Raw genomic sequence first — 64,023 nt, forward strand, 5'->3', positions numbered from 1 at the left:
TGATGTTTCAATTAATTTTTATTTTGGTCCTTAGAAATGTGGTATCATAATGGAGCGAAGAAACGACAACTCTCATATGTAAAAGAAAAAAAACTTGATGCTTGAGCAAACCTTACCGAAAATTGGAAGTCAATTGATGACAAGGGAACTAACTAAAGCATGATTCTAAGTATTTAAAGAGAAATGATATTTGGACAACCATTTTAGAATAACTTTTAAACAATTTTGTCTCTTTTATTTTCTTTGTGTTCTTACTCTCTTTTAATTGTTTTTGACCAATAAAAAAAGAAAGGAATGAAGTTGTTCCAAAAGTTGTCGTAAAATAATTTTACAAATATCATTACTCAACTTTTAAATATGTTGAGAAATGTTTTGAACATTTTTTTCTAACAATTTCTCTAACGGTCACTCTTTTATCAAATAAATTTGTGTAAATCTTATCACTTTGTGTGAAACTCATTTACAATCCATAAAAGAGAGGGACATTAATAGAGTATCCATATTCCTAAAAGTGAATGTTTACTCAATATTTTCTAAATAAAATCTTCCTTTAATAAGATTTTGATAAGTACATCCCACACTTATCTTCTCCATTTTTTTTTTAATTCTAAGTCTGGTCGTAAACAAAAATATTTGGGTCGTAAACAATTTACGAGTATGAGCAATGTCATTGCGAATAAGAATCAACCAATCATAATCTACTATTTGGTAATCCTGGAGGTGTGACAGAAAATAAGGGGGTCAATAAATAATGTCAATTCTATCGGAAAATGTTAGTGTGCCTATCATTCACGAGAAATAACGTTTTTGATTATGTTAGTGTGCCTATCATTCACGAGAAATAACGTTTTTGATTATTTCCTTAAAAAAAAAAAAATTGATGAAACCAAAAGTTTATAATAAACTACAGTTCTCATTTTATTTTATTTTTTGAAAGATACCGTTCTCATTTTATAAACTTGTATATCGTAGATAGTCATTTATGCTAGGTGATTTGTATTTCTTCAGTCTTCACTACTTATAAATGGACTTTTTTTTAGGTGATAGTCTATATGTTAGAATTCATCTTTAAGGGGAATAAGTGAGATGTTTGAAATTTAAATCTTGGTCCTACGTTTTACAATTTATTGTTTATATCAACTGAATTATGCTTATGGTAATAATAATAATAATAATAATAATAATAATAATAATAATAATAATAATAATAATAATAATAATAATAATAATACGACAAATTTAATTGATGTTGCAATATATCATTGAATGTATGTGTAAAATAATTTTACACCGACGAATTAAACGCTTAACCATATGAGAAAAGTTGCTCTAAGTAATATACAATAAATATTTCATATATTCTGAGTAGAATTGTTTTTGACTCCAAAATATGTTCAAACTTTAAGGTGTTATTTGAAGATTTTTCCTCCAATATATATTAATTATCGTATTTCTTCAAACAACATTTTTTTTGTAAAATGTAATCATCTTTCTTCAATTTACCTACAACTAAAATTAATTATAAAAAATTCATTCAAAACAATTGTTATTAATTAAGAAATGCACCAACTAAATAAAACAGCTTTAATTCATCAAAATTGGATTAAAAACACAAGTTATACATGCTACAGTGCTGAATATCCTCCCATTAACCCAGTTGCTTGGTTGGTGTCTTTCTCTTGCAAAGGCTTTTTAACCACTTTACACAGTTTGAGGCAGTTGCTTTGGCTTTGCATAAAGCACCTGGATTCTTGCTCTTCTTGCTTGTATCATTTTGTGATCTAGTATTCTCATCTTCCATTGCACCAAAACCACCAGCACCCCATTGATCTGCCCAACTTGGTGCCTCCGTTGCCATGTTTCCTAGGGCCTAGACCATAATAAAAAAACTATTAAATCAAGCTTTTTTTCAGATAATATACCATCTTAATCTTATCAGATCTAGGAAGGCGATACCAAAATACTCTAATATTGAACCATTAATTCTTTGATAAATATACTATCTTAAAAATATATTACAACATGTAATAAAAAAGAAAATATTACAACATATCAATTGGTCATGTGCCAATGAAACATCGTATAAGTTGCAAGATGCATCTCATTAAATCTATATAGATTGAAATGCTTAGATGGATGAATATATAGTACCTTCAACGATTGAATTGGAGTTGAATGAAGAAGAATTGAGAAGCTTGATGGAGGAGTTAAAATGGACAGAAAGAGTACTGAACCAAATTATAACTATATAGGGAGATATATATCTAACCATGTTAGATAGCCTCTCAATGTTACATTGCTTTTTCTTTTTCTATCTAATTTATCTTTTTCCTTTTTCATTATAGGACTTGACAACTCACCTTATGCTTTGAGTATTTCCATCCTGCTAAGCAAACTATATGCGGCATCTTTCATGCTTATTTAAATTTAAATAATCAACCTTATCATATAATAGTGGATTTGATGCTTTAGTTAACAATGTGAGTTAGATGCCACCACTAAGATATCTTAGGTTGGTTATAGTTTAGCCAATTGGTATGGTTGTGTGACACTTTCATAGAAGGCCAAAGGTATTTGTCATCCAATTAACATTGTTGGCATCAGTTTATCAACTTTAATCAGTGCATGGATTTGCATTTACGCTCCTTTTCATACTTTAATACTTTAATTGTGTTATATAGTATATTCTAATACGCAATTGGAATTACTGTTTTATCAATTATCACCCATACTTTGTGAGCAAAAAATAAAGACATGTGCTTATCAAATTCTGATTAAACATTACATTGATATGAGTGGAAGTTGACTCAAATCCTTTAAGTTATGTCTCATATTTGAGTTTTGCGGATGACAAAAATGTAATTGAGAGGGGAGGTTTCATTAAAGATAGTTAGTTAGATTCTCTCATAAATATTAATCATTGACAAAATCGATGGATATTTCATATCAATAAGGTTTCATTTTTTATAATCAAATATCACGTTTAAATGTTATTAGTACTTTATAGATCATTATTGTCAACTTATTTAATGGATTGTCATTGCTATTAAGTTTTGAACCTACTTTTAACATTAACTAGAAGACTTCTTTGCATGTGGAGGAAAAGACAAAACATTGAGTAGTAGTTATTGGACAAAATTCAAGCCTCGCCTTAGAAATATATAAGGTCTACATAGAGCTTATAAGTACGACAAAATTATCTTTTAAAAGTTGATTTTGTAAGAATGAGTTTGGTCTAATATAAAAAACTAACACAATTGATAGGGTTTGCACCTTATTGTTGTATCTTAATATATAATACGAAGGTTCACAATGCATGTCTAATATGAAAACCCTACACCTAATTCAAATCTCACAATTACCTTTGTGTCCCCCACTTTAATTAACCCTAATCCTACCTTTTTTGAGAGGTTTAAAAAATCTTCAAAAATGTCTCTATAGGGAGTTGAACTCGCAACCCATTGCCTCCATCCAAGCATTTTGACCAAAAATCTTCAAAAATGTCTCTGCAGGGAGTTGAACTCACAACCCATTGCCTCCATCCAAGCATTTTGACCACTTGACCAGTAGCTGTTTTAGTATTATAATATGTTATAATATCGCTTCCACTAATGCATATCCTATACCAAACAGACATTTTAAAAGGCAATTAATCTCTTTTCCTCTCCTTCCCGACTTTAACGTTATACGGTTCTGAAGTCATGTTCTCCTCTTATTCATGCGATCTCAACCCAGAAATCAGCCATTTCCATCCCTTTCTTCCCCCTTTTCCTTCGATTTCTCCGCAAAAATATGATTCTGATGCATATTTCGTCCATGATAACTTATTAATAGTATGATCACTAAACTAATTTTGATATCAATGCTATTTTATTATTTTATTCATTTTGATTTTCTGGATAGTGATTAGGGTTTCAAAATTTGGGGATTTTATGATTTTTCAATTCAATTAAGATTGTTTCTCAATCCTTGAATTTTCAAATATACAGTCTTCACATTTTCTGATATAGGTTAGGATTGGCAATGGTTATAATTTCTAATAGTGATTTTGCCACCTCTACGTATTTTTGTTATTGTATCCTTAAACACTGCTTAGGTAGTTTTTTTCAGCCTGAACACACGTGCAAATGTTGTTCCTAGAAAATAGCCACGCCAAGCATGACTGATGTGTAGTGGCCTTTCATAAATCCTTGAAAATATAGTCTTGACCCTGAACACGTACAATGTTGTTGCTTGAAAACCCTTGAAAATAGCCACTCCAACGATGACTGATGTGTAGTGGGTTTAGATAAATCCTTGAAAATAGCCACGACTCCAAGCATCGTGGGTGGTTTTTCATGATAACGTTCAAATTCTCACTCTCTTCTTATAAATAGGTATCTTTGTTGTTGCCCTTCATGTTCTGTTTTCCATAATCTCATAAATCATTGAAAATAGGTAACGCTCCAAGCATAACTAATGTGTAGTGGGTGGTTTTACATAACTGACTCCCCCTTTATAATTCACTCATCTGATGAATCCTTGAAAATTGTCACCACTCCAAGCATAATAACTGATATGTAGTGAATCACAATTTATTTATTTGTACTCACTAATATGAAAACCCTAAACCTAATTCAAATCTCACAATTACCTTTGTGTCCCCCACTTTAATTTCTTTTTCATTTTCCAAAAACGTTACTTTATCTATGTCATCTCTTTTTTTTCAACTTCAATACACCATTTTTTTTCATTGTTCCATCTCCCTCTCTCTCACTTCTCCGTTCACTATCATCATTCATTATCCACACCATCAGTGCAGTAACCAAACAATAAGTTATCACGCCGTATCCATCTGTCATCACTAACCAACCGACAATATATTTAATGTCAGTTTCAACAAATGAAACACTTGTATTTGTTAGTATATGGTGGAGATGGTTCTCATATTTTAGATTGCGACGAATTTTTGAATCATTCAAATCATCCTAAATACAATGTTGTTTGCAAGGAAATTTTTCGTAATGTACCAGCATGATTTGTTCCCTTTTTTTTAAGTTGTATTATTATTTTTAACATTGTATTTGCACAAATATATTATGAATTAACAGTATAATTGAATATTTTGTTTGCCATCAATATGACCCATGCGGCAGCACGGATGCAAGGTCTAGTTTACACCATTATTACCTTTCTATCTCACCATAATTTCATATTTTAGCTTTTCCACATAACCTAGACTTTCCACAAGCATAAGCGCATTGAACTAATTATGAAGTTAATTTTCCAAGAGCTGGCCTAATATAAGTATGGCCTAAAACAAGTTTTAAAATTAAGGCTTTTTTAACAAGGAGTTTAAAGTATTTTAAATGTTTTGGAACTCATGTTTCAAACATTTAATATAGCACAGTGGTTGAATGTCGTATCATAGCCACAGTTTTGTGAGTTAAATTCTGAGTGATACCATTTTTGTACTATAATTTTATTGAAAAATGATATTTGAACAACGGTTTTTTAACAATTTTTGTGATAATTTTCTCTTTCATACTCACATTTGTGATAATTTTCTTTTTCATACTCACATTATGTTTTTATTTTCTCTCTCTATTGTTTTGGTTTTTGTGTCACTACTTAAATTTCATTATACAGTTTGGTTGTCCAACGAGTCATAACAAAAAGTTATTCAAATAACATTCCTCGAAAATTATTCGAGGTCTTAGACAGTAAAAAGTACAAATTGAGAAGTCTAAAGGAAAAGTTTTAGTAATCGCTCCGTTGGTTCGGCCTTATTTTTCATTCCAATTTCATGGTTTAGTTATACTTAACCTCTAAGTCTAACCCCCTCTCTAAAAATGTGTTAAGTGGAATTTGAACTTTGATTGCTTCTGGTTTATTTAGTAGTATGTGCTATAAAAAATGGAAATGGTGATGAATGGCAGTAAAAAATATGATACAATATTCCAAAAAAAAAAAATTACCTTTTCCGTGTTAAAATATTGACATTGTGTTACTTTTAAATAAAACTAGTTTAGAGACCCGGCGTTGCCCGGGTTAGATATTAAATAGTAAGTTTTATAAGTTTGTGTGCACAAATACACATGTAAGTATATTAGATTGAATTTATTTAAATTTACAATTATAATAATATCTTAAAAATATATATAAATGATGAGATGAATGTCCAATGCAAGAATAAAAAATGTAACAAAATCAATAATGAATTAGTCCAAGTGGTAAGAGTTTTGGGTCCCTTTAAACATGTGGTCATGGGTTTGTTTCGTGGCCCATTCGTATGAGAGAATAAAATCGATTGAAAGGGAATAAAATTGGTGTTTGGCAAACCTGAAAAAGGAAAAATGTTAGATGAAAAGAAGGTTTGGGGTTTCTGCTTGTGCTCAAAATATGTAAATATGTGATTAACAAAAATTTATTTATTTATAATTAACATTTGCATTAGAATATGCTACTAAAAGATAACATAATAACTAATTAAACCTTTTTTTTATCAAAAATAAAAACTAATCGAACCTTTTTTTTCCTCAAACATAAAAACTAATTGAATGATACAGTGCTAAAAGATTAGTAATAACTAATTGAAGTTTCTTTTCCTAAAAACAAATAAACAAATTGAAGTCTTTTAATCATAAAATAAGATCATACATGTAAACTTTGTTGAAAATATTATGTGTAGTTTGTTGAGATATTTCTGCTACATAAAATATTAGAAATTCAAAAAAAAAAAAAATTAAAGAAAATATTGAGTGGATAAGATCAAAATGTTGTTGAGATATTTATGTTAAATAAAATATTGGTTTTTAAAAATAGAAAAAATAATAAAAATATTGAGAATGAATGTGGAAGTGACACGTGGCATAACAAACCTTACTTTATATATATACTATTGATTGATTTAGAAATAAGGACTTGAAATAATAGTATAGGTGTTATCATAAAATGATAGTATATGTGATTAATAATATTAAAACGCTACTGGTGAAATAATAATATTTTAGGACCTGAAATATTATTATTAAAATCAAAACGCTACTGATTAATAATATTGAAGCGAAAAGGACCTGAAAAAAATAGTATATGTGATAATAGTATAGGTGATTAATAATATTAAAACGCTACTGTTGAATCGAAAAGAGAAAAAAAAATAGTATAGGTGTTAGTTCAAGGATGTGAAACAGAAACAATAGTATAGGTGTTAGTTCAAGCACCTGAAACTCGTAGATGTTTGTAATGGATGCCAACAACAATAGTTCAAGAACCTAGAAAAAAAAATCAGTAAACTCACTCGTAGGTGTTAGTTCCCTTTATATTATATATAAAAATAAAAATCTATGCATAAGTAAAAGTAAAAGAAACAATAGTATATGTGTTTGTCAAACCTGAAGAAAGAAAAAGCTTAGACCAAAAGAAGGTTTGAGTTTCAGTTTCTGCTCAAAATATGTGATTACGTGATTAAAAAATTCTCCTTTATTTATAGTTAAAAAAAACAAACCGAAGCCTTTTTTTCTCAATGAAAAAATCTAATTGAATAATATGGTGCTAAAAGAGATAGTAACTAATTGAAACTTTTTTCCTAAAAAAAAGAAATATTTAATGGATAGTATTGAAAGTATTATATATAGTTTGTTGAGACATTTTGGCTACATAAAATATTAGGAATTAAATATAAAATTAAATAAAAATATTTCAGGTCTTGAAATATTATTATTATTAAAATCAAAACGCTACTGATTAATAATATTAAAACGAAAAGGACCTGAAAAAATAGTATAGGTGATAATATTATAGGTGATTAATAATATTAAAACGCTACTGTTGAAACGAAAAGGAAAAAAATAGTATAGGTGTTAGTTCAAGGACTTGAAACAGAAACAATAGTATATGTGTTAGTTCAAGGACCTGAAACTCGTAGGTGTTTGTAATGGATGCCAGCAACAATAGTTCAAAGGACCTGAAAGAAAAAAAAACAATCAGTAAACTCACCCGTAGGTGTTAGTTCCCTCTCATATTATATATAAAAATAAAAATCTAAGCATAAGTAAAAGAAACAATAGTATAGGTGTTTGTCAAACGTGAAGAAAGAAAAAGCTTAGATCAAAAGAAGGTTTGAGTTTCAGTTTCAGCTCAAAATATGTGTTTACGTGATTAAAAAATTCTCCTTTATTTATAGTTAACAAAAAAACAAATCGAAGCCTTTTTTTCCTCAATGAAAAAAACTAATTGAAACTTCTTTTCCTAAAAAAACAAAAAAAATAAAATAAAGGAAGAGTTAACAAAAAAACAAATCGAAGCCTTTTTTCCTCAATGAAAAAAGCTAATTGAAACTTCTTTCCTAAAAAAACAAAAAAAATAAAATAAAGGAAGAGTTAACAAAAAAACAAATCGAAGCCTTTTTTCCTCAATGAAAAAAGCTAATTGAAACTTCTTTTCCTAAAAAAAAGAAAGAAAACAAATAAAGGAAGATTTAATGGATAGTATTGAAAGTATTATATCTAGTTTGTTGAGATATTTTGGCTACACAAAATATTAGGAATTAAATATAAAATTAAATAAAATATTTAATGGATAAGATCAAAAGTTTGCTGAGATTTTTATGTCAAATAAGATGTCAAATAAAATATAGAAAAAAATATAAAAATATTGAAAATAAACGTGGAAGCGACACGTGACATAAAAAACCTTACTTTATATATATACTATTGATTGATTGATTGATGTGTAGTTTGTTGAGATAAAAAATACTGAGTGCATAAGATCAAAAGTTTGTTGAGATATTTATGTTAAATAAAATAGAAAAAATAATAAAAATATTGAGAATGAATGTGGAAGTGACATGTGGCATAAAAAACCTTACTTTATATATATACTATTGATAAAAATGACATAGTGGGTTTTATACGTGGGGGCTGAACCCTTTAAACAATTGGATCTATAAATATAGTTATATGCTACAACCAATCAGCATTCAGCATACTTTAAAAAGAAAAAGGAAGGCTTGCTCAAAGATAGTCGGGAGAAAAAGGTATAAAGATTATGAGGAAATGTCGTTTGTTCTAAGGAGTCTGAATCGTCCGGAGATGAAGTTAAATTCTATGCAACCTGCTTCAAATTCAAAGCCACTAAATTTTTCAAAAAATCAAATCAAATCAAAGCCACTTGATAAAAATTGAGAGCTGTTTTTATGGGGTTTGATATAAGTTGAGTCGAGTTGAACTTGTCAGGATTCAACTTGATAAAAATTGGTTCAACTTAAAACTCGAATTGAATTTGATATAAACATTTGTTTAGCTAGAGTTTTTAGGTGTGTGTTATAAATATCTTAAAAGAAAATTAGAAACTCACACTTCGTTTAACATACTTACAATCATCTTGATAAGAATTTATTCAACTCGAACTGGATTGATAATCAAGTGTGTTTTTAAGTATCTTAAAAGAAAGCTGTGTGAAATTCCTTAACTAAAAATTTTGTAATTGAATCTTGAACATGTTAATAATTTGTAATTAGATCTTGAACATGTTAAAAACACAAAAACCTATTGTGTAAATTATTAAATTAGTTATAAAAAAAACACAAACCCTTTTTATTTGGAAATGAAAATGTCAATTAGATTCTCAAAAACTTCACAGGTTCAAAATAATCCTTGATGAAGAGTAAAAATGCCCCCAAAATTCATCTTATATAAAAGTGTAATTTAACCATCATTTAAATTTTTTAAAGATTAAATTAATACCTTTTATTTTTCATTGAACAAATAATTATTTATTTTCTCTAGACCAATTTTTTGGTGTCAATCGGATATCCGCCACAGACAATTGCAAAGACTAATCTCTCGAGTCAAATATGACCACAATCGATGACAAAAATCTCCATAAATAAATTTAGACTTAAATGCACTTTTATTCTACCTATTTTCAAAAAATAATGAAATTATGATCAAACCATTTTAAAAATTAGTTTTTTGGTCCCTCAATTTCACCTTTTTCTGAATTTTGATCTCTCGTCTCATTTTTTGGGTCATATTGAATAATTATGTGGCATATTCATCAATGACATGCAATGTTTTTTAGGTCTTTTTTTGCCGACGTGGATATTCACTATTCAGGATGGTTATATAAGCTCTTACACGCCATTAACGAATATACCACATCAATAAAAATTACCCCAAAATGGGATGAGCCGATGAGGGGTGAAAAGTTTAGAAAGTGAAATTTTAAAGTAGGGGATCAAAACTTGTTTTTTAAAATAGGAGACCAAATGCATTTAAGGCAAAGTTGCCAAGGGCGTACATAGAAAACTTCTTCGGCATGAAAGATTTCCTTCGCTCTATAAAAAAAGCATAGTAAGATGAAAAGAAAAAAAAAGAAAAAAAGACAATTTAACACAAGACAAGATGGAAGGCTTCCTTCTATTCTCTGAGACTCTTGATGAAGGACATAGATTTTAGAGAGTACAGAAAGAAAATTAGTGATGATCTTTGCTCTCTGCTAGATTCGAACCGAATACATCATGGAGGGTTAGAACCAACTTCTAACCAAGAATTTAGGGAAACCGACAGATTGATGATGATCTATTTGAGATGAACTGGTTGTTTTGAAATAACAATTTCCTTTCCATGGTAAAAACTGCACGTCCAACCAAAAGCTCAAACTAGAAGCCTCCAAACAACCTCCTCACCAAACATGTTAGAAATCCTTCTTAAATCAACGATTAGATTTAGTTGAACTGAAGAACGAGGAAACTTTGTTGCTACAAAATCAAGTACATATGTAGCCTTTTCCGTTGTACTACAACAGTATGCTATAGAAACGTGCAAAGTCATATATTTCTTTGCCAATATCATTTCTGACAAATAGGAAAACAAGGGATCTGATTATGATTCTTTAACTCCAAAATATTTCTAGATAAAGGGGTCTGCAATTGAAAATTCTAAATTCTGAAACAAAATGGAGGTTTTGGAACAAGGATCCTGCAGTTTTTTTGTTTCCAGAAAGAGGCTGCAAAGGTAACGAACTTTATTGGCGCTATATCCTATGCGCAAATGAATGATAATATATAATGACATAATATAAATAGCAAAATGATGATGCCTGGACTGCACCAGCATCCATCCCAGAGTGAACTATGACAAGACTCCTTAGGAGATCAAAATAATTTAGAAACAGGTGCATGAAGCAATGTTTTTCTCCCTTTGACTCTGGTAGTAGCCTAGCCGCTCATGCTGTCAGTAAAACAAACAACATCTACTGCTGCTCCTACCTACTTGTAAGACATTGAATTGAACTTCTATACATGAGTGTCCATAGGATAACAACCAAGAACACGAAGAAATCTCGCAAATTCCTGAAATGTAAATACCAACACACAAAACAATTTGAGATAGCATTTGATCTGAAAGCAAAACATATGGTTGAAGTCACAAAAGAAAAATAACACCTTTGTAAAAACATGGTGAGGACTACAGAAGGGTTTTGTGATTATGTATGGATTCATTTATTGTAGCAAAAGGAAATTTAATAATGAATCATGCAACTGATATATGGAAGAAAATTAACTAACTGGGAAGCTGCTTAACAAGAAAAAGTTAAGGATGCGGCTTTCCTAGCAACGTTGTGGAATAAGTTGGATCAATCAATTAGGAAAAAAAAATATTGAGAAGAGATAAGGTGACTGGGTGGTTTGGCGGAGGGACATAGATGTTAGAGTGATAAAGAGGTCATAGGTTATACTCTCTCTGCTAGCAGAATAACAACTATCAACTGTCATTCAAAAAAAATTAGGGAAAAATATTAAACTGAGTTGGTCATGGACGGACCTGCAACTGTCCTAAAGCACTTTGTGCACGGGGTTCTGCCATTGAAGCTTCAAAATCGATGTAGAAGAGATAGTCAAAATACCTGCCACCACAAAACGTTTATTTCCGGATCATACAATTAACTTCCACGCAAAATTTCAGAATCATTAACAACGAATTACAGCCAAAACAATAGCTTTGAAAATCGAATCGTCTAGCCTAACCAAAAACCTAGCAGATATCAATTCATTTTAAACCAAAAAATAGGCTTATCTCAGAACCGCGAGAATCATAAAAAACTGGTCCAAGCCAGTGTTCAGAACCAGTTTGAACCCGCCATTTTTCCATAATCTAGTAATGTGAAATGGTGAATGATAAAAGGGATTTCAGCATATCATGAACTACAACATACTCCTCCCTTCTTGCCTATTAGTCTGTATACTCTATCCACACACCCATTATCTTCATCAATATTGTTGTATATAGTATGCAAGCACTTGTCGTTGTTCAATTTGTGTTTAAACTAAAAAAATTACACACTAAATTCAACTATGGAAAACCTCAAATAGGGAATAAATTTACTCACTTGGCACTCCCTTCATTTGAATCATCAACAACCCTTAACGGACGCTGCTTCAGTGGGCGACTCTCTATCTGAATTAAAATAGTAAAAAAAAACAAGCAATGAATGAATGTCCGTTTTTAATTTCAAAAGTTCAACATCAAATTAATCAACTCACCTTTGCCAAATTAATATTCCTCATAGAAAACACTGAAAGAGCTTTGAATAGTACACCTGGACCTTCTTCTATACTGAAAACAATGCTAGTCTGAAGAAAAATCATGAACTCGTCAGCGATTCAAAAAGTAAAATTATATTTAAACACAATTTGTATACCTTATAGGGCCGGTCAGTTCCTGGAATTATAGGCTCCCTTGCAAGGACCAAGAAACGAGTAATGTTTGCATCATCGTCCTATGAGGATAGCAATGAAAAGGTCAACTTTAATCTTAACTTAAACCAACAAAAACTACTATACAACTACTATGCAACTGATTTCTGTCTCAAAAACTAAGAACTAGGTTTTTTTTTTTTAAGAATTCAAACTAGCCCACCGAAATTGGCACCAGGGAGAATCAAACTTGAGACCTTGAGAGAAGCACACTCCAATGTCCCAAGCCAATACCACCAGGCCAACCCAAGTGGGTTGAAAACTATTAACTAGGTTAAATAAGACCCCAAAGTCATAATCATTTGTAGATGGGAAATGACAATCATGGTACATTTTTAAAGATTGGCTCATACATCGGGAAAATATTAAATAAACATTTTCCAATCCTAGCTCAGAAGGGAAAACAGTAATTTGGAAGAGGCATCAACTCATATAGCATTGCATGCAATAGAAACCATTTAGTGAAAAAACTGAAAACATAAGCTACGGCAAAGTTCTTTAGCAGCTCAATCATCAAAAACGTGTAAATGAATTATTACCTGAATTCCTTCTGCAAGAATGTCCAGGCCATATATTTTTGCAGCTCGGGAACTTGCAATAGCTCCGTTGTGTCTTACACAATTTATTGCCAGTGTCTGTCCACAAGATCCTATTAGTTAAGACATGTCACTTTAAAACCTAGATACATACTTTTAGACAAAATATTGATAATATACTTTAGCAGCAGCAGCAGTATCATGTGCACCAATTTTGTCAACGCCTAACTCATTCAGCACCATCTCACACTGAGCAAGAGCCTGCATGTAAATATATTATAACATCATTTTAAAATTTCAGAATATATTATGGATTGGTATTTTGTTCTAAAAAGGTAATACTATTCTAGTGATACAATTTGCAGTCTCAGGAGTCTGCAATCATTAACCAGGTTAAAACCTGAAAATTGGCATGTAGAGATATGCCAGTAGATTCCAATAAGAAATAATCCCTATATAACTGATAGTGAAGAAGGTTGATGCAATCCAATAAATTGTAATAAAGTGAAGTCACTACAATTTCAAAGTATAATCACGCATATCTATGCAGTGTGTTTGAATAGGAAACATAATGCATCATCTTTGTTCACTCTTTACCAAAATGGCAAAGATAGAAGAGAGTTATACAAAATACATAATACATGGTAGCCAACCTGAGGATGACTCACGACACTTTTGAGCTCCTCTTTTGCCACGCCAGGCAATCCTAAGAGACAATGGTTAACACGCAACTGCACCTCCCCAACAATGTGCAACCTATGTCGAAGAAGTAAGTCATAATTGCGGTGAATGCTTCCATCTATAGAATTTTCAATCGGTAGAACAGCTTTATCCACCAACCACAATTCAACTGCCTACAGGAAGAATACAAATATGTCAATGCAACAGTTATAACTCATAAATTAAAGCACCAGGTGGGGAGAGGAGGAAGGCGAAGATATTGGAACCTTAAATGCAGCTTCAAACTCGTCACAAGGTACGGTCTCACATTTTGGATATGCTTTCAAAGCCGCATCCTCACTATATGCTCCTGGAAGTCCCTGTATCGAGCAACTGACTAGTTAGCAAAGGAAATAATGACATGGATGTTTCAGCTGAATAGGGTTTAGAACTATTAAGCATGATACCTGATAAGCCACGCGCACCTTTGATCCATCGCTTGCAGAAGAAGAAACATCAATTGATGTTAATGGCTCTGCAATTACACAAGTTACATAATCATACTAAAATGTGGGTAATATAGGAAAGGGAATTAAATCGCATTAATACGAACACCTCTTTCTTAGCACGCATACTGGCTATGGCGAGCATAGAATCATAAGTTGCATTCATTATATTACAAAATTGTGTCGATCTACATGCTGGCACATGTATGGTAGCACAAGTACACGGATCAACATGTAGTTTATGACAAGTAGGGTACAATCTTGCAGATTAAAACCATAAGGTATAGACGTATTTACACTAATTTAAGCAAGATCAAGGTGATGCATTATAACTCTTAATTATACTATACATTCAACGAAAACTACAATATCATTAGCATAGTATCATCAGACGATAACAATGATCATTAAATTACACATATAATGTTTTTTCGATGATCATTAAATTACACATATAATGTTTTTTTGTAAAACATGTTCTGGATTGGATCATTCATAATATCTGAATTAAGACTATGAGTATCATCAGACGATAACAATGATCATTAAATTACACATATAATGTTTTTTTGTAAAACACGTATAATGTTCTGGATTGGATCATTCATAATATCTGAATTAAGACTATGTAGCGCATGCTTGCACTCAAAAATCAAAGCCACTCACTCTCAGTTGACGCCATCACACCGTGTCAACATTTCAGGCTTTCTCACCCTTAGTCCACTACATATCGCCAAAATGACAGAGGATGTACATGGTTAACCTTGTAGAGAATCTGGTGTTCTATATCATTACTAGTCTATTTCCTTTCTGCATATCTTACCTACGAAGCACCGACATAGACACTGGATACAACACATGGACATCGGTAAAAATTTGAAAAAATTAATTAATTAAATGTAAGCACATGTGTCGCCAACACGTGTCAAACACCAAATACACCTTCCATCAAAAATGTTTGTCCAACAGAATATCTTAATAACACAGATGTCAGCAATTACATAACAAAATTATTTCCCCCAAATTCTAATTGGATATACATTAGTTGATATAATAATAATAATGATCATAACTCAATGGTGATAGAGCAATGAATCAATGATAAGAAGCACAACACAGCACATCAAAACAATGATAATAGTTGTTAAACATAATAAAAATTAAATTTGATATGATATGATATGATATGATATTATAAAAATAACTACTCACTGGGATGCATGTTGATGTCCTTATGAAACCCTTTGTTTTGAATGCGGAGAAGGGCATTATCATCAAGAAGAGAATGAACCAATGGTTTCTCATCTTCAACAGGAATGGCAGCTTTCTGAGCTAAAACACTCAAACTAGTACATTTTTGAACAAGTTGATATCTGAGATTCTCAGTCAACCCGCCAGAATGAGAATCCAATTGAGAATGAGGTTTGGAAGAAGAACCCCAAATGAATGTACCCTTATGAAGAACAAGATCAAAAAAAGCCATGAAAATCAAGCAAACGAAACAATCTACAACACTATAGTATTAGTATCAATGGAAGACAAGTTCAGTGTTCAGAATTCAGAGGCATCCATGACCATGAGAATTGGTTGGTTGTTGAGTGAGTAAATGGGATGAATGAATGAACAGTGTGAATGTGATGACCCTGGTTTGAGCTGAAATAGACAAACACACACACAGAGACACACGTATAAGAATTTTAAACAATGTTTGAGAATTTAAGAAGACCAACAAAACAAAACAAAACAATTCTTAAAGGTAGGTGAACTAAGGTAAGGTAAATATACTACGTTTCTTAAGAGACACTTTGTAACCGACCCAACCAGTTTTGTTTTCTTTGTTTATATTGTAAACGTGAGTAAATGAAAAACATAAACGACCACCTTTGATTGGTTGTTGTTGTTGTAGGAATAAAAAATAAAATAAAATTTGTGGATAGTCTAGATGGTAAAAGACTAGGACAGGAGTGAGTCCATATCCATGTATTTTGTCTAAATTTTGGATCAAATACATAAATTCTTTAAAAAAAAATTAAAAATATGTGAAAATTCGATGTACCATTTTAAGTTAAGAAATATGAGATGTACATACATTGTACATAATTGGATTACCAAATGATTGGTCTCCTTGTAAAGAAAATAAATTGAAGGTTAACGCAAAAAAGAGGGAAAAAACTACATAGTTAGGTGGATTCGAAGGACCGCAATTTTACCAAAAATAAAAAAGTGCAATGCATCAAAAATTGCTCAAAAAAATACAATGCATTTTAAAAAGTTATTTTTTATTTAATTAAATACTAATTCTATTTGGTTTTATTTATAAAAGACAATTGGTCAAAATTTAGACCAAACGTATCAAACTTTATTAACACAAATATCTTTTATAAATAAAACAGGAGAGAGTCTTTAAATTTTTTTATTTTGTAAAGTATTATATTCACCATTGTGTAAAATATTAAAATTTGTTCCGTGAGCATAATTTATTTAGTATATTCTTTCAAAAAACAAGATTATTTGGTATAAACATCGCATATTATATATGCAGTTGTCGAGGTTCAAACCTTAAATTTATCAACTTATTCACTTTATGGATGAGTTTCTAGTCACTAGGCTATTTGACCAAAATAGTTGTATTTAATTAAATAATTGTTTAATTTAATTAACTTAACTTTATTTAATTGAATTAAATTAAAATATAAAACTACTAAAAAGTGAATCCAATTTTAGAAAACCATTTGCATTTAGTTTTTTTTATTTGACTCAGAAAGTCATTTGCGTTTCTTTTTTCTTTTTTCTTTTTTCCTTTTGAAACAGACCATTTGCATTAAAACTATGGTGAAGGTGAAATGTATTGGATTATTTGGATATAAAAATAAGGTGAAACACATCCTGATTTTAAAAAAATGTTTATAATATCAAACATTATTACTTAAGTACATTTTTTTCTCCTTATTTATAAAATAAATTTGATAAAAAAAATATACTTATGAATTTTTCCTCCGTTTATAATAAAAAATAAAAAAATCAAGTCAAATGTGACAATACCTTATTTGCTCTTAATAAAAAAATATACTTATGAATTTTTTCTACGTTTACAATAAAAAAAATAATTCAAGTCAAATTTGATAATACCTTATTTGCTCTTAATAAAAAAAAGTATACTTATGAATTTTTTCTCCGTTTATAATAAAAAAATAATTCAAGTCAAATTTGATATTGCCTTTTTTTTCTCCTTTTATAAAAATTATAGTACCTTATTTGGTCTAAATTTGCTCTTAATTATAATATCTTATAAGGAGAAAAAATTCATAAGTATATTAATAATAAGGTCAATTAATATTGATTATAATACCTTGTTTGCTCTTAATTCAAGTCAAATTTGATAAATAAAAAAAATCATCAATTATATTTTTTTTTGAGCAAAAAAATAATCAATTATATTATAATCAATCAATTTTGTTTCAAATTATAATTATATGATTATACTTATGATACCTATTTTTAAGAGCAATGAATTTGAACATACCGCATCGATATCAAACCCTAATGTGAGCACATTTTATTTTATTATAATTGGATGCAAAATATGTAGTGGTGCAGTCATTATATGTTTTAAAGGACTAATTTAATAAAAAATGATGAAATGGCTATTTGATGGAAACCATGGGTGGTGGTGGTTGTGTGATTTTTAGTTTTCATGGACCATCCTATGTGGTAATAGGTATCTCCCTTTTAATAACTGTAATTAAACAAAACTTTATGATTATTAGTTGCTTTAACTCTCTTCAACTGCTTCCATATGAAAGGTAAGTTATGTAGGTAGGAAGAATGCACAAATCACCTACCAGGTATCAACAACTACACCTTTTCTGGTCCAAATACAAATTAATAGATAACTATTAATTTTAGTCAAAACAAAACTAATAATATTAATTGTAGTTTGTCAAAAAAAAAATTGTAACTAAGCAAGCCAAAAGCAAAATGATGATTGTAATCTAAATTCACTTATTTGGGTCAAAAAGTGACCATTTTTTACGCAAAAAGTGACCAATTTTAAAATAAAAAAATTTAATTGAACCAATATGTTTTGGCATGGTTGGCTAATAAGTCTCTTAAAGACGTGGTCATATATTTAGGTTAGGGATGTCAATTTATACTTGTAAATGAAGATTATTGCATGAGCATTGTCTCATTTGGAGTTTCAACAAGACAAGGATCAAAGATGGGAGAAAGACACCCCAATTTATACCATTTGTCCCTCAACAATTTACGGAAAATAACATTTGTATGTATATGTGTTCAAGTATTTTTACATGTGATTTTTATTTTTGTCACAAGATAACAATAATATCATAATGCTTTATTTGTTTTATTATGGTTAAATTTAAAAAAATAAATTACTACCAATATATTTAAATATAAATGAAATTTGACCTTTTTTTTTATGCTGGTGGGATCCCCACAAAGATGACATCCTAGTTTAGTTGTTGTTTGGAATTTGCATAGTACCTCCAATGCTGTTTTTATCCGTTTAATTACTCACTCACACTTGAACTAAAATAAGTGGGAGTTATTAGTTCAACTTCAATTATAAAGGGATTAAATCAAAGATTTATAGTATGTAACTTATATACTCCATGCACTTTTATATGAATGCATATAAAATAGAAGTAATGGATTATGGATGCTTTCATCCCATTACTTCAAATTGGGATGAGATGTGGTTCCATTGCTAAAAGAAACTCACTATGTGACAGATCATAAATCAAAAGATTAATAACAATAGTAGATTAACATGCAAAAGGAGTATGTTAAGTGTGCTTTAAAATAGATTATTACACAACCACATGAAAGTTAACACAATAATAAACATAAGGATCGCCGATAAACATTGCGAGACTATTTTATTGTTCACACAAAAGCACTAGCCTAGTCTCACTACCTAGGACTGCTACTTATTTCTTGTTAGCTCGCTCTTCACTCCAGTTCCTTCAGGAAATCTTCATTGTCAACCAACGCCTACACAAAAAAAAAAAATAAACATGATGTTAGAAACCTATAGGCATTGATGCATTTGTAATGTGGTCGTTCACCGACCGACCACTAAGGTTTTGTACGGGAGTTTGGAGGAAAAACAAACTTACAGTTTTCCATCCTTCTGGATCTAAAAAGGAAGTGACCTTTGTGTTAAGGCCAGGAATTGGCCCTGGTTGCATAGTGATCTCCCCTCCAAGCTCTTGTGTGACTAGGTTGACTACATCAGCACTCTTGTAGACATCATCAGTACCAATAGCAATCTGTTATATATTTTACCATTAGTCGTGCAGAGATGCGCAGAAAGCTAGTTCAAGCTTCAAGGTCGGATAATTTAACTTAGAGAAATGATATTTTGACAACCACTTTTTAACTTATGAACTAACCTGTGCATAAGCAGTTCCCTTAGAGTATTCCGTGACACCATAATTATATGTCAACTCCAACACAGTTGCCCCGTCCTCCTCTTTATACCCAAGTATAGCAATAGTGTACTGTAGGACATGCAACAAAAACATGTGTTTCTATGTTCATTTTAGACAATTTATGTGCACTATTGTAGTTGTATATATAATCTATGCTTTCTGATTAGAATGGCTTTGACATAAAAGATGTCACTGCTAATAACTACATTGCAAAGAAAGAGGCATGAGGAAACATCACCTTGTTCTCAGGATTATCAACCTTCCTCACCACCTTCAAGCCCAGAGCCTATGTAAATATGATCCATAAGAACATAGCCTCGGTTAATAAACCACATTTGGTTTAATGCATATTTAAATCATGACTCATCAAATGCAATTCTCTGATTCTATTTTGTACATACAAGCAAAAGCTATCAAATAGTACAAGTACTAATCTTGACTCTTCACACACATGAAATGCGCACAAAACAGCATTAAATAATTGAGATCAAATCATATCATACTTGTTCTTCCTAGAAATATGTCTTGGATTGTTACCTTTTCATAAAACTTTATGGCGCCTTCTAAATCACCAACGCGAAGCATTATTTGACAGAATGGGTCGTGAACTATAGGTCTTTGGACAAGTGCAAAAGTGTAGCCATCAGGATCCTTCACAAAGGCAATAACAGTTGTCCCACCCTGAACTGGACCAGCCTCCCTTGTGATGTTTCCACCTTTAGCACGAATGTGCTCAACCAATTTGTAAACCTAAAATAAAAATTGAAGCAAATGTTCATTCTCTTCACAAATCACAAGTTTATGTGAAGTTAGAATACTCTTGTCTTACATCTTGAGTTGCAATTGCAAAATGTCCAAAGCCATCTCCAACATCATACGAAGTCACCCCATAATCTAACAATTAATAAAATCATATAATTAAACAGTTTACAAGAATTCAAAGTAAATACTCCCTCCGGTCCTATTTACAAGAGACAATTAATTTTTTAGATACATTAAATAATTTATGTATGTGGTTTAGATTCTTGACTAGATACATAAATTATTCAATGTATCTAAAAAGTCAACTTTCTCTTGTAAATAGGACCTGAGGGAGTAAATTCATGTAGTAAGAAAAAAATAGTGATAATAAGGTTAGCAAAAATAAATTGAAAAAGGATATGAAAAAGGAAATTATATAGTAGTTAATGCATTGAAATTGTGTAATTAATGTATAATAATGTCAAAAACAGTTTCCTTTTATGGTAATAATTCCCTTTTATGGTATGCTTAACCGGTGCCCCGGGGCACCGGTTAGGAGGACCCAAATAACAATAGGGGTTAAATATGTTTTTATTTCTTATAAAATTCATCCATACAAAAAGTCCTTAGAAAATAGACGATTTTTCAAGTTTAGTCCTATTTTGCTAGACTAAAACATTCATTTTTGTCCAATAAATACAATTCAAATGATAAAAGACTAGGGTGACATTTGATCTGTTAGAGGAGCAGGTTCTAATTCACGATTTTCCATTTCTCCGCACTTAGTGTATGAGTTTTGTCACTAAGCTCTTTGAAAACACCCATCTTGTGTAAGTGACTAAAAACAATCATTTTTTGCAACAAAAAAAAAATGTTTTAGTCGAGCAAAATGAGTAAATTAAACCACCAAATTGGTCCTGTCTTTATAAGTCACTCTCAAATTAGTCACCAACTCTATTAATATTTTAAAATAGTCCTTGTCTTTGTGAAAAGTTTTTCAATTAAGTCTCTCATCATGTGACAAAAACAAAGAGAAAGAGGTCTAATTGAGAAACTTTTGACAATATTTCAAAATAGTCAATGTCTTTGTCAAAAGTTTCTCAATTAGGTCGATATTCATGTGACAAAAACATAGAGACAAGGATTTAATTGAGAAACTTTTGACAAAGGCATGGACTGTTTCGAAATATTAATAGATTTGGGGACTAATTTGAGAGTCACTTATAAAGACATGGACCAAATTGGTGGTTTGCTCCAAGCAAAATAGGGGACTAAAATTAAACAAAATTTATGTAGGACTATGTGTTAATTCAAGGCTTAAATATGCAGCTTTCTCGTTGCAATTTTGGCCTCCTAATAAAAAAAAATAATAATAATTCCTCTATCTTTAGAGAAATGCACTCTTGTCTGTCTCCCGTGAATTCATTTGGCTGAGAGAAACTCTCTTCAACCTCAAGGAACTCGGTTCGAGACTGGACACCAAGAGAAATATGCTATTTTGACCCTCTAACGAAAATATGCTTTTTTGACCCCTTTATCTTTAGGGAAATAAGATATTTTGACTCTTTATTTTTACAAAGAGTTGCGATTTTGGCCCTCTGTTCTTCTCAGCAACTTTGCAGCGTTTTATAAAATTAAGTGGTAAAATTGTTTTTTTTTTGTTAGGGCCAAAATCAAAATTGTTAAGGGGTCACAAATGCATTTATGCCTTAATTCAATTTATAAAATTTACATAGGAACTAAGCTTAAACAATCATAATTTTATAGGACCTAAAATAAAAACATAATTAATCCTTTTTTTTAACAAATAAAAATGATATATATAATAAACAACGGTGAATCATTCCACACAAGGTGTGCAGAAAGAGAAACACCTGCAAATATTTACAGAGTCACGGTCCCACAGTTAAAAGCACCAACCAAAAACAGTGAAACTAAATTACACGTAAATGCCCATAATTAATCCTAAAATTAATGAAGAGAAATAATACATATAAAAAGGAAATTAAAGGGTAAGTAGCAGAGTAACATACTATATGTTAATTCAACAGCAAAATGGGAATGTTCATCGCCAAATCCAACAAAAGCATTGGCATATTTCTCCTCAGGAACATCTCTCTGCCTCAAAAGTTTCATCCCAAGAGCCTCAGTATAAAACCTGAAAGAACCATATCCAAGACATTAGCATTTTAAGCATGCAAATACAATCATCTACTTAAAGTAAAAACAAAAGTTAAACATACTTAATGGTGCGTTCAAGGTCACCAACACGATAAACAACATGAAGGAAGCGACGGTTGTCTTTCTTTGGCCAATCCAAATCAATCTCAGCCATCTGCAACACATGCAAAAGTAATTAAGGCAATCAAACAGTGCAACGCAAACACATTCATATAACCAAACCATAAATAAGCTCAAAAACATGCAATCAGCAAAGGCAAACGGGTTAACTAACCACTGAACAGAGGAGTGAGGGATGTCTGTTGGTAAGGATAAATATCTTATCGCTAGTTTTTGCTATTTTTTTTTTTTTGAAGGATGCTATATTTTATAATCAAAAAAGTTCACACCAAGTATAAAATATTAATTTTTTATAAGCCAACGTGTCAATCGTGGCACCATCAATTATTTCAAAATATAATTATAAACGGTTGAGGTATTTTAAAAGAGTTGTGATATTTGACCAAAATTTGAGACAATTTTTGTGATAATTTTTTTTTTATATAAGAAAAATAGAGAGAAAAGGGAAAAGGAAATATAATATGAGTATTAAAGAGTTATTAATAAATTATGTACAAATATCATTTCTCATTTTAAATTAAGAGTGATGAGATAAATATGAACTAGACTCACGCAACAGAACAAAACTTGTTTTAAGTTTCGGTTGGGACCGGTGTCGACATACTCCCGTGACAACGGAGGTTTATTTACCATAAGAAAATGTTGGGTATTTTTAATGAATTGAATGATTTTGAATAGTGATTGATTGATGGAAACCATCCATTAAAAAAAATAAATGTTCTTTAAAAAAATCCACTCTAATCTATTTATATAAAACTATTTGTTTAATGAGTTTGGAGATATAATTTCTAGATTTTTTTTAAGGAAGATATAATCTCAAGATGTAAGACCTTATTAGCATTTCACAGTAATTATTTTGTGATTTATGTCAGGAGACAAGCAAATAGGGTAGCTCATAACATAGCTAGAGCTTCCTTATCTCATCCTAGTAATAAGTCAATAATTATAGGTTTTTAAGTGTTTATTTTAGTAGAATTTTATGTGTTTTAATTTCTTTTTAGAACTTTGATACTTCATATTTGTTTGTTTTATTTTTAGGATCACAAATGATGGATGATCAAGTTTTTGAGCAAAAGAATGGATTAAGATGCATGATTGAAGCTTGTTGAGAAGAAAGCTAAAAAGAGGGAAATTCTGCCATATTTATGTGTTGATTTGGTGCATATTTATGTGCTGATTTAGTGCATATTTAAGTGCAGATTTAGTGCAATTTTATGTTCCGATTTGGCGCATATTTATGTTCTGATTTGGTGCATATTTATGTGCCGATTTAGTGCAAATTTATGTTCCGATTTAGTGTTAATTTATGATGTTCCTCTTGCTATAAATTGAGGACCCATCAGACTTGTTTATTCATCTTTGAATCTTGGGAATTCTTTGTGACATTTATTTCTTTTGAATCAAAGTTCTTTTATTTTCTTGTTCTTTATAATTCTGCACTTTTACTTTCAGTCTTTTACTCTCATGTATTTCTTCTCCATCTCTTTAATCTCTTTGTCTACGATGAACATGAGTGAGTAGATTTCTTTGTCTTGGGATTGTTGGATGAGTCTAATGACTTAATTCCTATCAACCCAAGCCTAGAACCCTAATCTTATTTAAATTTATTTTCTAATCTAATTTCATCGTTTTCAAACTCAGTAACAAGTATTAAACGAAGGACCGAAAGGTGAAGTTTGATAGTTGTTATTTCATCATCTCAAATATCAAATGAAGGATCGAAAGATGAAGTTTGATATTGGAACAAATGAAATTAGACAAGACGACACAAAACTTGATGGGAACACCCCAAATGAATAGTTTTGTGAAGTATTGAGGCAATAAGTTTCGCTCGTAAAGGGTATCAATAACAATCAACCATGAGAATAGACATGATTGTTATCGAAACACACTCATGGATTCTGAAAGGAGCCATGAAATACATTAGAAAAACTTGTCTTTAGAAACGAATTTAATTTAAGAGGAAAATATAGGTTTGGATTGTGAGTAATTTGTCATTATGATGAACCAATAATCTCGAGATGCTTTTTATTATTTTATAAACACCAAATTTGCTAAACTTCTAAACCTTAAACTTTTCAGCTAATCACAATTGAAAAGAAAATCAATAATTACAATAACTCCTTGTGGAACGATATTTTTACTACTTTGATAAAACCGTGCACTTGCGGATTTTACACATCAAGTTTTTGGCGCCGCTGCCGGGGAGTTAGTAATATTGATTAACTTTTTAGTATCGGTTAGACTGGATTCCTTTTTTTATTCTTTTTCTTTTTTTTACTTTCAACTTTTGGAGTTTTTAATTCTTGAATGCGAAAAACCAAAAGTTTTAGAGAATTCGTTCCTGAGATTGAGATGTTCTTCCACAAAAGAAGAAGAAACGCACACAAAAACAGAAACCATATGGCTGAGGAACGCACTCTTAGAGAGTATGCAACCCCATCTACGGATGAGTTGCACGCTGTTATTGTGTACCCAACGGTTGAGGCCGATAATTTTGAAATCAAACCTGCACTTCTCAATTTAGTGCAGCAAAATCAATTCTCCAGATTACCCACCGAGGATCCGAATCTTCATATTGCTACTTTTTTAAGACTTGGTGGAACTTTGAAAGCAAACCAAGAGGTCGTAAGGCTGCACCTCTTTCCTTTCTCACTACTAAAAAAAGCTGAAATACCGACGGAATTTAGAGACGGAATTATTTTTGTCTCTAATGGACACGGAACTGGAGACGGAAAAAATCATTTAGAGACGGAAATTATAATTAATGTTTTTGTGACGGATTTAGAGACGGAACTTTCCGTCTCAAAATATTTCCGTCTCTAAATCCGTCTCTACATAGCTAGATTTATGATTTGTCCTATAAAAGGTAATTCAGAGACGGAAATTAGAGACGATTTATTTCCGTATCTAAGGTATTCCGTCTCTGTGCCCGTCTCTAAATGGTCAAGTAGTTATTGAAATAGTCAAACTTCTCTGAATTCCGTCTCTGAAATTGAAAGTTTTCATTTTTCCGCCAAATTATTTCATTGCCCGCCCACTTTTCATAAAGGAGCCCGCACCCAGAATTTAATTGGATTCAATATTTTTCTTTTGATATCTAAATCTAATTTATTTTAATTGGATTCAATATCTTGTTGTATGTTTGGATGGTTGTGCCTTTAATTTAATCCAAACATACAACAAGATTTAATCCACCGCTTCTTCTTCTGCTTTAGTGTGGTCACAGGATCTCAACAAATACTTTTAGCATGTTTTAGTTCTAAATAATTTAATCCTTTTGATCCAAAAATATTTTGTTTGATTTTATATTGAAATGGATATCAACTATTAATTGAGAGTACCCACCTAATGAAGCAACTATTTTTTTATTTTTTTAAAAGGAATAATGAAGCAACTATTTTATTTTGTTGTTGTTACCTTATTATTATTATTATTATTATTATTATTATTATTAGAAGTAAAAGGACGACCATTCATTCATCTTTCCTTTCTCTCTTCCTGAAACAACACCACAACAACACAGAAGCAGAAACACGTACGCTTCTTCTTCTCTTCCCAACCACCACCACCAAAAACTTCCAGCCACCATTACTCCACCGTCCGACGTCCTGTGACCACACTACCACCACCATTGAACTCCTCTTTCATTCCTCTTCAAAACCCACTTTATTATTTCCTTATCGGTGAAATTTCAAAAATCTCAATCACCACCTTCTCTCTCGAATTCCGGCCACCGTGAGTCACCTTTGACAAAACTAAACCGACCATCTTCTTCCCCATGATGACCTCTACCAAACCCCTCAATTTATTTCATGATCGGAGAACTTTTGCCGGTGACCACCGCGCCGGAAACCGCTGCAACCGCGTCGGAAATTGTGTCCGCGGCACTGGAAAATGAAAACTTTGACCATTTCATTTCATTTCATTTCCTTCCTCTTGGTGAGTTCTATCTTCTACCTCTTCTCAAAGTTATATTTTTAGAATTTTTACATATATTTTCGGATTTTTGAAGAAAGCCACAAATTCAGCATGTTGTTTTTGTTTGTCATACCCCAAATTTTGACCAGTTAAAGTTTTTTTCGCTTTTTAAATCAATCAATTTGTTTTTATTCGTATTTCTAGTCAGCTGAATATTTCTATTCGTATTTTAGCTCGTTAAAATATTTTTAGTCTTATTTTAAGTAGTCAAACATTTTTATTCGTATTCTAGTTGGTTAAAACATTTTTTTTATTCAAGCAGTTAAATATTTTATTTAGTCAGTTAGAACTTTTCTAGTCACATTTTAAGCAGTTACTTTTTTAATCGCAATTTAAGTTCGTAATTTTTATCTTATGTAGTTGTTATTTTTTCATTTAGTTTATTATTTAGCTTTAGTGTTTAATTCATTTATTTTAATTCTCATTTTTAGTTAATTGGTCTTTTTAGTCATTTGGTCCTCAAGGTTCTTGCTGCCCAAGTCAGGGGCACTTTGGTCCAGCAAATTTTCATTTCAACCCTAATTGGTCCACTATAAATAACACTGTCAGATTCAATCATTGGGGGGACTGCAGAATTTCACACTAACATTGCTTTTTTGCGGCAGCACCAACATTTAAGATCAAACACCCTTTCTTCATAATTTTTATCAAGAACATTCAAATTCCAGCAACTTCCCTTTCATTTTCATTTTTGAATTCCACATATCAGTTAACAGTAACAACACTAACACAGCTCCAATTCCAATTCACATTCAAAATCCAAACAAAAAAATCATCACAATCTATCACGCTACCTAAACCTCTTTCTCAGCAACAACTTTCAACAAATCTCACATGAACCTCAATCGGCCTTAACCTCAAATCCACTCACAATACAACTCCTTTTTCGACACATCCACCACTGTCAACGTCAAATTCGAACATGACCACCATAGGTTGAACCAAATCGGAACTCGGTGAAAAAGAATAAGGAACCGTAGCACACACATCCAAACGCAACAGATCAGACCGGATTCGAACGCTGCAGTCTCAAAAGGGTCGGATTCAGTAGCAAACAACAAGCAGAACGTGAAGAAGAAGCTGGAATTCGCGGACACAGAAAGAAGAAGAGAGATGAACGTGAAGCATCGCACTTGAACCGGTCTGGGAATCATCCCAACAAATCCGAATCAGAGATAGACAGAGGTACTAAAACGTACTATTCTTCTTCCTTTTTGTGTCAACATTTTCGAATCATGAACTGTAGATCTAAGCTTTGTGTTTGTTCTTTTGCTATTTTGAAGTTGATATTTGAATAGAGGAGAAGGGAAGGAAGCTATCGGAGTAAAAAATTTAAAAAAAATTAAAGTTGTAGCTCCGACGCGGCGGCGCTACGGACAACCACCGCGTCGGAGCAGCTCCGACCACCCTTCTTCATCTTCTCCGGCGACATATTTTTAGAGAGAAGTGAGAGTAGATTTTTAGAGAGAGAGGTGAATGAGAAGAAATGAGAAAATCTGGGCAGATTTTGCTTATATACTGCCAAAGCCCAAACTCTTGTTTCTTTTCATTTTCATTTCCTCTATGTTTCTACTGCTTGCACCCCCAGTACTGCTTGCTGCACCCCCTGTTTTCTTAAAGAAAAATCCTATGCGCATCACTTTTTCTTCATTATTTTCATTGTCGTTTTTTTTTCTTAACATTTTAGTTTAACATATTAATCTTTAGCTATGATCTCATAATGTTTTAATTAGTGTTCTAATCTTTTTCTAGATCATGCATTTGCTTCAATTTATCTAAGGATGTAATTGTTATTTCATGCATTTTAAATGTTTTTTTTTTTACTCCATAATTTTTCTTGTTAATTTTGCTTTACTTCATGCATTGCTTTAAAACTTTTAACATCATGCATTCTACTCTAGTATTTGATGCTTTAAATTTCTCATTTATCTCATTATATCATGATTGCTTTAATTTTGGTACCTATTCATGTTTTTTTTTCCTATTGCAAAGCCCCATATTTTTTAGTGTGTATAATTAGGGGAATGATGTAATTTGTTGTGGGCTTTGCATTTAGGAATGGTATGTAATAGCTTAGTAATCGCACACACCGACACAAGCACCGACACTACACCATTTTATCCATGCTTGCTTTACTTTTTGCATCGTTACGCCAATTTACCGTTAGTTTAGTAAAACCTTTTTCATTCCAAAAATTAAATAAGCAAAAGTCAAATTATTTTCATAATAAACCTTGGATCCAAATCCAAGTGATTTTCCCTTTATTTTCTTAATCAAAATCCTAATTGAACTTTAATTAAACTTAGACTCAATTTCTTAAATAAAATGAAACAACCTCACTTCTATTTTTATTTCTAGTGCCTTGAGGCCCCTCAATCTCCTTCTTGAAAACCATTTTTCAAAAATAATTAAAATCAACCTAACCCACAAAAATATTTTTTATAAGAGTGAACTACGACGGTTTTGATCCCTTTTAAGGGTACGTAGGCAGAGGCTTTAATCCTTTCAAATCGATCAAATAAAAATAACCAAAACTCCAACTTCTTCTCCCTCCATTCTTTCACTTCAACTTCAAACAATAAATTTTCAAATAAAAATAAAGTTAGAAAGAGGTTCTCACGGAGTACCGTGAACGACGCGGGTGCCTAACACCTTCCCGAATCGTAACCGACCCCCGGATCCAAAAAGGGTTTTTCAATCTCATTTTTCCCTTCCCAAGAATAAAATCGAGCAAGTCCGGTAGATTGAAGGTTCAAGTCCAATCAATGGCTTGACACCCGAAAATCTTGGTCTACATTGTTAAATTGATGATTTTACGCTTCCTAGTAAGGCTTCAATGGATATATGAGACTTAGTTGTTGTTTGAGCTTTATTTTATCCTATTATATGCTTAAATATCATAGTTTATGTTGATGTAAGGTTGGAACTAAACTATTTTGAAAATAAGTATTGAATTGGTGTGAAGAAATGTTGATTAAGTTTATGTTCGACAATAATGTGTGAAATTTGGGCCGAACCCTAGCCTTCCTCCCACAACATCAATTTCTTTCACCATGAATGTCTTAGCTTGCAGATGACTATTGATGGCCTTCAAGTATGTTTAGATGTTATGCACATTTGGGTTTGTTATACAGATGTGGGGATTGAAAGAAGAATTAGAAACTTAACTTTGGGTAAAGGATTTGAAGGCCGTATGTGAGTAAGTTGTTATGTATGTTCTTGTGATGGTTATATCAGGAATTATATGCTTGAGGGGCTGTATGAGTGGATTAATAACTGTTTTTACATGTGTGGATAAGTGGAGTAGAGCTTGGAATGATGTTGAAACTTGTAGAAGCTATAAGTTGTTTTAAGAGTTGGATGTTTAAGTTAATGTTGTCTATTATTGGTGCTGGGTTTGTGTGATAGGGTGAAGCTGTTTATGGTTGAGCTGTTGTTGTTAAGAAGTGATTATGCTTGAACTCCGTGATTTTAAGTAAAAATTTGTATGGCATATAAGTGGATTTTTTTGTCGTAGTTGTTGCTGTGTTGCTCAGACTTGGGTAATTGTTGGATTTCTGGATTTTACATTCAATTCCCTTCAGTTTGGATATACAGTTCATATGATTCGGATTAAAAATGAACTCAGAATACACGTTTGAACTTTGGAAATCCTGTTGAAAGTCACTTACGGGTTTTGGCATAATTTTGCGGAATAAGTTGAATTGCGAATTTAAGTTGGTGGAATCGCTCCAGAACTGAATATAAATTGCTTGGTAGACTTAGTAAGAGTTTGGGTTGAAGCTTGAGTCGAAATCGGAACGTTCGTAAGTCATAAGTTGCAAATAAGCTGTTTTGGGAAAACTGTCAGGAAAGTGATTATGTGAAATTGTAGCAAAGGCAGAAGTGATGAGATTGTGGATAAGTTGATGTTTGAGTTAAAAAGCCGAAAGCAGAAGCAATAAGCTATGGATAAGATGTTTTTGAAAAAAAAAGTGCTTATGGAGCATGGCATGAGCTTTGTTGATGCTTGAGCTGATTGAAGTGGCCAGAGATGTATTGATTGAAGTTGCTATTATGGAGCGCTAGGAGCAAATGTTTGGGAATTTCATGCCTATTATAAACTCTGCAATTCAACAGGAAGGAGAGGGTGATAATGGTAACAGCGAGATGGATGAACTTTAGTTTGGTTACTTTTGTTTATATATTTTTTGTTAGATCAAACATATATCATGATCATTTTACATTTTAGATAATTTTATATTGGTAAAATTACATGATGAATTGATGACATAATATCATGTGGTGATGTTTTGTTGTATGAGTGTACTTTCATGTCACTTTTGCAAATTTGATGTTTATCAAAATATAATTGTGACATTCTTGATAGTTAGATAGACATAATGAATATCTTAAACATTATTTTAGCACTAAACATTTGAAATATTGAGGCTGAATTTATAAAAAAAAACAAAAAAAAAATCATTTTTAGAGACGGACTTTTTATCCGTCTCTGTAGAGACGGAATTTTAGTTGAACAGAGACGGAATTCATTAATTTTGCGCCAGAATTCAGAGACGGAATTTTGCCTATTTGAGACAGTGATTTCCGTCTCTATTTGCGACGGAAATACCTCAAAATTTATTGAACTCTTGGCGACGGAATTGAAAAATTAGAGACAGATTTATTCCGTCTCTAGCAGAGACGGAAACTATAATTCCGTCTCTAAAGCCTTTAGCGACCACGAAAATAGAGACAGGCCTAGTTCCGTCTCTGATTCCGTCTCAGACTTATTTAGAGACAGATTTTTCTTGTTTTAGAGACAGATTTCGCCCGTCTCTATTCTCAATTTTTCTAGTAGTGTCTCTTTAAGGGATAAAGGTAGTGTGTGGTTTCATTCATTGCAAAATTGTTCTATTACTTCATGGGACCAAATGAGGCAAGCATTCCTTGCCCAATTCTTTCTCGCTAGTAAAACTGCTCAATTGAGGGATCAAATAACACGATTCACTCAAAGATATGGGGAATCTCTTTACGATGCGTTTGAGAGTTTCAAAGAAATGCTTAGGATTTGCCCCCATCATGGTTTAGAGAAGTGGCTAATTGTCCATACTTTCTATTATGGTCTTTGATGCAACTGCATGTGGAGCTTTGATGAATAAAAATTACACAGCAGCATATGTTTTGATCGAGGACATGGCCTCAAACCACTATCAGTGGACAAGTGAAAAAGTCATCACTGCTGTTGCTCCTTCACTCTCTAGAAAAGATGCAAGTATGTATGAAGTTTCTACCCTTGATCATCTATATGCTAAGGTGGACGCACTCTTCCAAAAGTTTGATAAATTAACTGTAAGTGTTGTCACACCTGCTCCTGCTTCGCCACCATGTGAAGTTTGTGGAACATTTGGTCATACTGGTGTTGAATGCCAACTAGGTAGTGATGTTGAAAGTCCTGGGCAAGTAAACTATGCTCAATATAATCAAGGAATGAGGAACAATCAAAAAATTTATAATAAAACCCCTCAAAACCCTTCTGGACAACAAACAGCACCATCCGGTTATGCAAACAACGAAAGAGGTCCTCAAAAATCCAACTTGAAACTTTTGCTAGAAAATTTTGTAAAAGCAAAACCAAGAATTTAAAAAACAAACTGGATTTTTGAATGACTCTCTCATTAAGCTCACATCTAAAGTGGATTTTTGAATAACATTTGTTAAAGTATTTTATATTTGATTGTTATTTTTGTCACAAGATAACAATAATATCATAATGCTTTATTTGTTTAATTATGGTTAAATTTTAAATTATTTTACTACCAATTTATTTAAATATAAATGAAATTTGACCCTTACTATTTTAAAAGATTACAGGGATGGAGAAAAACTTTTTGAAGCGAGAAATAAAAGTGTGTTCGGGGGGGATATTTTGAGGGGTGGGGACAGGAAGCAGAGGAGTAACCCACCGACCCGGTTGACAATTACTTGGGATATACTTACCTTTCGTTCTAACTCTGAATTACTAAGATGTTTTTGATTGTGCTTAAACTAAATATTTATAAATTCACATTTTCTCTTTATTTATTTATGGTTCATTTCAAATATTTCTTTTCATTTCATCTAAAATACTCTCCACCTCACATTTCTGACATCTCTATCAATTTGTGAGACTAACTACTCACACTTGAACTAAAATAAAGTGAGTTATTAGTTCAACTTCAATTATAAATGGATTAAATGAATGATCTATAATATGTAACATATATACTCCATGCACTTTTATGTGAATGCATATAAAAATAGAAGTAATGGATTATGGATGCTTTCATCTCATTCCTTCAAATTGGGATGAGAAGTGGTTCCATTGCCAAAAGAAACTCACTATGTGACAGATCATAAATCAAAAGATTAATAACAATAGTAGATTAACATGCAAAATGAGTGTGTTAAGTGTGCTTTAAAATAGATTATTACACAACCACATGAAAGTTAACACAAAATAAACATAAGGATCGCCGATAAACATTGCGAGACTATTTTATTGTTCACACAAAAGCACTAGCCTAGTCTCACTACCTAGGACTGCTACTTATTTCTTGTTAGCTCGCTCTTCACTCCAGTTCCTTCAGGAAATCTTCATTGTCAACCAACACCTGCACACACAAAATTAACATGATGTTAGAAACCTATAGGCATTGATGCATTTGTCATGTGGTCATTCACTGACCGACCACTAAGGTTTTGTACGAGAGTTTGGAGGAAAAGGAAGGTGAAGAATTTGATGATAACGGGAGGAAGAAAGATAATGAGAATTTGGAAATAAATATACAATTTTACAAAAATGAAAGAGGCTTTCCACAAATACAATTAAATAGATATAAATTGCAATCATACTCCTGAATAGAAGCAAAGCGAAAAATGAACTTACAGTTTTCCATCCATCTGGATCTAAAAAAGAAACGACTTTTGTGTTAAGGCCCGGAATTGGCCCTGGTTGCCGAGTGATCTTCCCTCCAAGCTCTTGTGTGACTAGGTTGACTACATCAGCACTCTTGTAGACATCATCAGTACCAATAGCAATCTGTTATAGACACATGAAACATATATATTTTACCATTAATCGTACAGAGATGCGCAGAAAGCTAGTTTAAGCTTCAAGGTCGTATAATTTAACTTGTGAACTAACCTGTGCATAAGCAGTTCCCTTAGAATATTCCGTGACACCATAATTATATGTCAACTCCAACACAGTTGCTTCGTTCTCCTCTTTATACCCAAGTATAGCAATAGTGTACTGTACGACATGCAACAAAAACATGCGTTTCTATGTTAATTTTAGACAATTTATGTGCGCTATTGTAGTTGTATAATCTATGCTTTCTGATTAGAATGGCTTTGACATAAAAGATGTCACTGCTAATAACTACATTGCAAAGAAAGAGGCATGAGGAAACATCACCTTGTTCTCAGGATTATCAACCTTCCTCACCACCTTCAAGCCCAGAGCCTATGTAAATATGATCCATAAGAACATAGCCTCGGTTAATAAACCACATTTGGTTTAAATAATGCATAATTAAATCATAACTCATCAAATGCAATTCTCTGATTCTATTTTGTATATACAAACAAAAGCTATCAAATAGTACAACTGCTAATCTCGACTCGTCACACACGTAAAATGCACATAAAAAACATTGAATAATTGAGATCAAATCATATCATACTTATGCGAGGAGTGTGGCAGTGTGCTGGGTTGCGTTCGTGAGGAGTGCTCCTTATATTAGGATTAATTAGGTTGATCTACCTGGTCTGTAATGTAATGTATTGTGTTATTCCCATTTGGGTTGTACCTGGTCAGGGTCTAATGTCCCCCAGGCTTTGTATCTGTTGTGTTTTATTTAATTTAATGAATTTTTGCTTAAAAAAAAAAAACATATCATACTTGTTCTTCCTAGAAATATGTCTTGGATTGTTACCTTTTCATAAAACTTTATGGCGCGTTCTAAATCACCAACGCGAAGCATTATTTGACAGAATGGGTCGTGAACTATAGGTCTTTGGACAAGTGCAAAAGTGTAGCCATCAGGATCCTTCACAAAGGCAATAACAGTTGTCCCACCCTGAACTGGACCAGCCTCCCTTGTGATGTTTCCACCTTTAGCACGAATGTGCTCAACCAATTTGTAAACCTAAAATAAAAATTGAAGCAATGTTCATTCTCTTCACAAATCACAAACTTATGTGAAGTTAGAATACTCTTTTCTTACATCTTGAGTAGCAATTGCAAAATGTCCAAAGCCATCTCCAACATCATACGAAGTCACTCCATAATCTAACAATAAGATCATGTAATTAAATAGTTTACAAGACTTCAAAGAAATTAAATCCATGTGATAAGAAAAAAAAAAATAATAACATCAAAAGAAGTGTACCTAATTCCGCACAACTAAGTTAAATAAGAGGTAAATATGTTTTTATTCCCTATAAAATTCATCCATACAAAAAGTCCTTAGAAAATATACAATTTTTCAAGTTTAGTCCTACATAAAATTGTTCAATTATAGTCCTATTTTCTTGACTAAAAACACTCATTTTTGTCCCATAAGTACGGTTCAAACGGTAAAAGGCTGGAGGGATATTTGATGTGTTGGGAAGCAAGTTCTAATCCGCAATTCTCCACTTCTCTGCACTTAGTGTCCTTACCTGCTCCAAGAAGGGTAAATCTACCACTCCTGCAGTATGATTTTGCTTTTGGGAATTTAGATGATTAGGAAGGGGTGTGTTTGCAGCCCTTTGCTTATCATGGCAGGCTCCTCTAAGTTTTTGTTCTTTTGTTGCTAAAGGATAGCCTTAGGCTTCCTTCATTTCTTTTGTGTAAAAAGGTTCAGGCCTTAATTCTGGTTCGCAATTTATTTTCTTAGCTTTGATAAAAAAAAAGTGTGTGAGTTTTTGTCGCTAGATTCTTTGAAACCAAAAGAAAAAAACACTCATCTTTTGTAAGTGACTAAAAACAATCATTTTTAAAAAGGATAAACAAAAATTAAAAATAAAATAAAACTACATACTCCCTCCGTCCCGGAATAACTGACTCATTTTCTAAAAAAAGTGTCCCAAAATAACTGACCCATTTCAATTTTCAATACAACTTTCATCATTCCCAATACAATATAACACTAAATAATACTACTTTTATCATTCCCAATACAATATATTCCACTTTCCCCTTTATTTATACATTTTTCTTAATATGTGTGAAAAACAAAATTGTGTAAATTAAATTGGGACGGAGGTAGTAGTAACTAAGCTTAAACAATCATAATTTAATAGGGACTAAAAAGTAAAAAGATAATTAATCCTAAAACTAATGAAGAGAAATAATAGATATAAAAAGGAAATTAAAGGGACAATCATAATTTAATAGGGACTAAAAAGTAAAAAGATAATTAATCCTAAAACTAATGAAGAGAAATAATAGATATAAAAAGGAAATTAAAGGGTAAGCAGCAGAGTAACATACTATATGTTAATTCAACAACAAAATGGGAATGTTCATCGCCAAATCCAAGAAAAGCATTGGCATATTTCTCCTCAGGAACATCTCTCTGCCTCAAAAGTTTCATCCCAAGAGCCTCAGTATAAAACCTGAAAGAACCATATCCAAGACATGAATATGATGATGCATGGTATGTATATTAAGCATGCAATGCAATCATCTAACAAAAAAAGCATACTTAATGGTGCGTTCAAGGTCACCAACACGATAAACAACATGAAGCAAGCGACGGTTGTCTTTATTTGGCCATTCCAAATCAATCTCAGCCATCTGCAACACAAGGCAAAAGTAATTAAGGCAACACAAACACATTCCTATGACCAAACCATAAATAAGCATTTGATCTCAGCTCAAAAACATGCAATCAGCAAAACCAAAAGTGTTAACTAACCACTGAACAGAGGAGTGGCTAGTGAGTGAGGGATTACCGTCGGTAAGGATAAATATCTTATTGCTATATCAAAAAAGTACACACCAAGTATAAAATATTAATATTTTATAAGCCAACGTGTCAAACGTGGCATAAATCAATTATGTCGACATATCAACTATAATTTTTTAAAGAAAATGATATATTGGCATAAAAATCATAATAACAGAGAGAAAAAGTAAAAACATAATGTGAGTATAAGAGAGAAAGTTGTCACAAAAATTATCAAAAAAGATTGTACAAATATCATTTCTCTTATCTTTAAGGTATTGTTTGGATCTATTGAAAGGTATAGGGAAAGATACTTCAAGGAAAGAAAACACAAATTTCAATATCCTTTCCCTCCTTTGGATCCAAAGATCAGTGGCATGGAAAGAACAAATTGGGTGTGGGGCCCACACAAAAACTTTCCCCTCTCTAATGAAGAGAAAGTAGGACGACAGCAGCAAAATGTTTGCTATTTCTATTTTCTCCTTGCTGACATCATCTTTTATATATTATATATAAGGGTATTTGTGACATTTAATAAAAAATACATCATTCTTTCCTTTCACTTTCTTTTCACTTTCACTCATACCAAACAACCAAATAATCATCTTACTTTCCACTCTCTTTCCATTCACTTTCATTCCTTAAACATTCTTTCCTTATACTCCCTCCGTCCCGTTTTATCTGAGTCAGTTTGGTTTTTCACACAGATTAAGAAAAATGTATAAATAAAGGGGAAAGTGGAATATATTGTATTGGGAATGATGAAAGTAGTATTAATTAGAGTTAAATTGTATTGGGAATGATGAAAGTTGTATTGAAAATTGAAATGGCTCAGTTATTTTGGGACACTTTTTTTTAGAAAATGGGTCAGATATTCCGGGACGGATGGAGTACTTTCTTTCCTTTTTGCATCCAATATTGTTCTCAATATAAACGTTGACAAAAACAGTTGAGGTATTTTAAAATAGAGAAATGATATTTTGACAACCACTTTTTGACAATTTTTTGACAACTTTCTTTCTCATACTCACATGATGTTGTTATCCTCTCTCTTCCTTTTTCTCTCTCCATTGTTTTTGACCAATAAGAAGTGAGAAAAACAAGGTTGTCAACAAAGTTGTCATCAAATGGATGTCAAAATATCATTACTCTTTAAAATAAGAGTGATGATAGAGACACGGTGGAATTTAGTATGGGAAAGTGGAGTTTTTTCCCATGATGGGAAAGTTGCACAACAGCCATTGATTTAATATTATCTTATTTGGATGGTTGAGATGAAAGACTTGTAAATTGTTGCAACTTGTTGGACATTGTGTAAGAAAAAATTTGACCCCACCAGTTAATTAAATACTAATATTATAGCATTTGTTTGTTGTCTTGTTTTTATTTGGGTTAATTATGTTTAAAGTCCCTATAAATAGGCGTGTTTCCAACATTAGTCCTTATTAAAATTTTAATAAATTTTTGGTCCCCAACGTTTTTTCCGTTAGCAAAATTGATCCCTGCTGTCAAATTCATGCTAACTGGACAAACGGAAGAAGCCACATAGACGCCACGTATGAAGCCACATGGACTCATTAATTGATGTGGCATGCCAGCGTGGCAAAAATAATAATTAAATTAATCTTTTTATATTTATTCATTCCAATCATTAATAAAACCAAATTAAAACAAATAAAAATACATGAGTTATTTTTCCATTCCCTCATGTTCATCTTCAACGAAAAAAAAAACCTAGAAATCACTAGATCCATCTATCTCTCACCATCTCCAATTCAACAAACTTTTGGGTTTGTTTCTCTCAACATCTTACCAATTTAAGAAAAAACTCAAAACCATATAGTAAAAAAAAAATCATCAACTTCATCTCCATCTTCAAACTCAAAATCAGATCTGAATTTCACATTTAAACCCATAAAAGCATAACACAGTAATTGTTCTCCCATCCTTGTTGTTATTGCTTCAGTTGGTTTTGGTAAACCCATAAATAACAACCGATTAACATAGCAGCAAGGGCTATGTTTCAATTGCTCTCTTGTCATACCCCCAACTTTGCATCTCTTGTTTCTTTCGTCAACCCTAATTCATGAAAATATTTACTTTACAAACCTGAAAAACATTCCAATAGTATAAATAAATATTCCTTTTTAACCCAAAAACGCAGGTCGTGGAAACTGCCACGTGTTTGCAAGCGAAGGTTAGAAGAGCGTCGCCGGCGAGAACGAGGTGGTGGAGAGAGTACCGTTTGGCCGTCGACCATAAGTTTTGAGTCTGGGAACGAGCTCCATGGTTGGTGGATAAGAATGAAAAGGCTTTTTATGAGATTAGGGTTTTTTCAATTTTGGGGTTTGAGTTTTGATTGTTGAAATTTGGAATAATAAATTGAAACACAGGAGGAGTGGCCGAGGTAGAAGGAGTGAGAGTGGTGGCTGTCCGGCTGAACACGAGGGAAGAAGGGGATTGGGATTTTGTTTTTTCTTCTTCCATTTTTTTGTTTTGTTTTAATGTTTTAATTAATAATTTAGATAAAATAAATATCAGAAATTTAATTATTGTTTTGCCACGCTGGCATGCCACATCAATTAATGAGTCCACGTGGCTTCATACGTGGCGTCTATGTGGATTCTTCCGTTTGTCCAGTCAGCATGAATTTGACAGCAGGGACCAATTTTGCTAACGGCAAAAACATTGGGGACCAAAAATTTATTAAAATTTTAATAGGGACTAATGTTGGAAACACGCCTATTTATAGGGACCTTAAACATAATTAACCCTTTTTATTTTTGTAAAAATTAATGGACCTTGACAATTACAATTATATCCGTAAAAAAAAAATTAAATTATAATTAATCATCTCATCTTCTCCCACTTTCAAAGTGCTGAGCATAGAAGCCCATTTCGTTGAACAACAAATCCATCTTATCCCTGTAAAGCAACAACTTGAAAAATCTCCATAATTTCTTTCTTCTATAATCCATTCTGCAGCTTGTACGATTTACCTGTAATGCTAAAATTTCAATTTTAATTTTAAATGAAAATTAATTCATTTTCATAAAATCTTTAATTCATTTATCAGTTTTTAGAAATTAGAATGATGAAATTCGCAACTCAATCTTCACCGTTTATGTTTGAGATGCAACTGTGTAGCTACTTCCTTAATTTTAAATAAAGCTTACTTTTCTTTTACAGATCTGAGATGTTCTTGGTCTTGCGTGTTAGAACAACCAAATTGAAGGTGAAGATTAGACCTAAGACTTTGATTCGTTGCCGCGACAAAAGCTTCGGAAGACAGTATTTGATTTTTTTGGTCTTAGTATTTGATTCGTTGCTGTAAAAGCTTAGCTTGTTATGAACAACTTCAACGGATAGAAACATGGTGAAACAACATTTTGTCTGATTTTTTTTTTCCAATAATTGGTGTAGTAGTAAAAAGGGGGGTTAGTCAGTAAAGGTAAAGAAAATAATATAAAACCAAATTTTAGTTTTTAATTTTTCTGGTCTCTACCGGTGGGAACAGCCACCTGTCCTTAAATATTGAAGTTTCCCATCATGGGAAACAACTTTGGTTTCCCAGGCTAAATGCCACCGTGGAGAAAACCCACGAAAATAATGAACGTAAATATAAGGTGAGTTCATATTTACCATAAGAAAAGTTATTTAAAAAAAATTAGGGTTAATTAAGTAAATGGTTCTTATAAATATTCAGAATTTTGTTTTTAGTCTTTACAAAATAAAATTACACTTTTTAGTCCCTATAAAATTTTCGATCAACATTTTTAGTCTCTGTAAATTTTCAATCAGCATTTTTAGTCCCTATAAAAATTTTCCATAAACATTTTTAGTCCCTTAAATGATTAAGAAAAATGTCACAGGGACTAAAAAATGTGATTTTATTTTGTAAGGACTAAAAACAAAACTGTGAATATTTATAGAGACTAAAAACTTAATTAACCCAAAAAATTACCATAAGAAATGGTTGGGTGCAGAGTTCTTTTTTTTTTTTTTATACAAAAGAGGGCCAAAGCCTAAGTTGGGTACAGAGTTCTAAGCGTGGTGATATTAATCAATTGAATGATTTTGAATAGTAAGTGAAATTATCCATTAAAAAATTAGAAGTTCTTAAAAAAACCCACTCTAATCTATCCATATAAAACTATTCACTTCATTCATCATCATGTTTTGGATAGATGTATGTTCAAATAGGTTTTTGTTTCTCTTTTTTTTTTTTTTTCAGAGTTCGAACCCCGAACTTTGCATATTACCATATATTGTTCCTATTTTTTTTTCAGAGTTCGAACCCCGAACTTTACATATTACCATATATTGTTCCTATTAATTGAGTTAAGCTAACGCTTTTAGTTAAATAAATGATTTTTACATATTTTTAATCTTTTTCCGTATGTTTTTGTGATTTTATGATCTTTTCACGTCGTTGTTTGTTTTTATTTTCCGTCTTTTTGCGGTGTTTTTTATTTCTTGACTTAACGCAATGTTTATTTTCTTCATGTTGAAATAAATATTTGGCTTATTTATACTTTTAGTCCCTGCACATATAATTCATTTGGAATTTAGTCCATGTACTTACTAATTATTTTAAACAATCACTGCAAATGTTAATCACTTTAAATTTGATCCCTGAATGCATTTAATCACTGACATGTCACAGATTTGCTGACATAGCATGGCTGAATAGGAGAGAAGACTGATGACTCAGTAAAAAGAGGGTTGTGAAGACAAAAATATCCCTCACTTGATTAGACAGATGTGAATCTTCTTCCTTCCACCTCTTCTTCATCTTCATATCAAATTCATCGACATTCATAAATAAACCAATATTTTTTTCCTAGAAAAACAGAGAAAAAAAATGTCCTCACTTCATCACATGGCTTTGCTTCTTCTCCATAGATGATGTAAAGGAATGATCTTTATAATCCATTCCCATACCATGGCTTCCCTTCTCAACGACGTCATCTATCCCTTACACCGACAACCGACTCAAAGCAGCTTCTCAATGAAAGCACTTATTCACCAAAACCACTTCCTAATCTCGAAAACCCCTAAACATAAATCACCCTTAACCAAAACTGTTAAAACTTGTAGAGATGTTAGTTATGAACAACGAAGCAAAACAACCCCTTCATCAACCCCTTCTTTGTAACCGCGAATACGATAAGAAATTTGGTTTCAACATCGATATTGATTCCTTCAAAATCCCAAAAGGATTATCAACATAAACCATTCGTTTAATCTACCCAAAACCCGAACCTGATTGGATGCTCAAATATCAATTAAGCGCGTTCGAGAAACTCACGAAAATGAAAAAATCAAATTGTTCAGATACACATATCCAAATTGAATAGTGAACACATACAGTTAAAACTCTATAAATTAATAATGTCAGGACTGGAGAAATTTATTAATTTAGAGAGTTATTAATTTATCGATAAATTAATAATTATTAATTTAAAGAGTTTTTAAGTAATTATACTGTACATACCAAACAAAAAGGAAAATTAGTCTATGCCTCTTAGAATTACGTTGCAGCAAACCTTGGAACTCAACGTAAATTAGTAACTACTGTGTTCATATGCATTGGAAATCAATAATGACTTTTGAAATGCAGTAAATGTAAACAAGAGGAACAAATGTGTTCAATGTATTCTTAATGTATTTTTTTTCAGTTTCTATGAATTATTAATTTATGATTTTCTTGGGACCGAAAATTATAAAGGGATCTCCCGAAAAATTATTATCTTATTATTTTATCGAGTTTTTTAATTTTTTACATTGGTCCAAGTCGGGACCAGACAAGTTTATTATTTTAGAGAGTTTATTAATTTACCGAGTATTAAATTAAAGAGTTTCTACTGTATTTTGATTTTGTTTGAAGAAACGTAGAGCTTTAATGGCGGGATGGTTGATTTTTCTCGTAAAGAATTTTCAGGCTACTGTGTTTCTTGTGGTTTATTCAGTAAAAGTTGTTGCTTCCGGTGGGGTTGAGATTATTCGGAAACTTTTGAAGTCTTGTAGTGTAGGTGTTGGAGATAAGCAAAAGGACGAAGAGGCGGAAGCGTTATAATGAGAGAAGCAAGAGGAAGAAGAATCAATGAAGCTTGTAGGTGCTAGAGAGAAGCAAGGAAGAAGGAAAAGGGTAGTTTGGTCCTTTCATAATTCCTAGAACAAATAAGGGCATTTTTGGAGCACATGGGTATTTTCGTCACTTTATGCCAACTTTTATTGAGTCAAGTTGATTAGTGACATGACAGTAATTAATTGGGGTGAGAGACTAAATTTTAAGTGATTAACATTTAGAGTGAGTGTTTGAAATAAGGGTTTTGCTAGAAGCCACCCATGAAGGTGTCTTTTAGCAACCCACACCACTTTTTAGTTATAACTTTTGCTACAAGACACCTTCATAAAAATTAGTGTCTTTTAGCAAATGTTCATAGAATAACTTGCTAAAAAACACTTTCATAAAATGTGATTTCTAGCAAAATCCTTGAAATAATTAATAAGTTCAATGGACCAAACTTTAAATTAGTCATATTTATAGGAACTAAAAGTATAAATACGTCTAAATCTTTTAATTATCAGCAAGAGTAGCTGTGAAGTAACCGCAATATGTGGTCCACGTTGGAACTCCGTGCGGTCCCACAGCTACATGTGACGTAGCTCTACATGGACCCACAACAACAAACGCAGGATCTCCGACAACGGTTATCCCGCAATAGCACTCCATGGACCAATGATGGAGATCCGATGGTTGTTGCTTGCCTTTTTTTCTTCAATTTTTTATATTTAGCTTTAAAAATTCATTTTATAATTACTTATTTTATAATTTACGCATTATATTTGTATTATCCATCTAGTCATCTTTACAAGAAACATGTATGGTTCAACAAAAATTGATTTATTTGATAAATAATATGAACTAAAAACATTAATTTTTATTGGTTCGTATGTTTATAATAAAAATGGTCAAAGAAAGTTTTAGAGTAAATCTTGATAAAATGTTGGATATTCTTTATCGAAAGTGAAAATATGAAGAAGATAAAAGAAATTAGAAATTGAAAAAAGAGATGGAAAAATATTAGTGGAGCAAAAAAGCGTGCGATATTAGATGATAATAGGAAAGAAAAAAATTGAAATGTGAAAATGAAATAGAAGAAAGACAAGAGCTTGTTTGAAACACTTTCCAAAAACTTTTTCCTAGTTTTAAAAAACTTGAAAATTAAAAACTTGTTTGCTAAACTATTTTTAAAATTACAGTTTTGGAAATTGTTTTGAATTTTATAGTTTTAGGACTAAAAAACTAAAACATGTAAAAAGATAACTATTATGAGAAGAGAATTTGTATATTTCAAAAACTGAAAACAAAGTTTTTTGTTTTGTTACTTTTTACGATAAAAGAACTTCATTCAATCAAGTGTTAAAATATGAATAGTAGAATCAAAGGAACGGGTTTCGAATCCTTTTCTTTGTCTTAATCTTTAGGTGAAGGAGAAAATTGTATTATGGATTGAGTACCTCTTGTATTTTTACTTAATTATTGTACTTTTCTCGTTCTTATCTAAGAATTAAGAAAGTCTTCTATGGCCACAACCTAAATCAAAATGATTTGGACACACTCCCATAAAATTGAAAAATTAAAAGAGAATAAAATTCAATAATACTAATCCTTATTCATTAATTTTATTAGGTCTACAGCAACTTAACCTAATAATTTTCCTCTAAAATGCTGCATTAGGTTATCAGCAATTTAACCTAACAAATTCCATCTAAAATGCAGCTCACCAATTTAACCTAACAAATTCCATCTAAAATGCAGCAATCCCTAATATTTATCCTCTTATGAGCTTTTCATTCCTATCATGTTGTGTCATCGTTTGTATATATCTATTGTTTCTGTAGACTTTTTTTTTGACAAGTTGTTGTACATTTATTTAATACGTTTACAAACATAATTGTATATATCTATTGTTTCTGTAGAATTTTTTTTTTGACAAATTGTTGTACACTTATTTAATACGTTTACAAAATACCCTAATTTCCATGCAAACTCGGCCACCCTAATTTCCATGCAAACTTGGTTATCCCTTACTCTTTAATCTTATTAGGTCTGCAACAACTAAACCTAGAAAATTCCCTCCAAATGATCCGCATTAATTACTAAGTGCTAACCCTGATTATGTATTTCCTTCCAACACTTCTTCAATTTGAAATTCAAAAAATTTTGTTAAGAACCATGATCTGCATTAAATTACATCTATTGATATACCCCTTGAAAAATACACGGCTCTTCTATTATTAAATTCTATGATATATGCAGATATGATATGTATTTGGTTGGAAAAATATATTATTACTTTTAGTTAATATCAAAGTGTAATTATTCTTTTAAGAGATGTACGTGTAATTTAGAAATTCTATTAATTGAAGTGACTTTGTTTTTTATGTTAAGTAGAAATTTAAAACAATTATTACAAGTCAATTTTTGACGTTTAACTATAAAAATAATAAATAAAATTGACTCATGTAACGATATAATAGTATTGTATTCTTTTATCTTTTTTCTTTATAATTTTTTTAAAAAAAGAGAAGATAATGCCCCAATAATATATTGTGATAAAATAAAATAACAGTCTTTAATTGATTAGTTCTTCAAAACTAAAATGTAAAATTTGATAAGATTCAAGTTTCATTGAATAACATAGTAAGATAAATTTGATTGTAATATTGCATCTCTAATAATCTAATTTGTGTTTATTGATCGACTCATGATCTTACGGGTTAAAAATTATATTTGCGTTTATTGATCGATCCATAATCTTACAGTTAAAGATTATTCATTGGTATTATAGTCGACAAGACTCGTGTGTCGCACGGGGTCAAAAGTCTAGTTGATGTGAATAATATTAATGATGCCGCTTGGTTCAACCCTTCTCCTCATTTTACCTCTGTATTTCGATGATGACCATGCCAATTACCACCTGCAAATCATTCAAATGATTGCTGGTTTTTGGGCTACGACTTTCTTTTCTTTTTTACGATGATTACATGCTTGCAATGTTTCAAGTAATACGATTGTGTTAATGAAAACCAACAAAAATTAAAGCTTCTTATGAATTATTTGGGTTCGGTGATCACAACAACAGAGAGTTGCTATTATTTTTTTCTTTTTCTTGAGGGCTTGAATTTGAGTTTGCTTCAGAACTATCAATTGACATTTGAGTTAACCGAAAAAAATTTGAATTACGTGAAATAATGTTTGCATGGGTGAAGTCAAATGGGTAAAATTGGAACTTCCTTATGATTTGTAGGTAGGGGGTGAAGGTACGAGTCCAAGGGTACATAGTAAAATCTTTTTAATTTCTTTCACAAATGGCCCAAGGTGAATTATAATTCGAGGTTTAAAGTCTTTGATTTCATCCAAGTACGAGAAAATATATTTACATGTGTTCCTTCAAATCGATTATTAGTGATATTTGAAATGATTAATCTTTTTTTTGGTGGTGAGTACATAATTTTTTTGATGGTACTGAATTGATTAATCTAACAACATGTTGACAAGTCGTTTGTGAGATTGAGAGAATGAAAATTCGAAAGAAAAAAGGAAATAAAAAAATGAAAGTGACAGAGAGAAGAATGATAGATAATAAAAAGAACATAAAGAGAAAATTAAGTGAAAATAATAATAACAAAGAAGTAAGAAAGAAATCAGAACCTGAGAAAAAATAATAAATAGAAAAATAAAAAGATAATGAAGATTGCATCAATGATACTTGATCTAACCGTGACCACAAGTTTAACTCCCGATGTTAGTTAAGTTAGATTTTGAGGTTTGTTTTGACCATATTGATCTTCTCGAGCTTAGTTCATTTCAACTTTCTAAATATTAAAATTTAATTTGCCTCTAAAAAAATTGATTTTAGTTATTTGAGTTGTCAGTAGATTTTTTTATTCTTTGACAAGTGAAAACTTAATGCAAGAGTAGAGATACAGGATAGAATTCGAATATAGATAAAAACTAGCATGACATAGAGTTTACTTTTTTTTTGTGGTGGTCGGGGTTTGAAGGAAACTAAAATTAAACTAAGCTAAGCTCACGAGGACGACATAGAGTTACTCTAACTAAACTACTTCATCCGGTCATTATTATAAACAAAACTACACTTTTTAGATACATTGAATAATTAATGTATATAGTCTTTATTGTAGACTAAATACATTAATTAGTCAATGTATCTAAAAAGTAAAATTTTGCTTATAATTGTGATCGGAGGGAGTATGTTATAACTTTATTTATTTATGTAATTAGAAATAAATAGATTGTAGATACATCTTAAATTAAAGGAAAATGTTAACGAGTGCCCTGAGACACTCTTTTAAAACCTTTAAATAGTAAATTGTTGTGAGAATTTTTGTATTTTATACATTGAAAATTAAAACAATTGACTTTTTTAATGGATAGTTTCTTGAATTAAAATGCATATAGAGTGTCATAGGACACTAGATGACAAGATCCTAAATTAAAATATCCGCATTAGAAAGAAAAAAACATGAAAGTCTCTTTTGTACTCCCTCCGGTCCTATTTACAAGAGACAATTAATTTTTTAGATACATTAAATAATTTATATATTTGGTTTAGATTCTTGACTAGATACATAAATTATTCAATGTATCTAAAAAGTCAACTTTCTCTTGTAAATAGGACCAGTAACATAAAGGACAGATGAAGTAATTGTGGCTTACTTTTATTAATTGTCCTTTAATATTGACTTTAAGTTGAGGGGCACTTTAGAGAAAGCACGAGCAACGAATCTTCAAGACTCACAAGAAAGCAGTAAAGGTCCTATAGACAGACCAGTGGGAAGTGAGTGAGTACAGTACAACTACAATCCCTTCCCACTCCTCACTTGCCAGATCTTCTTAACCCTTATTCTCTAGTAGATCTTCTCCTCTTCTCTTCTGTTGAGCCACTCAAACCAAACATCATTAAATATTTTTTAGTCAAGAAGAAAAGAGAAATAAAATAATAAATATATTATTATTGATGAGAAATAATGCAAGGTTCTGTAGTTGAAGCAGAAGCAGAGGATGAAGAACTGAACAACCACACACTCAATGGCAAATTCTAACTATCTCATCCTTCTCTTTTCCATCCTCTCATTTTCCTTCCTCTCCATTTCCACTCCAGGTATAATCAATCAAACAATTTTCTCTTCATTCATTCAATTCAACTTATTTTCTTTTTCTTGTTACAATAATCATCTTTTTTTTTGCAGGTGAAAGTTCACATTTCCAAATAAAACAAGAAAATGAAGAACAAGAAAGAGGACCATTCATCGGTGTTAACATTGGAACAGATGTTGAAAACATGGCATCAACTTCAGACATAGTTTCATTTCTGAAGTTACAAAAAATAACACATGTTCGTATCTATGATGCAAATCCAGACATCCTTAAATCTTTGTCTGGTACCAAAATTCGTGTCATCATTAGTGTCCCAAATAATCAACTTCTAGCAATTGGTTCTTCAAACACAACAGCAGCTTCATGGATCCAAAGAAACGTTGTTGCTTATTACCCTCAAACATTAATCACCGGAATCTCCGTCGGTGACGAGGTTCTCACCACTGTTCCTTCTTCTGCTCCTCTTCTTCTACCTGCTATGGAGTCTCTTTACAATGCTCTTGTTTCTTCAAATCTTCATCAACAAATCAAAGTTTCAACTCCTCATGCTGCTTCTGTTATTCTTGATCCTTTTCCACCTTCTCAAGCTTTTTTCAACCAAACCCTTGTGTCTGTTCTTCTTCCTATTCTTCAGTTTCTTTCAAAGACTGAATCTCCTTTGATGATGAATCTTTATCCTTATTATGTTTTCATGCAGAACAAAGGTGTTGTTCCTTTGGATAATGCACTTTTTAGACCTGTTACTCCTAGTAAAGAAATGGTGGATCCTAATACTTTGCTTCATTATACTAATGTTCTTGATGCAATGATTGATTCTGCTTATTTTTCCATGAAGAATCTTAATGTTACTGATGTTGTTGTTCTTGTTACTGAAACTGGTTGGCCTAGTAAGGGTGATTCTAAAGAGCCTTATGCTACTAAGGATAATGCTGATACTTATAATTCTAATTTGATTAAGCATGTTTTTGATCATAGTGGAACACCTTTGAATCCTGAAACTACTTCTAGTGTTTTTATCTATGAGCTTTTTAATGAAGATTTGAGGTCTCCACCAGTTTCGGAGGCTAATTGGGGGCTTTTTTATGGGAATATGTCGGCGGTTTATTTGCTTCATGTGTCTGGAATTGGAACTTTTTTGGCGAATGATACGACGAATCAGACGTACTGCATTGCGATGGATGGTTTTGATTCGAAGACATTGCAGGCTGCGTTGGATTGGGCATGTGGACCGGGGAGGGCTAATTGTTCAGAGATTCAACCCGGAGAGAGTTGCTACAAGCCTAATAATGTTAAGAGCCATGCTTCTTATGCTTTTGATAGCTATTACCAGAAAGAAGGGAAGGCTCCTGGGAGCTGTGATTTCAAAGGAGTTGCTATGATCACAACCACAGATCCCAGTAAGTGCTTACAATAATTTCCTTATGCCATTTCATATTGACAAAATGTGGAAGCTTGATGCATGATTAATTGAAATGTGTTGTTGCTAATTGATACATTTTGGTAAATTTGGGATTTCAATTCAATGTGGCATCAAATTGTTAGGACTTAGCCCACGAGAAGAGTCCAACCCAAAAGACTTTTATTTACATGATGTGGGACTCCTAACACAAATTGGACTTGATTTTTGAAAGAGAAGACCAACATTGCTGCTTTTTGTTTGATGTGGCTATTCTGGGCCTCAAATTCATGTTGTTTTGCCTAATTAACTTACTTTATGGTCCTAAAGAAGAATTAACTCTTTTGGGTGTAATAAAAGGCTTGTGACTACTGTAACAAACTTTACTGATGATTTGAAAAGGGTTAATAATTTAAAAGTAGAACTATGACTAGGTATTGCTATGTTATGTAATGATTCATGAAATGAAATGCATTTGTGTGTGGAACCCCACACACTGCAAAGGAACTTTTGATTTGGCTCTAGTCTTATTTTATGTGAAATTTGAAATGAAAAGAGGAAACTGTAGTAGTAGAACTGGCTCCCACTCTCCATGAGTTGGATGTTGGTTTGTCATAGAGCACCCTGTTTGTTTTTCTTGACAGTAGCAAAGATTCTGGACCATGTTTTTAGATTACCTTCACATGTGGCAGAAATTTTTGAAACTGGGTTTTGTGCTGTCACGACCCGCAGTCAAGTTAGCCACTTCTGGACCGTCCGACTAAGATTGAACTATTCAGATTTCAAGCTCGTATTTTATAATTAAAAAGAATATCAAAATATGCATTGAAATCTAGACCGTTCAATCTTAATTGGATAGTCAAGTTGTACACAATCCAAATCCATAATTATCTTGCTTTGCACTTTATTTAGTTTTGTGTATATTATTATTGTACACCCTCCGGTCACTAATATAAGCAAAAATCCACTTTCTAGGTTCATTCAATAAATGATGTATGTAGCCTATAATAAAGACTACATACATCATTAATTGAATGAACCTAGAAATTGGATTTTTGCTTATATTAGTGACCGGAGGGTGTATGTAGACTCATCCCAAATACTTTATAGATTGTTGCGTAGGTGTAAAATGGGCTCCACAATTTTGTATGTTTTTTCTTCCCTCAAAAAAAAAAAATTTTGTATGTTTTTTCTTTTCTTTTCCTTGTTGTGTCTATTTCAGGAATAAATAACACTTGTGATTGATATAATATTCGTGGGGAATACTTTTGCAGGTCACGGGAGCTGTGAATTTCCTGGAAGGTAATAAATATTGATCTGCCAACTTACCCTCTTGTTTTATTATGCTTAAAATGTGAATAATTGAATTTAATTTATTTAACAACTTGCATCTTTTATCTAAGTTTTAGTCTCATTTGGTGTGATATTGCAGCAAGAATGTAAGCAACAAGACAAAGGAAGTGGTGAACTCTACTCACACAAGCAGTGCTGGGGAGAAGTTAAGGTTCAGAACCATCAAGATAAATACAGTTAACAATATTTTGCATATTCTCTTGACAACATGTCTCCCCGCATTGTTGTTGGTCCTTTTATGAGGTGCAAATAATTCAAATTTTGTGTTAAGAGTTGAGGTTAAGATTGCAAGAGAAAAGGAATGATGATATGTAGGTCTAATCTTAGACTTAGTGCTTATGATAGATACTCCCCTTTTTAATAATATTAATAAAGTAGTGTGAATAAATTTTCACAGGGATCTTGTAATTAACGTATGTATTTGTTGAAATCACATTTGTTAATTAATTTGTTTAGTGTATGTATCACAATGTGACCTTCATAATCATAATGTAATAATGTTGTAATAATGTATTATGACACAGTGTCCCCTGGGAAATGCAATTTTATGATGTTATATTCAAAAGTTCAGGCAATTCTAAGTGTACAAATAGAGATACACTTGCTTGATAATAGAGTAGTTGTAGCACTTTAGGAAGCAATATTGTAGACAAAAACATCTTCCAATATAAGTGAATGAATATCAAGTATCTTTGTTAGAGCTCTTTGTTAATGGTAACTAGAAATAAATCGTTTCGAATAAAAAAAATCCAAAATAAAAACAATAAAAACAATAGAAATACTAACATGTATGGTAAGGGTGCAAGTTAAAAGAGAGGCTGTGTGCGTGAATATTGAGTGATCAATATAAACTAAGGAAGTTGGAGAAGATGGACTACGAGGCTTGTTTGGATAAATAACTTATTTGCAGCTTATAGCACATAAGTGTTTATTATGATAAGCACTTATGTAGAAGATTGCATTAGCTTTTTTATAGCAAAAGATAGAATGACGTTAAATTGTTTTTGTATTTGCTATAAATTATTTTTATAAGTTATATAGGTGCGCAAACGAAAATATAAGTTATATCAAAGAACTTAATCCCTAAAAAAAAAAATCAAAGAACTTATGAAAATTGTCATATGTTGTTTTGATCAATTTTCTTAAACAATCTCGTAAAATTTATGATAGTAGATAAACTCAAATAAATCAATCCAAATATATCCTACAAATAAGTTTGTTGCATCCGAGAGAGAAAGATATGAGTAAAGAAGTTGTTTATAAGTTTGTTGCATCCGAGAGAGAAAGATATGAGGCACCATCAGTGTTACACTTAACCCAGTTCTGGATTCGAGGATGCCAAAAGACCTCAGTGATTTTAGGAGCATTAGGATGGTGAGTGTTAATATTGAAAGCCTTCAAGATGACAAAGTCTCTAATAGTCGGGCCAGTGACTGATTTTGTGAGATTGCCAGATAACGAGATATTAGCAGTTATCATAACCACTGTTGCATTAAGATTAGGCTTCACATTGTTTTACTTGTAATTGTTTCTTGTGAACCATATGACATTGAAAATGTTGACAAGAGCAGCTATCACAGTTAGCTTAACCTGGGGGCTCCAACTTTTTTGACAGATATCAAAAATGGTAAGAATGGAGGTTGAATTAATGGTGCTAAAAAGATTCTGAAGCCAATTCCAAAGAGAAAGAGCAAAATTGCAATGAAGGAAAATATGGTCAACAATGTCTTGATGATTGTTGCAGAAGACACACATGGAAGGAAGGTAACAACCTCTAAGAGATAAATTTTCATCTGTTGGAAGCTTTTTATGAATGACTCTCCAAATCAAGAATGATTTCGATGGAGGGATTGCAGGGTTCCAGATAAGCTTAGCCTAGTTTCTTTGAATGCCAATTGGAGAGAAAAATTGGTAAGCTTCTTTTAGAGACAAATTACCTGAAGCGTTATGCTTCCAAAGGTACTCGTCTTCTTTTAGGGAAAGGGGGATCACCACTGAAGAAACGTGTTGCATAATTATGGGGAACATGTGCTGAAGGTCCCAAGGAGTTCTCCGTTGAAAATTACTGATAAGGTCACTGACAGAGGCATGGAGGTTATGATGCAAACGAGTAGGGATGTTGAGCAGATAAACCAAAGAGCCACCACACCAATCATCGAGCCAAAAGTTGATAGATTTACCATCTCCCAACAACCAAAAGGAATTTTCAGTGATAATATTCATCTGCCCCTCAATACCACTCCATATTGAGGAAAATATGTGATAAGAAATAAACTTGTTACCTCTTTTGACTCTACTTCTAAGGAAAAAGGCCCATTGATCTTGAGAATGCATCAATTCCCATCCTAGTTTCAAACTAGAAGCCTCATTGATTTTTGCTAATGATCTCAAACCAAGACCACCTTCACTCATAAATGAACAAACAACCTTCCAAGAGACTGTCACCAATTTCTTATTCTCAAGGTTGCCACTCCAAAGGAAGTTTCTCATCAATTTATCCAACTGCTTGATGAGACTGACAGGCCAAGCATAGATAGTGATGGAGTAAACAGTCATTCTAAGAATAACACTTTTTAACAATTGCAGTCTACCAGCATAAGTGAGAAGGGAAGTTTTCCATGAGGCCATCTTACTTTTGATTTTGTCTACCACAGATTGAAAATAAATACATTTTGGTTTTCCTTTGAAGATAGAAACACCAAGATACAAAAAAGGAAGGGATCCAACTTTTAATCCCAAAGAGTTGGCAATGTTGGTCAATCTGACATGTGAAATTGAGCCTCCATAGATTGTAGATTTTTGAGGGCTAATTACCCGACCAGAAACTTGAGCATAAGCATTGAAGAAATCTGAATATTAGATGAAGTTCCTTTGCAAAACAACATCACATCATCAACATAGAGAATGTGAGATGGCACAGTAGAATTTCTGCTTCCTTGAATGAGCTTCAGCTTGCCTGTTGAGACTAATAAAGAGAGACCTCTACTTAAAACTTCTTCAGCAAGACATAACAAAAGTGGTGAAAGGGGGTCTCTTTGTCTCACCCCCTAGAACAGGTAAAGTAACCATCGGATTTTCCATTAATAGAAATAGAAAGTTTTGCTGAATGAAGGATTAGGTGAATCCAATCACAAAAAGTGTTGTTGAAACCAAATGCTTTTAGCAATTTGATTAAGAAGTTCCAATCAATTGTATCAAAAACTTTAGCAATATCAATCTTGATAGCAAGATTAAGATTGTCACCAAAAGATTTTTTATGAAGCATGTTGATAGCTTCTGAGGTTAAACAAATGCAATCTTTGATTTGCCTGTCCTTTATGAATCCTCTTTGCTCCTTTGAGAATGCTACATATTCTTATTTTGGTTCTTTTGGGTAATAATTATTTTTGTCCCTGTATGTGTAACAAGTAGACACAATAATTCTTTAGTGTATCAATATTTCAAAATAGTCATTGATTATGCACTACGTACGTTCGTCAAAATAGTTTCTACTTTGTTAATACTATCATATCAGTTATTTAATATACTTACTTACTGTCATATATTCTTATAAATATTTACTTAGTGTCATATTAGTTTTTCCTTTAGTTTTATAAGAAAAAAGTTATTGTCAACATGGATGACTATTTTAACGTCATAAACTTTTTTGATTAATGGCGTGCACTATCAAATATACTATTTTAAAATTTCAATACATTAAAGATTATTGTGATTACTTTCTTTTTTTACAAAAGATTAATGTCATTATTTTTTTTTGAAGAAATTAACGTCGTTACTTGTTTTTTTTTTTTATAAAAGATTAACATGGTTATTTGTTACATATTCAAAGACGAAAATAATATTTACCCTTTAATTTTATTTTTTAAACAAAAAACCTCCCGTTTCTTCCAATTCTTTTATGTAAACTCCTTGGTGCTAATGATATTTAGCAAAGGTATAAACAGAAAGTAAAATATTGAGTGATATAAAGGTGCCGTTGGATTTCATTGAATGTCTTCACTCTTTCGTATTGAGATGAGACGAATAGTTTCGTACTTTACTCTTTCCCCTTCTTCACGCTCCACTCTTATAGTAAACCCTAGAATTTTAAATTCCAATTTCAAACGTTACCACCATTCCCAAAATTCAAACTTTCGTCAAATTCAATCATCTCCAATGTCTTGGTCATGCAAAAAATGCACTTTCGTCAATCCACCTTCTCAAATATCTGAATGCGAAATTTGTTTCTCCTCACCTCCACACCCCTCTTCCTCTTCTGCCACTTCTTCGACTTCGTCTTCTCCAAAATGGTCCTGCAAATCATGCACACTCTTCAACTCTTACAAAAGCCCTACTTGCCACCTCTGCGGTACACGTAACACCGTTCTTTCCATTTCCAGCTTCAACGATATCAACGACATCGATGATGATTCTTCCGTTGGTTCTGTTTTCTGGCCTCTTCGATCGTGCAAGAGGAAAGCTGTAGATTCCCTTGAAGATTCTGATCAACCATTAGTAGCCAAGGAATCCAAAAAGGCTATTGATTTCGTTGATTTCCCTGAAGATTTTGATCAACCATTAAAAGCCAAGGATTCCAAAAGGGCTGTTGATATTTTTGATTCCTATGAACATTTTGCGAAACCACAAGAGAGGGTTGATTCTGGGAAAGGTGTTAGTTCGTTGAAGATTTTGAGTTACAATGTTTGGTTTCGTGAGGATTTGGAGTTGGAGAAAAGGATGAAAGCTATTGGTGATCTTGTTTTGTTGCATTCCCCTGATTTTATCTGTTTTCAGGTTTCATTATCATTGCATATTATATTTACTATCTTTGTAGCACCGACACATAGAAAAAGTATACAATGTCGATGTAGGACACTAACACGATACTGACACATGTGATTACATTTAATTACGTCAATTTTCTAAATAATTACCGGTATCTACGTGACAGTAAGTGTTAGTATGTGTCTGGTGTCCGATTCTGCGTCAGTGCTTGATAGTTTACAATACACTTTTTTTATTTTTTTTTTTATATTTGTGTGGCTTTGTTTGATTTTGTTCACCTGTGTCACAGGAGGTTACTCGCGATATATATGACATTTTCAAGCGATCTACATGGTGGAATGTATATCATTGTTCAGTTTCTTCTGAGAAGGCTTATTCAAAAGCCTACTATTGTATGCTGGTAAATTTCACAACCTTTTTATCATTCTGTAATGTAATCTGCCTGATATAGTTGTATGTGCAACAATCTTTATAATCCAGTATTACAATTGACAACAATGACACATTTGTTTTGATTATTATCATAGTTTTTGTATAAGATTGGTACATCTGTCATTTCATATATGATTGGTACATCTGTTATATTGTCTGCTAGCATGAAATCTGTTCAGAAGAGCATCAAGCTTCGTGCTAAATAACTGTATGCCAATGTTATGCTAATATCTATGATCACTGTGACAGTATTATGGGTAAAAAGCTCATCCTGTTTTGCTTGTAGTATTTTTTAGACCGTTTTATTTGGGAAAGAGGGTGTTATTCTTATGTACTGAAATATCTGTCAAATTAATTTCAGTTAAGCAAACTGCCAGTGAAATCTTTCTCCACCAAATCATTTAGCAACTCTATAATGGGAAGAGAACTTTGCATTGCTGAAGTGGAGGATGTGGGCGACAAGTCGTTTGTTGTGGCCACTAGCCATCTTGAGAGTCCTTGTCCTGCCCCTCCAAAATGGGATCAGATGTTCAGCAAGGAACGGGTGGAGCAGGCTAATGAGGCTCTGAACATCCTCAAAAGGCACCCTAATGTTGTTTTTGGGGGTGATATGAACTGGGATGACAAAAAGGATGGTCAATATCCTTTACAAGACGGGTGGCTTGATGCTTGGTCTGTACTAAGACCAAATGAAGCTGGTTGGACATATGATACCAAGTCAAACCAAATGTTGACAGGCAATCGTACTCTCCAAAAGCGATTAGATCGTTTTATTTGCCGTTTACGTGATTTCGAGATAAGCAATATTGACATGATTGGGATGGATGAATTACCTGGTGTTTCATACAACAAAGAGAAGAAAGTAAGAGGCGAGATCAAACAACTGGTATGCCCTGTTTTGCCCAGCGATCATTATGGTCTCCTTTTGACACTTTCTAGCAAGTAGTTGTCCCTTTGGAAAATCCTAATGGTGAACCCCTTATTCACACTGTGCTATTGTTGGGTCTAAGGCATGCAGTTGCATGCAGTTTTGTACTATAGACCACATGAAATATGTGAAGTTTTTTTTTTTTTTTGAAGATGTAAAGGGGTTATTCAAATTGACAGGTTGTACATGGGTACAGGATGCAAACTTTTTATCTACCGTTTTGCGTATTAATATTTGTCTTTTTTTCAATTTTCATATTATTGGATTAGCTTTGTCTTTATGTTCATAGGCTTTGTGCTGTTCTCTTTGACTCTTGCCTCTTGCCTCTATTCTTATTGTATTTTGGGCGTTGTTATCTGAATATTTTAACATAAACCCTATTATCAGCTGTTTTAAGGCGACGCTAGTGTTAACAGTTGGTACTTGGTAAGGCCAATGTTCAGGGCTGATGTATCCCCTAGTTCGTCACTGGAAATGTCAGGTGTGTTTTCCAAGCATTTTTTCCACCCGAATCTGGTCACATATTGAAGCAGCGCTGAGAATTTAGCTAACAAGGAAGGATCTATGCCTATGGTTCATTGTGTGACTTGTTAACGTTTTAATGATGAACTCGTGCTTGGAAACTCATTTTTCTTCATTAGTTTTCCCTCTTTGTAATTGATTTTGCATTCATATATGTTCAATGATTTTGTGACTTGCGTGGATTGTGTATATTTGCCTCGAGATCCAAATATGTTGCCTCACATTTGATTTATAATAGCACTTTGATGTGTGTACAATATAGTTAACATGTGTTTGGTTTCAATTCTTTTCTCCGCCACAACACATCTAGCGTCCCATTTGCCGTGAAAACAAGAAGCTAAGAATAGTAGCTTTAAAAGTGTGTGCCTAGCCTGGTGCCCTCATCCCACCGTGGTTCCGAACACATTGTTAGTTGTGGCGGAAGTTCACAAGCAATGCATTATTGGATTTAGGACCAAGGCTTGTATGGTCACTAAGTCTTGCTCTGGATTAGATCAACTTATGAATGGTCATTGTAAAGTCTAAACATGAGATGACCAAATACACTCGTTCAATTCACTATTGAGGGTGATATTCAATTTGAACCTAAAACAACAATTCTGATGTTTGGGAGCAGGTATGAGGTTGGGGCATATACTAACATGAATTAAGCCAGCAAAGCCACTCTCTAGCACTGTAACGCACTCTTTAATTAATTATCATGCCAACAAATTAAAAATGATTAAGCCCGTCTAAGAATACCTAATTTGTGAGGAGTAGACTATCAAATTCGTCCTTAAATTTGTGAAATACTCTTAAATAGGTCTTTGATGTTATAAATAATTCTAAAAAGGTCATTATATTAAACTATCAAGTTGGTTCTTATAATTAAGAATTTACTATCAATATATATGGTCTCTATATTTAACTATTTACCATCAATCAATTTAGATCATAACATATGCTTTTAGAAAAATTTATGAGTAGAATTTAACAAAGTTAAAGCTTCTTCAAAATATTCATAATCTAAACACTTATTTCAGAGGGTCGAAATTGGTAGTTTACTCAATCAATTTGTGAGACAGCAAGTAACCTGTAAACCAATATCAACCTAGAAAGTGTAGAGGTAGAATTGTATATTGTCGGTGTATTTTGTTGGAGTTAAGCGTGTGGAATAATTGGAGCAAAATAGGAGGGCCATTGCCCTGTTCTTAATTTAAGGAGCACTCATTAGTAGTATGTTTTATTTTGTAGGCCCTGCCCTGCAATCTATTGAATTGGAACGAACGAAAGAATGGTTTTTACAGCAATTTTATTTTATTTACCGTTGTGCTCGCCGACGGTATCTGTTTGTCCTTTTTACCTGTCTTCTAATGCTGTACATTACATTCAATCCCTCAGTCCCAATTGGTATCTGCAGCAGCAGCAGTAAAGCAAATACTAATAATTGTGTAGTTATTATTATGAGACAAACCAACCTGTTTCTCTGAGGATACTCTGTCTGGGATTTAATAAGAGTCTACTCTTTGGATCAGTTAATATTATCCACACCAATCTATCTTGCTAGCATCTATGTATTAACAAAACAATAAACAAAACCGAAGAGTTTAAAAAAAATGAAGAAAAAAACAAAAAGTAAAAAATAATGCGGTGAGCGTGGATCGAACACGCGACCTTCAGATCTTCAGTCTGACGCTCTCCCAACTGAGCTATCCCCGCAACTTATTTACTTTTCAATTGTTTAGGTATTTAATATTATCTTTAGTCAATAACACAAACCCTTTGCCGTGATAAATATTAAATACAGTGTGAAGTGATGCAATCATTTTTTGAGCAAGTGATGTTTTCAAGCTTTAATAGATCTTCACTGATAGTAGTATTTTTTAAAGAGTTGACGTTACTTTGTATGAACAGCATTTTAAGTATAGGAAAAATTACTTCAAGGTGGCAGCAGCAATTCTCATGATATATTTATCACTTTCATATATTAGGTTATCTTCTCGTGAAGTCAATGAGTCCATAAATTTTTACAACAAAAATAAATCATAAATACGAAATACTATTTTGTTGTTAAATTAAAATAAAAATGTCAGAACTGAGAAGCATGTGAATGTATTCATCAACTTCAATAATGCAGTGTTAAATTAGTCACAAGCAGAAGAAGTCTCAGATTAAAAAATGAGACACAATTTGTGGGGGGCAGTCAGTGTAGTAGTGCGCGAAGCCAAATACGAACTGAGCAGCAGGCAGCAGGCAGCAGCAAAGAACTTTGATCCAATAGTGGGGACCACTTCAATGTTCAAAACATGTGATGAAGACAGGTCAATTAGTGGCCAATTGCATACAACTCATTCCATCTTTCATTGCTTTCACATCCAAACAAAAATTCACGACCCCTTCCCTTTTCACGAGAAAGTTACTCCGTGCTAGTAACTTTGTAATTGCATGCTTTCTTCTTCTTCTTGTTATAAGTTAAACATAGGAAGTGTCTTCCTTCCTTGTCCAACTCAATATCCAACACATATGTTCTTCAACTCACTTACTCACATTTTTAAGATTTTCAACACGCTTGTCCTTGTCCTTTGAGCCACATTTTAGAAGGAGATCCAAACTTAGTGTGTGTTTGCAAGTTAGTTTTGGAAGATTTTGGAGAGCTAAATTTATATTTGCTGTTCAATATTTTTAAATTAAGGACACTAATATTTTAAAAATAATTTAGAGTTATTAAAATATTATATAATCATTTATCATGTTGTTTTTTTTGTCTCATTAAATTTGTGTTTCATTATACTTTACTAGCTCCGATCACTATTTAAAAAAATAAAAATAATATTTAAAATTTATTGAACAGCAAATGTATCTAGTCTATAATCGGTTATTATGAAAAAGAAAAGAAAAAATATATAAAATAAATATGTACAAATCTTTAGACATAAATGCATATGAATTAAATCCATTATGAATTGATATAATGTAACTTCCGTGCATTGTGATGGTGACAAATTCGATATAACACCACCGCATTCACCTGTCGTAGTTTCAGCGTTCCATTAACGCAAAAATTATGGACGAGAGAATAAAAAAAATAAAAACAAAAATAACATAATAAAAGGACAAGGAGAGACTAGAAAAGTGAAACATTGTTTAGTTGTAGACTTGGCTGTGTTGTGTTGTGGGTTCTGTCTTCTGAATCCAACAACAAAGTATAGATAGATCTCATTCTCATATCTATCTAAATAAATCTCTAATAGTACAAGTTACAAAAACGGAACATAGTTTCAGTTTAGTACTATAAGCACAAAATGAAATCATATTGCAATGTTGTTTCTTCTCTCTTTCTTGTCACAATATTATTATTTTTTACATCTGTCAAATGTGAAGACCCTTATAGATTCTTCACTTGGAAAATCACATATGGTGACATTTATCCTCTTGGTGTTAAACAACAGGTAACTGCTGTTTTTCTTTACTCATTCTTTGTAATAATAAATAATAACTGTCATTGTTGAAGTTCTTTCTTTTTGTGTTGTAGGGGATCTTGATTAATGGTCAGTTTCCAGGGCCTCAAATAGATGCTGTTACCAATGAAAACTTGATTATCAGTGTCTATAATTACCTCACTGAACCATTCCTCATTTCTTGGTACGTACTGTACTGCTACTACTACTACTACTACAATTTCAACATGTTTGAAAAAAATGCCAGATTTACTATGGAATCTATGTTTAAAAGTTTCTGCCTTTTTAGTTTTTTCTACCAAGCAAATCTATATATTTTTTTTATTATTACTTTAGATCACATGACTTCATTCTTTCTTTTAAAGGTGCAATTTTTTTTCTTATTTAGGATATAAAGGATTAAAGGTGTGTATAAGAACAAACATAGCATAAATTGACATATTGGATTTAGTTCATTGGGTGGTTAGTGTGGTAATAATTAAACAAAATCTAATAAAAGGGGGATCTTGCAAATTGCAATAAATGGAAGTATGTAGACTTGCTTTTCTCTGTTGTCTTTTTGGGCTTTTTCTCCAATTGCTTTTTACTTTAATTACAGGTTAGACTCATTTTTAAACGGAGATGTATGGTCCATTCTCAGTTATACATTGATTAATATTTCTACTATGATGGGTTGGGATCATAAAAAATGTTCTCTAATTGATCAACTTGCAATTATTCATCGACTGTACCAATCCATTACTATGCAGTGCTATAGAATTGCCAGCTAACAGACTGTATGTGTTTTAATTGCAACTGCAGTAAAATTTATTGCTGTGGTTGAGTATACTATACACTCCATAAATCACATATGAGCTGGTGAAAGTTAATATTTTTTAATTTGCACAACATGGTTTGATGTAATGTTTTTAACATCAAGAGTTTTAATTTCCTAATTTCAATGCTTTGTTTATGTAATTTGATTTGATATGTATCATTTGATCATGTCCCTTTTGTAAACAAAGTGTCAAAAGGGGAAGCTTGTTAATGCTTTGGATTTACAAGCCTTAGGTGAATGATCTAGTTTATTCTTTTAGCATAAGTAAATTATGTTAGTTTGTTGGAATTTTATGGTTTCAAACATTTCTTCTACAGGAATGGCATACAGCACAGGAGGAACTCATGGCAGGATGGAGTTTCTGGCACAAACTGTCCGATCCCGCCTGGGAAGAACTTCACTTACACTCTCCAGGTGAAGGACCAGATTGGTACCTACTTCTACTTCCCATCACTTGGAATGCATAAAGCTGCCGGTGCATTTGGTGGCATCAGAATTTGGAGCCGTCCTCGCATTCCTGTTCCTTTTCCTCCTCCTGCTGGGGACTTTACCTTACTTGCTGGTGATTGGTCCAAGCTAGGCCACCGCGTAATTAAATTCTTTGCATTCATTTCAATTTCTTCTTTTTTTTAACCAGTGTCTCTTAAATCCTTTCTCAATACTCATTACTTACCCTCTGATGTTTTAGAGACTGAGACGAGTCCTCGAGAATGGTCACAATCTTCCCTTCCCTGATGGCCTTCTTATCAATGGCCGTGGTTGGAATGGAAACACATTCACTGTCGATCAAGGTTGGTAGAAAAAATAACTTGTGATAGTAGTAGTAGTACATTTTGATTTTAATGCATTGCTTAAATGTTGCTTAATGCATTGTTTAAATGTTGAATCTGCAGGTAAGACATATAGATTCAGGATATCAAATGTTGGGCTCGCAACATCCATCAACTTCAGAATCCAAGGACACTCATTGAAACTTGTAGAAGTAGAAGGATCTCATACCCTCCAAAACACTTATTCTTCACTCGACATCCATCTCGGGCAGTCCTATTCTGTGCTGGTCACGGCTAACCAGCCTGTCAAGGATTACTACATAGTTGTCTCTACGCGATTCACCAGACGAGTACTCACAACAACTTCCATTCTTCATTACAGCTATTCACGCATCGGGGTATCCGGTCCTGTTCCTCCGGGCCCTACTCTTGATGTTACCTCATCTGTCTTCCAAGCCAGAACTATTAGGTGCTCTTTTGTTTCCCTTATTGCCCCTTTTCTTGTTGGAGCTTATTTTCATTATTATCGCAATTTTCATGTATATACAATGCTTTCTTATGACAAACTTTATTTAGTGTATTATGTTTTATAATGTCGAATCAAATTTTAAACTATCCAAGAAAGATCTGTTTCTCACAAAGTCCTCGAGTAAAAAGAAAGTGGTTACTTTTTAAGTACTTTTTTAGTTAATAATTTATGTGTTACTGCTCCTGAAACCAGGTGGAACCTGACAGCAAGTGGACCAAGACCAAACCCTCAAGGATCTTATCACTATGGATTGATCAAGCCGACTCGAACCATCATGCTTGCAAACTCTGCTCCTTACATAAATGGCAAGCAGAGGTATGCTGTCAACAGTGTATCATATATTGCGCCAGACACTCCATTGAAACTTGCTGACTACTTCAACATTCCCGGAGTTTTCTATGTTGGAGGCATCTCTACCTCGCCCACCGGAGGCAATGCCTACCTCCAAACTGCTGTCATGGGTGCTAATTTCCATGAGTATGTGGAGATTGTGTTCCAAAATTGGGAGAATTCTGTGCAATCATGGCATATTGATGGCTATTCCTTCTTTGTTGTAGGGTAAGCTTATAATACATAGTAATATATTGCTATTTAACCAACACTTTAATCTTGATACAACGACAAATCTTAAATTTTTACACTGTCAACAAATCACAATCAATATGATTAAAGAAACGTTTTTAATGATCTAACGATTATGATTTACGGTGTAAAAAATCTTAGTTTGCACTGACAGTATATATGAATGAAATCATTTAATAAATTATTTCAATTTTTAGCCTAACACAACTTTGTGAAATGAATAGGTTCGGTAGTGGGCAGTGGACACCTAATAGTAGAGGACGCTACAATCTGAGAGACACCGTTGCTAGATGTACCACTCAGGTATAAAAAAGTATTGTAGTTATTAATTTAATTAATGCTTTTATTTGATTGGTAAGTATTTGTATTCTAAATTCGTAATTGAATGCATGCAGGTTTATCCAAGGTCATGGACAGCAATAT

General features: G+C 32.4%; 6 protein-coding genes, 4 long non-coding RNA genes and 2 other non-coding genes across 13 annotated transcripts in view; 5 read left to right on the forward strand and 7 right to left on the reverse strand.

The window, feature by feature from the left end:
- Positions 1–1,529: 1,529 nt before the first annotated feature.
- LOC146903427 (uncharacterized) lies at positions 1,530–2,293 on the reverse strand. The gene is made up of 2 exons (XR_015023889.1): positions 2,152–2,293; positions 1,530–1,870 (listed from the first exon to the last, which is right to left on the reverse strand). It is a non-coding gene; the product is annotated as an uncharacterized LOC146903427 (long non-coding RNA).
- Positions 2,294–10,793: 8,500 nt separating this feature from the next.
- ADT1 (arogenate dehydratase 1) lies at positions 10,794–16,131 on the reverse strand. The gene is made up of 11 exons (XM_085738560.1): positions 15,654–16,131; positions 14,403–14,470; positions 14,223–14,315; positions 13,929–14,129; positions 13,456–13,536; positions 13,279–13,374; positions 12,685–12,762; positions 12,527–12,616; positions 12,373–12,440; positions 11,808–11,889; positions 10,794–11,335 (listed from the first exon to the last, which is right to left on the reverse strand). Exons 1-11 carry the CDS (start codon positions 15,922–15,924, stop codon positions 11,279–11,281), a joined length of 1,185 nt encoding a protein of 394 aa, XP_085594686.1. The 5' UTR covers positions 15,925–16,131; the 3' UTR covers positions 10,794–11,278.
- Positions 16,132–19,211: 3,080 nt separating this feature from the next.
- On the reverse strand, positions 19,212–23,159 carry LOC146903429 (lactoylglutathione lyase GLX1-like). Its single transcript, XM_085738563.1, has 9 exons — positions 23,094–23,159; positions 22,882–22,973; positions 22,672–22,796; positions 20,727–20,791; positions 20,435–20,647; positions 20,136–20,183; positions 19,859–19,966; positions 19,583–19,735; positions 19,212–19,457 (listed from the first exon to the last, which is right to left on the reverse strand). Exons 2-9 carry the CDS (start codon positions 22,971–22,973, stop codon positions 19,416–19,418), a joined length of 846 nt encoding a protein of 281 aa, XP_085594689.1. The 5' UTR covers positions 23,094–23,159; the 3' UTR covers positions 19,212–19,415.
- A 4,324-nt stretch (positions 23,160–27,483) lies between these two features.
- LOC146903430 (uncharacterized) lies at positions 27,484–29,325 on the forward strand. Its single transcript, XR_015023890.1, has 2 exons — positions 27,484–28,105; positions 28,204–29,325. It is a non-coding gene; the product is annotated as an uncharacterized LOC146903430 (long non-coding RNA).
- A 2,556-nt stretch (positions 29,326–31,881) lies between these two features.
- LOC146903431 (small nucleolar RNA R71) lies at positions 31,882–31,988 on the reverse strand. The gene has a single exon (XR_015024406.1). It is a non-coding gene; the product is annotated as a small nucleolar RNA R71 (small nucleolar RNA).
- A 1,319-nt stretch (positions 31,989–33,307) lies between these two features.
- On the reverse strand, positions 33,308–36,896 carry LOC146903432 (lactoylglutathione lyase GLX1-like). The gene is made up of 9 exons (XM_085738561.1): positions 36,847–36,896; positions 36,634–36,725; positions 36,420–36,544; positions 35,170–35,234; positions 34,879–35,091; positions 34,359–34,406; positions 34,086–34,193; positions 33,828–33,980; positions 33,308–33,552 (listed from the first exon to the last, which is right to left on the reverse strand). Exons 2-9 carry the CDS (start codon positions 36,723–36,725, stop codon positions 33,511–33,513), a joined length of 846 nt encoding a protein of 281 aa, XP_085594687.1. The 5' UTR covers positions 36,847–36,896; the 3' UTR covers positions 33,308–33,510.
- A 2,643-nt stretch (positions 36,897–39,539) lies between these two features.
- Positions 39,540–40,259, reverse strand: LOC146903433 (uncharacterized). The gene is made up of 2 exons (XR_015023039.1): positions 40,125–40,259; positions 39,540–39,875 (listed from the first exon to the last, which is right to left on the reverse strand). It is a non-coding gene; the product is annotated as an uncharacterized LOC146903433 (long non-coding RNA).
- LOC146903434 (uncharacterized) lies at positions 39,762–40,266 on the forward strand. Of its 2 annotated transcripts, none has more exons than XR_015023041.1 (2): positions 39,762–39,864; positions 40,066–40,266. It is a non-coding gene; the product is annotated as an uncharacterized LOC146903434 (long non-coding RNA). The 2 variants fall into 2 exon arrangements; XR_015023040.1 differs by having other exon boundaries at positions 39,767–39,877.
- Positions 40,267–47,731: 7,465 nt separating this feature from the next.
- On the forward strand, positions 47,732–51,384 carry LOC146903435 (O-Glycosyl hydrolases family 17 protein). The gene is made up of 4 exons (XM_085738564.1): positions 47,732–48,074; positions 48,163–49,467; positions 50,741–50,768; positions 50,899–51,384. Exons 1-4 carry the CDS (start codon positions 48,002–48,004, stop codon positions 51,059–51,061), a joined length of 1,569 nt encoding a protein of 522 aa, XP_085594690.1. The 5' UTR covers positions 47,732–48,001; the 3' UTR covers positions 51,062–51,384.
- Positions 51,385–54,817: 3,433 nt separating this feature from the next.
- LOC146903436 (endonuclease/exonuclease/phosphatase family protein) lies at positions 54,818–57,198 on the forward strand. The gene is made up of 3 exons (XM_085731602.1): positions 54,818–55,592; positions 55,873–55,983; positions 56,377–57,198. Exons 1-3 carry the CDS (start codon positions 54,834–54,836, stop codon positions 56,959–56,961), a joined length of 1,455 nt encoding a protein of 484 aa, XP_085587728.1. The 5' UTR covers positions 54,818–54,833; the 3' UTR covers positions 56,962–57,198.
- Positions 57,199–59,090: 1,892 nt separating this feature from the next.
- Positions 59,091–59,163, reverse strand: TRNAF-GAA (transfer RNA phenylalanine (anticodon GAA)). Its single transcript has one exon. It is a non-coding gene; the product is annotated as a tRNA-Phe (tRNA).
- A 1,415-nt stretch (positions 59,164–60,578) lies between these two features.
- Positions 60,579–64,023, forward strand: part of LOC146903438 (L-ascorbate oxidase homolog) — a 4,025-nt gene continuing 580 nt past the window's right edge. The window contains exons 1-8 of the mRNA XM_085731601.1: positions 60,579–60,893; positions 60,977–61,086; positions 62,037–62,307; positions 62,408–62,510; positions 62,613–62,958; positions 63,211–63,576; positions 63,825–63,903; positions 63,996–64,023. The exon at positions 63,996–64,023 is cut by the window's right edge and continues 580 nt beyond it. Of these exons, the coding sequence (XP_085587727.1) occupies positions 60,747–60,893; positions 60,977–61,086; positions 62,037–62,307; positions 62,408–62,510; positions 62,613–62,958; positions 63,211–63,576; positions 63,825–63,903; positions 63,996–64,023 (1,450 nt within the window). The 5' untranslated portion in view covers positions 60,579–60,746. The remainder of the gene's footprint in view (positions 60,894–60,976; positions 61,087–62,036; positions 62,308–62,407; positions 62,511–62,612; positions 62,959–63,210; positions 63,577–63,824; positions 63,904–63,995) is intronic.

This window comes from Medicago sativa, chromosome 8 (genome assembly GCF_051527215.1).
Source record: "Medicago sativa cultivar Bolivia chromosome 8, Bolivia_mono, whole genome shotgun sequence".
Lineage (NCBI taxonomy): Eukaryota > Viridiplantae > Streptophyta > Magnoliopsida > Fabales > Fabaceae > Medicago > Medicago sativa.

Excerpts from the sequence above, each read along its gene's own strand:
- LOC146903429 (XM_085738563.1), bottom strand. The coding sequence starts at position 22,973 with ATGGCTGAGATTGATTTGGATTGGCCAAAGAAAGACAACCGTCGCTTC. Across the intron at positions 20,792-22,671 it reads TGCTGTTGAATTAACATATA|ATTATGGGGTGACTTCGTAT; the intron begins GTATGTTACTCT and ends ATTAATTGTTAG. Across the intron at positions 19,458-19,582 it reads ATCCAGAAGGATGGAAAACT|GCGTTGGTTGACAATGAAGA; the intron begins GTAAGTTTGTTT and ends TTTTTTGTGTAG.
- LOC146903435 (XM_085738564.1), top strand. The coding sequence starts at position 48,002 with ATGGCAAATTCTAACTATCTCATCCTTCTCTTTTCCATCCTCTCATTT. Across the intron at positions 49,468-50,740 it reads GATCACAACCACAGATCCCA|GTCACGGGAGCTGTGAATTT; the intron begins GTAAGTGCTTAC and ends ATACTTTTGCAG. Across the intron at positions 50,769-50,898 it reads AGCTGTGAATTTCCTGGAAG|CAAGAATGTAAGCAACAAGA; the intron begins GTAATAAATATT and ends GTGATATTGCAG.
- LOC146903432 (XM_085738561.1), bottom strand. The coding sequence starts at position 36,725 with ATGGCTGAGATTGATTTGGAATGGCCAAATAAAGACAACCGTCGCTTG. Across the intron at positions 36,545-36,633 it reads GACCTTGAACGCACCATTAA|GTTTTATACTGAGGCTCTTG; the intron begins GTATGCTTTTTT and ends TGGTTCTTTCAG. Across the intron at positions 34,407-34,878 it reads CCATAAAGTTTTATGAAAAG|GCTCTGGGCTTGAAGGTGGT; the intron begins GTAACAATCCAA and ends ATATTTACATAG.
- LOC146903436 (XM_085731602.1), top strand. The coding sequence starts at position 54,834 with ATGAGACGAATAGTTTCGTACTTTACTCTTTCCCCTTCTTCACGCTCC. Across the intron at positions 55,593-55,872 it reads CTGATTTTATCTGTTTTCAG|GAGGTTACTCGCGATATATA; the intron begins GTTTCATTATCA and ends CCTGTGTCACAG. Across the intron at positions 55,984-56,376 it reads AAGCCTACTATTGTATGCTG|TTAAGCAAACTGCCAGTGAA; the intron begins GTAAATTTCACA and ends AATTAATTTCAG.
- ADT1 (XM_085738560.1), bottom strand. The coding sequence starts at position 15,924 with ATGGCTTTTTTTGATCTTGTTCTTCATAAGGGTACATTCATTTGGGGT. Across the intron at positions 14,316-14,402 it reads AGGTGCGCGTGGCTTATCAG|GGACTTCCAGGAGCATATAG; the intron begins GTATCATGCTTA and ends TGCTCGATACAG. Across the intron at positions 12,441-12,526 it reads GGAATATTAATTTGGCAAAG|ATAGAGAGTCGCCCACTGAA; the intron begins GTGAGTTGATTA and ends ATTTTAATTCAG.